Raw genomic sequence first — 72,089 nt, 5'->3', positions numbered from 1 at the left:
ATTTGTCAAATGTCGAACTCTGATCACGGAAAGACTCCTAGACAAACATTTACTGCCGAAAGAAAATTATCAGTTTTCACAAAGGTGTTCATTTGGAATAGTTCAATGCACTGGGTTGGCTACTACTCAGCATCAAATACCAATGCATTGCACTTAAAAACTAACAATGCAGCTATGTCATGTCAACAGCGCTTTGTACGACTTTGAAACTGGGGAACCAGTTTCGAGTCTAGGAGGATCAAACATGCTGTGATTGCGGGCAAATCACTTAACCTCCCCATGCCTACAAAAAACAAGCACTGACGAGCAGCGGCTACATCATAAAGTAAACATTTAAAAAAAATATTTGCAATGCTATAGGTCTCGTACTTAAATGCGAGACCTATGGCATTGGAAAAAAACAGCTGCCACTGTCCAGCTGCTGCGAAAGCGGGCATGGCCCACTAAATGTAAGGAAAGCATGTCCTTGTGCTTAATGTAGGAGAATTTCAATAGAGAAAAAAGAACATGTCCTGCGTAACAACCAAGTAAAAGGGCCAGTAGCCATGGGTGGATACAAATGTCGACATGGCTGTACTAAGGAGGGACTAACAAGCCTCATAATGAATCAGAAGACAGTATTTACAATGGAGAAACACACAAGCCAATGAAAAAAAGGCAGGGGAGTTGGCAGAGCTTCTCTCACGTACTGAACTACCACAGATCTTCACCAGAGCAGCGATTGCGCACTGACGCTCGGCTTGACTTAACAATGACATTCATTGAAAAAATGCAATTAAAAACAAAGTTAAAAATGCACATAAAACATGTCATAAATAATGTGCACACCTACTAGCGGTACATCTGTGTGTGCAGATTTCTTTCTTTTTTGCATGTAGAGCACATCATGTTTTCTTACCCGATAACATGCAATCAATTGTACACCTAATCTCCTTTAGATAATATTTTAAAACTTGGTTGTTCCCACAAGTGTTTTCATCTTCAAGCTCCTTCCTTTCTCAGGCAAAAGACAAATATGACTGTCCTTCTGATGTCAAGAGACCTATGGTCTATTAGCGTTTTCTAACTATATGTAACAGAACAAAAGTATGTACTTTATTGAGCCTTGCATTTTAGTAATCTATCCATTTTAATATAAACAAAATCCTTATGAGTTAATGATAAAAGTCTCTGTTTTAAGCATGAATGTTATACGAGAAACATACTTATGGGCAGACTTACAATAAATGGTGCATCCCTGCATATCAGCAGGGATGCACCAGTTATTGTGCACCACGCCTCCCCCCCCTGCGCAGGAACGGCTACTTCTGGCGCAGGGCTTTACAACGTGATGCATCTCCCCGATGCGTAATGATGTAAATACCCGACGCATCTTTTGCGCCGCCACTTAATCACAAAAGTGATGCAACGGCAGCGTAAAGGAGGCGCAAGGGGCTGGTAAATCTGCTCCTTAGTGTAAATGCACAGATCATACTACTCCTACCTCATTGTGCTACAGTCGTTTAAACAACCCTCTACATCATGCTTCTCTAAGCTTCCTAGAGTGATTTTAGTACGTTGCTGCTGACCTTTACACACTTTCCATTGTACCAAAAAATACAGTAATACCCATTGCTTCCAACTCTTGAAAAAAGAAAATTGCAGTAATTTGTTTATCATGGAGCTACTAAGGTGTCTACAGTGAGTTTTATGGGCTTGATGAATGTGCAACCATGCAGGATACAGGAAAGGCCACATTTGCATGAAATTCAGTTTTTAATTATTCCTATTTTTATTGACGCTAGGTGTATTCAAAGCTTGCTGAAGTGATTCAGTATGATGACAGTGAATAAGATTTAACACACAAGAGATGTGAAAAAAACATATTTTGTTTGCAATAACTATACAAAACATGTTTGAACGCAAAGCAATGGCTGGACTTTGACTAAGCAAAAATATATATGCAAAAGACTACAATAGAATGGACATTTATAAAAGTGTGCGGCTGTTCCAGAAGAAGGGTTACAGAGCTAGCAGCAGGACCACCCCAAAATCAGGCTTAAACCTAGGTTACCTGACTAGACATTAAACACGAGTCTTCAAACCTTTCCTGAAGATCATTTCCGATGGTTCAAAACAGAGAGCAACCAGAAGCAATTTCCAGAGTTTTCTTGATGGTAAAACGAAAGAACCCCTAGGGTGTGCAGGACCTCAGGGATCTGCCCCGACAGTATGCCTTAAGTCTACTTCTTGAATACTCTGGACAAACCTCTTCTTTAGACTGCACAGCAGTAGTAAACTCTGGGCGTATTTCTTCTTTGTATTTGTTAGTCACAAGTGTTGGAGCTGATGTAACATTTAAACTACAACTTTTGATTGAAAGTAATTTGCTTTTCTTTTGTCTTCCGGTTTGTAGTTTAGACAGTATTGGGACCTAGTCAGAGGTTTAACTATTGACCTAATTGCTGCTGAATAGTGAGGATCTATTTTAGATCTGCATTCTCTATTTGACACAGTCCATAAATTAATTCAGGGTTCAGGGGATCCAGTTCTTCCATGTAGTCATGGTTTGGGGCAGCAGGTCAAAATGGGATGATATTTGTAATAAGTTATGTATATTTACTGTGGAATTCCCTCAGGGTCAATACTATTAGCTATATAAAGGTGGTGGTGACTTTGCCACCATAGGCACATTCATACTGACTATAACACTCATGCTCTCACCAAACCTTAAGTGTTTTGGATGCCTGGTAATCTGGTTTGTTCTCACCCTCCACTCTTCACACTACATTCTATCTCATACACCAAATACCTTGCCATGGTAAAGAACTGCTGGTTTTCAACATAGTTATTACATCCTACCAATATATAGTTAAGGTGAACTGGGTTGTTTACACTCCTGAGGATTGAGCCGGGAGATTTATTATGGCTGGGGAATTGTTTTAATCATGTTAAACCTGCTGCTATATTCAATGTTCTGTTCTGTTTTTAATCTGCTTGCACTGACCACTTTGAATCTGCTGCACGTCACATGAGGGCCGGGAAAAGTCTTGGAACAAGCGGCTCCCGCTAGTTAGAGCGGGCCGTCATAACAAGGTTAGCGGGCTAGTCTTCTGCCATGCTATAAATGTGTGCTCTGACGCGGACACGCAGCGGTTCGCCGCTTGGTTGCTGAAGGCACACCTAAGGTAAGATAATCTGCGCCATCCGCGCTCGGACCGTGCTCAGCGCCAGCCACCCTGCCCATTTAAGCTCAAATGATGGCCAATTTTTAAGGTACTCTGGAGCCCAATTACTTGCCTTGAATCCGGGTAGAGGGCGTAGGAGAGTAGGTTCTGCTCACTATGGTTACCACCACTTTTTGCTGGTGTTTCACTGTTTCTCAACTTTAGTCTGACTGGGGCCCTGTTAACCAGGACCGCAGCCTAGCTGCTTCCTCTCTAAATTGATTGCATGTACATTAGGTACACTCCAGATTGGTTACTGGGTTATCCCTGTGAGTCCCTAGTATATGGTACCTTAGGTACCAAGGGCATAGGTACCCCAGAGGCCTACCAGTGGCTGAAGCATGTATTATGCCACCCCTGGGAAGCCTTCCAAAATGGCACCACAGGTCTGCTACTGCAGCCTGGGTAAGGTGGTGCATGCACCCATTACTAAGACATAGGTTACCTATATCTACCTTATATCACCAACACATATAAACCTATAAGTCACTCCAATAGCAGGCCTTAACAATCCTGAAGGCAGAGTGCTTGGTTTTGTGTGAGAGGGTGCCCATGAATGAGCAGGACCCCTCTGGAGCTTTCAGAATCTATTCTCTGTAGCTGTTCTGTGACACAACCAGACCATATACTCAAACTGCTAGATTCATCAAAGACCCGTTTTGCGAGTCTTTAATAGCGATTCATAAGGAATCGCTATTACAGACTAAATAGCGACCAAATATTGCGAATTCGCAATTTCAAATTCGTTAATGAATTGCATTTAAGGAATCTCTAATAGAAATTCCTTAAATCCAATTCCTCGCAAATATGCGATTTTGCAAATAGCGATTTTTGCATTTGGGATGATGAATCCCAAATGGAAAAATTGCACTCGCAAAGGGCCAGATTCTCAGAATCTCGCCCTTTGCAAGCGCAATTTACCTTGATGAATCTAGCTGTTAATTGCATTATAATCTCGCGGTAAATGCTGACTTTGGAATGGCTGCATGGAAACATGTTGTGTTTGGTGTCAAACATTTTGGAATTCTACTCCCCCACCAGTTCTGGCGGCGGGGGTAGAATTCCACCCTCCTAGAGGGAGAAGACATGTACACACCTGACCGGTAATAGTTTAAAAGAGCCCAAGCATCACAAAATCGATGCTGCAGTCACAGACACGAGACAGACCTCCTGCTGCTGGATGAAACTCCGCAGGTGAGGCCTGTGTGAGAAGTTGGCCTGGTATATAATGCTCACTAATTCTTAGTGATCACTTTGTACCATGCCAAGCAACCCTTATGATGATTGGTTGTAATTCAACCTTGTAGACCAGTTATCCTAGTGGTAACCTGGACAAAGCAGTCTTAGGCTAAACTCTGAAAGGCATGTGAAGCCAGCTGTAATACCATACACAACCCCCTTGAATACCAAATGAAAGGGACACCACACAGATATATATTGAAAATATATATTGATTTATTAACTATAAAATCCCCTGGACTCTTTATGAGCACAGAAGCACAAGCGTTAAATCACAAGACAGTTTAAAATACACAAAAGTTGCACAATATGGATGAGCCCTAGGGGCCACCTAAACCATATACTAAGAAAGTGGTATAAGAGATACCAATCGGAATGGGAACAGGCCTAAGGCCTTGGGAATCGCTGGAGCTATTCGAGACTAGCAGTGACTAAGTCGGGAAAGGCCCGCGGGACTCGGGTGCAGTGTTCAAAGTGCACGCACTTTCCAATGTGAAGTCTATGGTGCGTAAAAAGTACAAAGTTAAAGAGTTAGGAACCTTCCAAGTGACCTAGAACGCTGAAACTTAAGACACAGGCCCTTGAGATGTGTACCAGTGTAGGAACACTGGCGGAGCTGAGTTACCTCACCCACAGGAAGCGGGTGCACAGGGTCGAAGTAGTGTCGGGTTTCGTCACGCTGGTCGATGGTGCCTGGAGCTGAAGATGCTGCAGGCGGCTCGATGTGAAGAGTTCCGGTGGATCCAAGGGTGGATCTGAAGATGTGAAGATGTGAAAGCAGAGGGGACAATGTTCAAAGTCACTAGCCAGTGACTACCGTGGAACCAGATTGGAACCAGGCGATGTCGGGTGCAAACAGGCATTGTTGGGTAGCTTCTCTCTGCAGCCACGTGGACACCGGGGGTCGAGGACGTCCAGGAGTCGGTCACGAGCTGTCCCACGCAGGCTTCTTGCTGTTGGCGGTGTCGGCGACCTGATCAGAGCAAACAGGCCTTGGCTAATGCAAGCCACGCAGGAATTGAAAGATGCTTAACACTTGGACCAGCAAGGTCAGAGCGAGTGCTCCTTTTCACAGGAGCTTGGGTGAGTCTGGAGCAATCAGACCCGCTGTGTAGTTTGTCGGTTTCGTCGCCAAGATGGCCGCTGACCACGTGGCTAGTGGCCGGGATGGCGTGTCGAGTGGCACAATGCAAAAGGGCCCCACGCAGATCGTGGAGATGCTGGGGGGCTGATCTTCGGTGCAAGGGCTGCTCGATGGTGGGGGTTCTCAGTCCCCAAAGAACAACGTCGAGGATACCTCAGAAGCTGCACAGTCAGCTTTTCGAGTTTCTTCCAAGAGGTCCGGTCCCACGTCACTCGGTGCCTCCACGGGTCCCTTCTTTGCAGGGACTGTGGATCTGGCTCTGAGAGGTCTGGGAGTCTGGTTCTTGTTGGGCTCTGGGCTTGGGCTCCGGCGGGAGGCAGCGGCAAAGCAGACGTCGAGTTGCTGGTTGGTGCCTGTGTTCACGGGGTGGCCACTCCTAGGCCACAATGGAGATTCTCTTCAGTCTTCTGAGCAGCAGAATGTCCAAGTCCAGTCTTCTTCTTGTTTAAAGTTGATTTCAGGATGATATGCTGTGCAATGGCACTGCTCCCACTCCTATTCCCAATCTGAGGGGTGGATCACCTACTAGGTCCCTCCTCTGGGAGGAACCAGGAAGGGGGCGGTTACACCCCCTTTCCTTTGTCCAGCTCCTCACCAGCCCTGGGTCTGGAAAGTCCCAGGACCGGTTTGGACTGGCCTATGCACGGGGACACCTTGTGTGCCCCGGGCATGTCTGATTCTATTCAGCCCTGTCCTACCCAATACACAAAACCCTGTCTGGGGTGGTGCTCGCACCTCCCAAGGCAGGAAACCCTTTGTCCAGGCCACCATCTGCCGAGTTTTGGTCAGCAGCAGGAGGCCAGACTCGTGTCTGTGGTGGCCGCATCTATTTTGTGATGCTGAGGCTCTGGTTAACTTTAACCGGGGTTAAGGCTACACACATGTCGTGTCCCTCTAGAAGGGTGGAATGCTATCCCCGTCGACAGAACTGTCGAGGGGATAGTATTCCAAGTCGTATGACACCTTACTCGACATGTTTTGATAAAGCCAAACCAAAGATAGCATTTAACCGCGAGGATTATAATGCACTTAAGAGTATATGGTATGGCAATATCCCGGAACAGCTTAGGGAGTGGTTCCCGACAGCTGCAGACAGGCTCAGCTCATGCTAGAGCACCATCTCACATATTTCCAAGCACTCTGCCTCCAGGATTGATGAGGCCTTCCATAGGAGTGGCTGATAGGAACATATGTGTCCAGTTTAGGGTTAGATATAGGGATACTATATCTAAGTAAGAGGTGATTACACCAACTTACCCCATCTGGGTGATCAGCCAGTTGTGTCAAATATGGAGGCCAGGCCAGGGGTGGCACAATACATGCTGCAGCCCCTGGTAGGCCTTGGAAACACCTATGCCCTGGGTACCTATGGTATACTGTTACAGGGGCCAACAAGGTGAACCAATTCCAATTGGGTTATGCACCTAAGGTACATGGAGTCCATTTTAAGGAGAGAGCAATCAGCCTTGGGCCCTGAATAGCAGGATCCCAGGCCAACTAAGTCAAAAACCAGCTAAACACCAGGCAAAAAGTTTGGGGGTAACCATAGTCAGATATCCACCTTCCTACAGCCTGGACAATAGGTTTCCTGTCACAGGGAGGTGTAACCACCTCCCCAGACAGGATTAAGTGCTTTGGGGCTTGGTGGGTGCATTCAGTGAATGCTTTTCAGACAGTGCTGGGGGCACACTTGGTGTCCCTTAGCATACCCCAGTTCAAACTGGTTGCAGGGGCACTCAGTCCCTGCTCTGGCGTGAAACTGGACAAAGGGAAAGGGGTGTAATCACCCCCTCCCTGGATCCACCCACAGGTGGGTCCCTAGAGTAAGTCCAACCCCTAAACTTCGTATGGGAACCCAGTCCTTAGGACTTTAGATTACCCTGGACGAAACTCTGCAACATATATCCTGGAACGTTGACATTCTATTTTGACTATAAAAAGGAAGAATCTTCCCTGGGGTCAAGGAGTGACTCCCCTGTTCAGACAGGCACCAAAGAAGCATTTTACGGGTCTGCATTTCCAAGGCTTCCGCCGGATTCCGCCAGATTTGCGACACGGGACATGGACTTCCAGACATCTCCGAGGCTGACACAAGATCCCAGCAAAGCTGAGACCCACAGCCATCATGAGAGACGTGGGACTGGAACTCCTAGACACCATGCACATTTGCAAGTGCATCAACTTCCTGAGCTTTCCCGAAGTTGAGCACTGGGCTAATTGTAGTCCAATCCCCGAGCACCATTTGTACTACAGATTGTGGGCCTATACTCCACGAGTGTTCCGTGGGCCCGCTTCTAGCATTTCCGCTTAAGGTTCCTTTGCGATCCCTGGTCAGTTGAGTGGTTGGTCCCCACAAAGGTAAGTCTTTGTTTTTTTTGTTCTTTCCTGGTTGCTCCAGACGTACCCTGACTCCTCTCCAAAGGGTGAGTCCCTCAGACCTTGCTGGTCTACACCGAAGCCAATCTCTGCTTTCTGCGTGGGCTGCTGTTGCCAAGGCTTGTTGGATCCCATCCAGACTCCGAAACTGCAGGACTCAACATCCTTTATGGGACAGCTCAAATCCAGCTCCTGGTTGTCATCGACGCCTCCTGCTTCTCGTGGCTGAAGAGTCAAGCTTCAGCTTCTTCACCTGCAAACACCGGCATTGGTTATCATCTCCTCTTCGCCTTCCTGGTCACTGGTTAGTGTCCCAGACTCTGTCCCCTCTGCTTTCAGGTTCTTCACGACTCTGATCCAGGCTTGGATCCATCTGGATACTTTCGACTTGGTCGCCTTCAGCACTTTCTTGCAGCTCGCCTTGAAAACAACGATGAAACCCGACACGAAAAGATACCTATGCACCCGGCTTCCCTGGGTGAGGTAACACAAGTACTCCGGTGCTCCCGTGGGCATTGACTCTAGAACTGTGTAGTTCTAAAGGGGTTTGCTCCAAGTCCTCCTCTAAGTGTCCTTCCTTTGTAATTTTCGAACCGCGACTTTCCCCATAGAAGTTAATGGTGATTTGCAGCTGTGTTTAGACACCGTTGGTCCCCTGTGTCACTACCTTGGGTGGTTCCTGGTGGCCCCAGTGGTTCTAAAGGCTCTAGGCCTTGTATCTATGTCAGTCGTGGTTCTTATACCACTTTCTTAGTATATGGTTTGTGAGGCCCCTAGGGCTACACATATACTGTGCTAATTTACTGTGTGCTAAATACGTTTAACTGATGTTCTTGCCTCTAGCCTCAAAAAGAGACTAGAGGAGTGTGTTTAGAATAAATAAATATATTTTATAAATATACCTGGTGTGGTCCTCCCTTCATTTGGTCATTCACGCGATTATAGACTGGTATAACAAGCTGCTTTTCATTCCTTCAAAACTTAGCCGGAAGGCTGCTCTCCAAAGCTACCACTAGGATAGCTTTCTATAAGGTTGTCTTTAACTTACCATCAATTACGGGTTGTTTGGACTGGTGCCAGGTGCCCACTAGAATAGTGGACAGCATATGCCAGGCCAACTTCTCACAGAGGGGGCAACAGATGTAAGGGCATTACATTCCATTCCAAACCTGCCACCCTCCCAGACATCTGTCCTAATTGCCATAGCCCCCTTTCCCTGGTTAGACCCAATAAGCTATCAACTGGGACTGCTAATGCAAATGCCAAGGAACATGTGTTAAAGTGCTTACTGGTCAATGCCAGATCTTTGGTAAAGCACAGTTTTGAGTGTGCCACGCTTCTGGTGGAACAAGATATAAAACTGGCGTTTATTACCTATGCACGGATGGATGAGGCCTCACGGCCTGACCTTTTCAATGCCACTGCACCTGGTTTTCTTTGTCACACCCTAAACAGGCCAACGTGGAGAGGAGGGGGGTTAGAGATAATATACCACAATACCCTCAAAATAGCTTTTCAAACAGCCAATAATAAAGCCTGTGAAGCGCTCTCGTTTAATGTTGGCGTATCTCCCCATCACTCCTTTAAGGGCATCCTAATATATAGACCACCAGGGTCTAGAACCTCCTTCTTAAATTCAATCGGGACTCTGCTAGAAGAAGGGCTCTGTTCTGATTCATTTACCATTTTGGGGGACCTGTTAAATGTTATTGGTAGTGCCGATTTGGTCCAACAAGTGAAAGAGCCCACCAACATGGTAGTACGAACTCTGGATGACCTTTTTTCCAACCATCCACATCTAACCTGCACGGGAACAATGCCCCTTGTTTGGCTGACCATGCAGGAATTCAGTTCGAAGTAACCACCCCCGCTGGTCATCACAAACCTGGAGGCTCTAAAAATCAGATAGAGATAGGGCCTGGAATAGAGCCAAGGGAACCAAACTAAAATATTTGCTTAGTACCACCTTGAGTCCACTGCCTGCAGGTGTGGAGGATGCCACCAGAGGGTACACTCACTGGGTAGAGACAAACTGCAAAAAGTTAGCCACGGCAAAACTCCTGCACCCCAAACGATCTTTACCAACTGCACCCTAGTAGACAGAGAAACTTAGGATGCAAAAACTAGTTTGCAAACTGCCAGAACGTAACTAGAGGGAAAAGTACACTGAAGCTGAGAAAGAAATTTATTAACAAAGCCCTACTTTCCATAAACAGTTTGTGTTTAATGCAAAAAAGCTTTTCTTTATAAACCAAATTAACAGCAACAAATGCCTCGAAAGAACTCTTGGAAACTGTATCCGATCTTGCCTCCCCAAGTCCACCTAAGATTGAGTCGAGCCAAAAATTAAGCAAGGAAATTGCCTGTTTTTTTCAGAACAAGGTGGAAGCCATCTTCTCAGTCTTCAACCAACTCCCACAGGGAGAAACAGGAAACCTGATGATGGAAGTCAAGCAAGCTATCGTCACCCGTCCCGCTTTTGATAAATTTGGCCCACTTTCTACAAATGATACAAAAATGCTTCTTGGCTCAATCAGATCAGGGTCTGCCTATGATCCCTGTCTGGTACCAGTGGTCAAATTAGCTCTGGAACCCATTGTCATGGCACTCACATCCGTATTCAAAACCATGTTCAAATCAGGAGAATTCCCTTATACTTGGAAGATAGCCTCAATACTTCCATTATTGAAAAAACACAACCTGGATCCTAGGGACATTAATAGTTTTAGGCCTATCTCTCGCCTTCCACTGCCGGCGAAGGTGGTAAAGAAAGTGATGAACTCCCAGTTGAGTGCCTTTCTTTATGAGACTCAGCTGTTGGATCCCACTCAATATGGGTGTAGAGAAGGGCACAGTACTGAGTCTGCCATTCATAAAATCAGCGGAAGAAATCAGGGAAGCCCTGGATCAGAGAGTTGAGGCTGCACTTATCATGCTGGATATCTCCGCGGCCGTCAGCACGGTCCACCATGATCTCCTGATGGATCATTTGTCGGAGTGTAGAGTCCAGGGCAAGGCATGGAAGTTACTAAAATCCTTTCTAACTGACAGAACACAAATAGTGTCCCTGGGGAAATGTTACTCCAAACCTTTATCTCTGCCATGTGGAGTACCGCAGGGATCATCCCTCAGCCCTACCCTTTTTATTGTATACATGGTGCCCTTGAACCCCTTGATAAGATCCTTTGGCTTCAGTATTACTTCATAGGCAGATGACACAAATTATTGTGTCACTGCTACCAGGACAAGTATCAGGTTGAGCAAGAAATTTCATGACTACATGGAAGCATTTAAAACCTGGGTGCACAGGTGCTAAGACGATCACCCGACAGCCCCTTAATTATGAACATATTTTTAAATAATTAGTCTATAAGATGTTATGTGCTGCAAATAAGGTGAATAATTTTAGACAAAATGGATTTTCAGAAATGCTTTTTAATTTCTTACACAAAATGTATGGTAGGTAAAACATCGAAAGAAAGTAAAAATAAAATTACATTAATCAAAAGCCAGGGCAATCATGAGTGATATCACATGCCCTTTGTCACTATGACATTGCAAGGAGTGACATTACATGACCTGAGACCACTGGTACAACTTTGATATGCACAGGGTGCAGCCATCATGTCCAAGGTGCTCAACAAATATAATTTATGGCAAAGCTATTATATACCGAAGTACAGCCATCTTATAATCAAGAGCAGTCATAGATGACCCTAGAAGGCCGACATTCAGCTTAAAATTCCCAAACCTAGGGTTTCATTAGGTCCGCCTGCCATCCTCACGGTAAAAGGGACCGCCCGCCATAAAGGGGGGGTCCCGCAGGGGTAATTAGGATGCGCCCGCCCCAGTGGCGGACGCATTCCGTATTTTGAACATTGCGGCGCGGCAATGCTAAAAATACATGTTGTGCTTTTCAAAGCACAACGTGACAGGCACCGCACGGTGCCTGCTACGTTGTTCTTTGAAAGGCAGGGGGGTACCATAGGTACCCCCACCCCCCGGAGTCCATAGGGGCCCGCAACAGACCCCCCAAGCAGACTCCGCATGCCTTTCCACCACGGAGAGGCATTTACAAAGGCAAATTCTGATATGGCTGGCGGTGTCTGAAAGACACCGCCACCATATTGAACCCTTTTCAGCCCTGTCAGACATTTCGACCGGGCGGAAGAGCGGCAGACGATCTTTCCGTCCGCCGCGGACCCCCCAGCCATTATAATATGGCGGGGGGTCTTTTCTACAGGGATGGCGGGAGGATTGCCCCTGCCGGCTCAGCAGTGACTACCGCCGGCCCGGCGGGGGCAATCTGCCCATCATCCTAATGGGGCCCCTAGTCTCAAATGCCCACTCAAATACGACAGCTCCTTCCTATTATTAGGGGCAAACATATGCCTCCATGTATCCTCATTTACTCTGGCACAGCTACTATAGGCCCATCGAAAGCCTTCATTTACTCTGTGACATTTAAATGCATAGTTTAAAATACATAGACAGAATGATTGAGTACCCTGGTAAAGACACACATAACAGTTGGTTTCTCACAAACACAGACATATCCGCCTTATGACTGTGTGCGGCTTTACATTTCAAGGGATATTCATTATGCAAAGTCATCACCATAAACTAACCCATCCAACTATCATATGTTCAAGTAAAGTCTCAAATAACCCATCAGATGTTCACAAACCGAGGGTGGATTGGCAGTAAAACTACACCGGAGGCCAAAACGTGATCAGTGTGTCCTGAACAAACTGTGGTTTGTATTTTGTTATTTGACATTTTCAGCCACATTACCTGCAATATTTATGTGTCATTCTCAAGTTGTGCATAAGTCCTTATTTGCGTTTATCACAGACCTGCATGTTCAGTTTTTCAATCAGTAGGGGCACATACTATTAAGAATATATTTTGCCCTATGCTCCTAAGAAAAAGGCAAAATGCTAATCACATGTATGTATGTATGTACGCAAACTGAGTTTTTTGAGTAGAAATGAAAGATACATGTTTGTACTTGTTCCTAAGGAGGTGAGCAAATAGGAGCTCATTAAATAGCTCCGAATGTTCCCAGTATTTGAAGGTACAAGCCGGAAAAACAAATTACATATTCTTGAAAGTGGTATATATTTATCTTTAATGTTAAGTTATAACATAATTTCCGGTTCATAGCTGTAGACCCCAAAGACAATCATAGATACAACAACACCTTGCACCTTTTACTATTAAGAACCTACTACAAGAGGGGGGCATGGCCAAACCACCCTCAAGATGCCACCCCAATGTAGTTCTCCTAGAGCCTCAAAGACACTTTTCAGAGCCTCGCTGGAGGGTACCCTTTATTTAATCAGGAGGTGTGCTGTGGTGAGGGCGGAATATGCGGGGAGTGGGTAGGTTCTTGTTCAAACCGCTGCATGGTCTTTTTTCATAGTATTTTCATCTTGCTATGGCTCCCTCATGTCAGGTTGCCATTTTGTCTCTCTCTCTCTACCTGAGTCGGTATTTTGAAATTCGCCCTTGCCCCCTTACCATATAATTTTCCTCAGCACTCTGTTTTCTTTTTCTGGAAACTGCAAACCATTTCATTGATGGAGGAGTTGCTTGGAGGTCCCTGTATAGGTGGAATATGGTTGCCCTCAGCAATATTTCTTTATGTGATTCTATAACTGAGAGGTATTCACAGGCATCAACAACATTGCTGGTTTTATAAGAAGTGCCTGCTATTTAGTACTTATTGTAATACTTTTATAGTCTAGGCTATTGGATCGTCAAGGGTCCCCTTACATGTTCGATTCTCATACCAGAGACCGAAATATTCTTCTAGGTCATAATTACTCTCTCCTCATGTCTTTGATACAGACTCTGCTGCTTACTTTTCATTAAAACCTGTTGCATTATTTATAACTAATAACAAAAACAAAAACAGAGAAGTTCCTGAAGGAATTATTTCCTATCATTTAGCAACTTATATGAATGTCATAAAAATGAACATCATTGAATAAACAAGCAGAGATTATATTTATATAATCATTGAATTTATGTCATCACTTAAGAACTTATTAAATCAGAATAGATAAATATCCATATGACAATTCATGAAATGGCAACTCAAAAAAAAAACTGCTACTTAAATTCTTCATATGAGCAGTGATAACAGACACCTTTGCACATTATATTGACAATATATACAATTTATGCCATATATACATTAGTTACCAACTATATACATTTATACAATACATAGTCAGATGGTAATAGCAAAACAGTATCAATTTGTCGACGTTTCGGTCTCAGACTTCATAACTAAACGAGACCATCCTCAGGCCCAATGTTGCACCATGAATCTACAGTAAAATAACATACAATCAGTAATCTCCATATTGTGTGATGTGTACCATCTGCCCCCACCAGATATGGTGTCTAAAGAGTGGGAAACTATATACAGTGTCTATATACATATATACAACCATGCACTAGAACCACAAATAAATAAATAAAGGTCAAGGGTAGTGCAAGTCACCTATCTCTTTACTAAGTGCACACATCTTATAGAAACAACTTCACCTCTTCCATCAGTACTTACAAGTGAAATGTCACAATGATTCAGTCCTATACAAGAATACATCGAAATATCAGTAAAGTTATGGCCAAACGGCTCTAAAAAACTCAAGCTGATAAGATACAAGGAGCCCAGCACTTACCTCCTGAATCTGTATACTTAGGGAAGACAGGTCCACACTCTCAATCGTGATTTTCGGGCATATTTAAAATGCCTGCATGACATCTATGTGACATAAACAATGAGTATCCCTTAGTGCTTTTACAACATACAAGTCAACCAAAAATACTAAATTCCGAGCTAAATAGCTTCCGCACAATGTGCTAAGCATCAGCTTCACTTACTTGAAAAGGGATTTCAACACAGCAAATGTCCAAGGCTCGCTACAACAGACGAGTGCCGATCAGCGTCTTCCTGGTACTCTATGACCAGTGGTGCGGTAATCACATGGGATTACGTGCAGCGTGGCGGCCATGATTGTCCCAATGAAAGTGCCTGACTCTCTATTACACTCGCAGTGTAGGTCCGGCATAAGAGTACTCTGTATAATCCTGCTCATTATCATGCCATGCGATATTAGTATATAAGCAACATCCATAACCATTATCTTAATCATAGTACCAATATCTGTGGGTAAAGGCAAAACCCTTGCATATAGATAGAAATACAGGGTATTTATTACCAAAACTATTGCAACAGACAGACATAGCGTGAACCTAGATCAGGCTGAAAGGAGCAGAATGACAGACTATCTCTGAGTTGCTAATGTCTGCCATTCCACAAAGGAATTAAGTCCCTTTTCCACAGTCTTAGCTGACCATATCCATCTGTTCTCTTTTTGGGTTAGCAGACGGTCCACATCACATCTTCTCTTGGTTTTTTACTGCCTCTAAGACAAACCATTTCATATTATGGGGCAAATGTTGTTTGGCTTAATAATGTTCAACCAATGGTGCTGTTTCAATCTTACAACGTATCCTTGACTGGTGTTGCATGATGCGCTTCTTGACTTCTTGGGTGGTTTTACCTATATAGAAAAGAGAGCATAGGCATTCTATGCAATAGATCACATTCGTAGTTAAACAATTGGTATATTGTCTCAGTATCCAATCTTTTCCAATAATACAGCAACTTTTGATGGTAAGTGTAGTCTGGCAAGCGCTACAAGAGCCACCAGGGTAGTGGCCCATTACAGGAGACATTCCCCACATGATCTGGATCGAATTTGGAACTGGTTCTTTGTAGGCCTTTACCAAGTAATCCCTCAGGTTGCGCGATCTTTTAAAGGCAAACCGAGGGACTTGAAGTTGCGGTTCAATCTTATATATTAAATGCCAATTCTTTGTTACTATCCTTTTGATTAGGTTAGATTCAGACCCGAATGTGGTAACACATGTAATCAGGTTGTCAGCCACACTTTGATTCTTTCTTGGTTCCAATAGGACTTGACTATCATAGTACCAGGCCCTTTTCATTGAGCGCTTGACCAGACGATATGGATAATTCCTCATTGACAGTTTTGTTTGTAAGATTTTTGCCTCCTTGAAATAATCCTCCCTTCTGGTACAGTTCCGCCGTAAACGAAGAAACTGTCCAAAAGGAGGTTATCCCGTAGATTCCGTGGATGATGACTTGTATATTTAAGTAATGTGTTACGTGCTGTGGTTTTAGTGTATAGACTAGTGGCTAATCGCCCCTCATTGTTCCACATTTTTAGATCTAAAAAATTAACACAAGCCTTGTCATATTCCATGGTGAACTGAAGGTTACATTCTTGTTGGTTAAGCCACTCATGGAATTCTTGTAATTTAGGAATTGTCCCTTCCCAAATTAGACAAACATTGTCTATATATCGTAGGTAATCTTTTATACAGTGAACAAAGGGATTGTTATTGTAAATCACTTTCTCTTCAAAGGCTGAGACAAATAAATTCGCTATATCAGAGGCAAAAATAGCGCCCATGGCGACACCTTTTAGTTGCCCATAAAAATCACCATTGAAAATAAAGTAATTATCTTCCAGTGCGATCTTTGCACAGTTAACAATGAAGTCAGTTGGGACTTGGTGGGGGCCTGGTCTTTTGTCTAACACCTCTCTAAATACTTCAAGAGCTGCTGCTTGGGGAATGTTAGTATAAAGGTTTACTATGTCCATGGTGACCAGGACATTGACAACATGGTCATATTCCTTTCCTTCTAGACGGTTGATCACACTAGTACTATCTCTTGTGTAAGACCTAGTCAATAGCACATCAGATTTTATAAAGAAGTCCACATACTCAGCTAGTGGCTGTAAGATAGATTAACAGCCAGCCACAATCGGTCTACCCGGTGGTTTTTTATCATCTTTGCTCACCTCCTTAGGAACAAGTACAAACATGTATCTTTAATTTCTACTCAAAAAACTCAGTTTGCGTACATACATACATACATGTGATTAGCATTTTGCCTTTTTCTTCGGAGCATAGGGCAAATATATTCTTAAAATTATGTGCCCCTACTGATTAAAAAACTGAACATGCAGGTCTGTGATAAACGCAAATAAGGACTTATGCACAACTTGAGAGTGACACATAAATATTGCAGGTAATGTGGCTGAAAATGTCAAGTAACAAAATACAAACCACAGTTTGTACAGGACACACTGATCACGTTTTGGCCCCGGTGTAGTTTTGCTGCCAATCCACCCTCGGTTTGTGAACATCTGATGGGTATTTTGAGACTTTACTTGAACATATGATAGTTGGATGGGTTAGTTTATGGTGATGACTTTGCATAAGAGAATTCCCTTGAAATGTAAAGCCGCACACAGTCATAAGGCGGATATGTCTGTGTTTGTGAGAAACCGACTGTTATGACTATGTATTGTATAAATGTATATAGTTGGTAACTAATGTATATATGGCATAAATTGTATATATTGTCAATATAATGTGCAAAGGTGTCTGTTATCACTGCTCATATGAAGAATTTAGGTAGCAGTTTTTTTGTTTGAGTTGCCATTTCATGAATTGTCATATGGATATTTACCTATGCTGATTTAATATTTTCTTAAGTGATGACATGTAAATGTAAATGTATTGCGATTTATATAGCGCACGTATCACCCGAAGGCATCAAGGCGCTTGCCTTGGGAACCCGTCCTGGTATTCCCCTGTGAGATAACTCCAGCAGGGTATCCACAAGGTGAAAGCCAGGCATCCCACCACGAGGGGCCGTAGTGGAGATTAAGCAAGCTATTGCCCAGAGTCGCAGAGTGTGAACCCGTGAGTCGAGTATGCACTGGAACGAGAATTATCGAGTCCGTGGAATTTTTTAGCCCAAGACCAACCGAGGCAGGGAATTGAACCCTGGTCCAGGACCGATCTCAGCTTCCGGGTCTGCTGCCTCTAACGCCTGAGCCACACTTCTCCACATAAATTCAATGATTATATAAATATAATCTCCGCTTGTTTATTGAATGATGTTCTTTTTTATGACATTCATATAAGTTGCTAAATGATAGGAAATAATTCCTTCAGGAACTTCTCTGTTTTTGTTATTGATTATACCCAGTTCCGGGGGAATATTTGGTTGCCCTCTTCTGTGAATATATTATTTATAACTATGCCACTTCACTGCAAAGACTCTAACAGTAACATTAATGAGAGGCAAAAAAGGATCCTACCTCTCCAACTGAGTCACCCTAACCTCTAACACTGAAAGATTTAATGGAAGAATTAAAACATTTGTGAAGATAACAATCTCTACACTTCAGAGGATTGAAGAGAAATGGTCAAGCCAGAAGTCTAAGGTGTCTGATGTAGAACAAAAAATCAGTAGCAGGCACGAGATGATGTCTAAGGAAACCTCTCTTTTTACAAAAGACTTGGAAAACAATACTAAATGCAAAAATTGATGCATCTATGGAATGCCTGAGGGTTCTGATACTATTTCCCTTCTCAATTGTTGGCCAAGGGACACAGCCTAACTCAATCTTCAAGGAGTACACCTTGTTTGCCCTAAACTGTCAACATCATCTTCATCAGACCATCCAAGTGGCATTATTGTTCTTTTTCCTCAGTATTTGGATCTGATGAGGGTACTCTTGATGGCTAACCAGAGAAAGCAAATGCTGGGATCTGGACAGAATGTTTCTTTCCACAGGATGTGGTCAGAGTGACAGCTACTCAATGGAAGGAATTTTTTTCATAATGTTCTACGTTTCAGGAACGCTAGATGAACGCTATATGTGGCTTGGTGCATCCTTGCCTAGTAAGGGTTACTTATAAGGAGAAAACCTTTTCCTTTGAATCTCAGGAGAACTTAAAAAAAATCATGCATCTTTAAAAAAGATCTGAAATGAACCTTGAGAAAACATGGTTCTGTGGTACTGTTGTTCTGCTTTAACTGTTTCTTATTATAGGTATTTTCTGCTATATACATTTCTTCTTCTCATTTTCTTTTTTTCAGAGGATTCCTGCATCTTACATTTGATTAACCCATCATAGATGCTTTGCATATGCTGTGTCCCCTCCCCCGACCCAGTTTCTACATTGTGTTTCCTTCATGTTTCTAGATGTTTACCTTCTCTTTATTCCTACACCAAGTCCCGTCCTTTCTCTTCCACTTACATTTCAATGTTTCCTTATCTTTCCCTGTAACATCTTTCCTTGCTTCCTTCTTGTTCTCCTATTATTTTTGCTATAACAATCAGGCCCCTGGCTCTGATAGTTTTCTCCTATGTAACTCGAATACTTTTCTATTATATTTTGCCTAATACACATAAGTAATATTCTGCGTATTATGTCCTTTAAAGTTAAAGGTTTGTGCAACCCTACTAAGAAGCATAGGGTGCTTACTCATTAATCTTGTTTCAAGTGTAAAATTGCTCTACTACAAGAAACTCATCTTTCCTATTCTGACACTAATTCTCTCTTAAATAATTGGGTAGGTCATGTATGTTTTCACCCCTGCTAAACAAAATAAGAATGGAGTTGTGATATTGTTTCATAAATTGCTTCCTTTGATCATTCAGAAGAAAGAAAAAGATGACGAGGGTCTTTGGATTATTCTTCATCTTACCATTTGAACATTTTCAAAATATCCTCTGATATATATGGTCCCACAGGTATGGATGTTAAATTTGAGGAACAAATGTCCCATGATGTCATGCTCTAACACAAACGTGGGAGTTGGAGGGGAATGTAGCAAAATCATGGACCCCTCTATTGACATCAGTCAAATATGTTCCCAACAAGATACAAAAATTATTTGGAAATACTATCCAATTGAGGGGGCTTGTTGATGCTTCGAGGGCTTAAAATACAGAAAATCTGGAATACACTTTCTTTTCTCCCGTACATAAATCCAAATCTAGGATTGACTATTTTTTCCTAAAACTTAATTTACATACCACATTAACTAATACTGGAATTGGGTCTATTCTAAAGTCAGAACATGCACCAGTCATGATAGATCTAGAGCTGTTACCAGTTACCTCTCGGTCCAATCGAGGATGTTTCAATAAAGGTTTATTGAAAGATTATGAACTTGTATAACAATTTGAACTCTTCCTGCAGAATTTCTTTGCTGACAACATTAACCCTTATAATTCTTCTCATTTTGTTTGGGATACATTCAAACCAACTGCCAGAGGATACATCATCAACCCTTTTTGTGGCTAAAAAGAAAAAACAGGAAAAAACAGGTAATGTCCCACAGTACAAGCACTGACGTCAGACTCACACTACTTCTATCGAAGAAGTGTCATGAATGTTTCGGAATATTCACCTAGTAACTAATAATTAGTTGTGAGAGAGGCACAGCTAATTATTAGTTACTAGATGAATATTCCGAAACATTCATGACACTTCTTCCCTAGAAGTAGTGTGAGTCTGACGTCAGTGCTTGTACTGTGGGACATTACCTGTTTTTTCTCCTTATTCCCCCTGGTCCCAGACAAACCCAGATAGGGGGCCTCCTTATTTTTCCAGTAAAAAGAAAAAAGCTCTTAAAGATTCTGCACTCCTGCTCACCTCTATTAAAATGCTAGAGCGCAGATATTACACATCTAATTCAAACACTACATTGAACCGACTTATTCATTCCAAGTTAGAATTGAACTAAATGTGGTCCAAGGAGGCCTCTAGAATACTACTAAAAGTAAATGTTAAATACTAAGGAGGCCAAAATAGAGCAGGACAAATGCTTGCAAACTTTTTAACAGGCAATTAGCAAAAATTCTAAATTGACAACAATATAGATAATATGGCATTAATCACTTTAAGGATGCTGACATTTGGGGGCATGGCCAGGCAAGATGGTCGACAAGACATGAGCCTCCTCAGATCTCCGTCCGTCTGCCCCAAAATCATGTGATTATCTTTTATAACCACCCGAACCCTACCCCCCTGACCAGGGAAGGATCGCTGGAGACCCCCCGAGGCTGGGGGTCAGACTTTGAGAAAGCTGTGACCGTGCATTCCGGGGGCCTCAAAAGTGTGTGTTGCTCGCCGGATTCGCAGGCATCGCCCTATTTGCATCAGAGCATTGTCGTTGATTCCGGGCCATCGCACAGATAGTGAGCTGGGCTGTGGTGTCCCCTCTGCGCCCTTGCTGGTTGGGCTGTCCTGGGTAGCCGGCAGTGCCTGGCTGCACTTGATTACTGGGATGAGGTTGCTGATCCCTTCTGTGGGGATCGTGTGTGGTGTAAGGCCGTTGAGTGGCGGCCTATTGTGGACCCCCAGATGGCGATGAGTTGTGCTCCCAGAACGCGCAGCAGAATTTGTGCCCAGGAGTGAAGAGTGGTGGGGTGTGTCTTGGAGGCAGACTCACCTGAAGACCTTCGGTGGGTGGGCCTGAATTGTGTGCGGCTGCCCTGGCTTACATATGAAAGCAGAGTGGTCCACTGCAGCCTGACCAGAGCCTTTCTGGGCCTTGTCTGTGTTTGTGGATTCCCCTGGCAGCTGCACGTCAGTGGATTCATAGCTTTGGGGGCTGGATGTGAGAGGGAGGTCATTGTTTGCAGGCTAACTCCTCTCCTTTCCTGCTTTTGAGAGTATGACAGGGGCCTGAATGTACTGAAGGGGGCAGAGGCCTACACACATGTGCCCTATTAAGCTGTGGTGCCCCTGTTGAGGGTGTGGGAGCACTTGTGGATTTGCTTGAGGGCCCCTGAGGGCCCGTCAACATAATCACAGATGAGAAGATTCCCTGGGGCTGTACTGCTGCTTGAATGTACAACCTTGATGTCAAGGTTGTCCTGATTGTGGGCTGGTTGACCTGTGATTGCTGCACTTGAGACCCCACCCCCGGGTAGGTTGGCCCTAGTACCTGTTTCTTATATTGGGTCAAAGGAACAGTAGTTGTTGCCCTGCCATACTTAGGATACTTGACTATTGAGTGAGCCCCTATGTATGGTCACAACTGCGGGCAGGCTTTAATAGTGATCGCTTTTTGAGGAGGTCTTCTTGCAACACAGATTACACAGGTCTATGCACGGTGAACATTTAACAGAGGGCGCAATGGGCAAAGAGAAAGCCCATAAGCCGTCTGGTTCCAACACCATTACACAGTATACTACCCCTAAGCACCCCCCCAGCGGCTCACTAGGCAGACTTGAGGGGCGGAGAGGTGATTCTTCGGGGGGTAAGCCCAGAGCCCACCAGGGCTGAACTTATGGCAGCCATGCAGGGGTCTAGGAAGGCTCTTGAGGACAGAATGGACACTGTTTCTGCAGATGTGATCCTACTACCTGCAGGCCTCCAAAAGTTGGCAGATAAGGTCACGAGCTGAGGGGGATATAGCAGACCTGAAAGGAGAAGTGGCCACCCTAAACCAGCAGGTGGCACAGATGACCATGGCCACGAAGGCATTGCAGAGTTGTGCTGAGGAGGGGGAGGGAAGGGTGAGGTGAAGCAATATCTGAGTACTGGGTATACCGGAGAGTGCGGAGCAGGGTGCAACTGAGCAGTTTATGGAACTCTGGATTTGCACCCAATTGTGCCCTGAGGGAATGTCAGAAGTATTTGTGATAGAGAGAGGGCACAGGGCACACTTCCCCCCACGGAGGCACCACCTCAAGCTAACAATGCTCAAATTCTCAACTATTGAGACAAAGACTGCATCTTGAGGGCAGCAAGGGAACATAAGAACCTCCAGTATGACAGTAATAAAGTGGCTGTATACTTGAACTATACTAACCAAGTTCAAGACATCCGTAAGTCCTTCCTCTGAGTGAAGTGGAAGCTGTGGGAATTGAATATGCAATACATGCTACTGTATCCTGACAAGTTGAAGGTGATCTCAGGTGGCAAGGCAAAACTCTTTGATTCCCGGGGGATGTCTGGGAATGGCTGGAGAGCCACAGAGATGGTCTGCCACCTGGAAAAATGAGGGGTCAGAAGCAACGATGGGGGACGTGCCTGGACCGGGCCAGCCGGCAGCAGAAAAAACAAGCGGAGTTGCAAGGTGCTCCGGAGATATCGTGACGGAGGAGAAAGGTGGGAACATTGCAATGGGAACATTGCAGCCTGATACCCTTGTGGAGGGTACTGTGGACATTGACTTGCTGGGAGTGCCTTTGCTGACCCTAGGTGCAGGATCAAGCGCTGCAACTGCCAATTGATACTGTGCCTGAGACCTTGTTGGAAGATCTTCCTGGGAGTGACAGTGATTAAATGCTCAATGCAGGGCCCTGTATTAAGAAGGGGATTACTACCAAGTAGCGTGCAAAGATGAGTGATGAAAATCAGTGCTCATGTGAAAAAAGGGGGACCAAGAGGTCTGAAAGAGTGATCGGGGAAGGGAGTACCAAAGGGCTTGCACCTTTGGTACTCTCTTTCCCCAATCAAAGTCACAGATGAACTTCCCACTGTGACACAGCAGAAAAGGAAATTATCTCTGACAGACAGATTTGGGGCATGCCCCTTGCATATGCTAAGGATTTGTAAACCTTAGAAATTTGACTTTATTAAAGAAACAGCTGTTTGCATGCTACTTGGTAGTAACCCCCTTATTACATGTATGAATTGTATCCATAAAACAATGAGAATCTTTGCTGAAACAGATATTAAATTGTTTAATCAAACAGATCTGTGGCTTATTTTGGTGTGTTGAATTATCTACAAATATATTGGGTTATTGTTCTCTCTTTCCTTTTTCTTGTTTTCCATTGCTGGATTTAATTGCATGAAGAGAAATATTTGTGTTAATAATGATAATAACCATTATTTAGAATCAACGTCTAGGACTACCTTTTGTCTGTAACGCTCGATACCCAGGTTCTTTGACTATTTCTGGGTCACCCTGTTAATATTAATGATTGCCAAGTCAGCACAACAGTCTCTGGGAACAGTATACTCTATGCAGGACCTTCAAATGAATAAGGCGGAAGCAAGAGCTGATTGCCACTTTCTGGAACTCTGAAAGGCTTCCACCCTGTCTGAATCCTCCTGTGCCTATGTTTTTCTCCCAACCTGATTGCAGCGGTCCCATTGGATCCGGCGCATTATTTACTAGCTTTTTATATTTTGAGATAGCCTGGTTTGTTGGGGGATCGTCAACACTCTGTCCTCCAGGGGGTTGCTTCTGCCAGTTCCTCCCCCTCCCTGATGTGTCTCCGTAGGGCATGGCCCAGCCACTCTCCCGGGCCCATCATACTCTTGTTCGAGAAACTGAAATGTCACATAGGCTCGGCCCCTCCAGACATCTCCCAATTGTTCGAGCCCCAGTAGTTCCCACTTAACTTGCTCACCTCCACCAACTGCACATTGGTCCAAAGGGGGGTCATCTCTCTCAGACTGTCTCTCCGGCCCAGGTATTCTGTCCCTTCCCACCATTTTGATCACTGTTTGTGTGTGTGCCGGTAGGTCCTTGGTTCCCTTTTTTCCATATAGCAGGGAGCTGTAGCCTCTATTTCACATAAATAATCTGTTTATGCCATATGCTGGCTCCATCTGGTGCCCAAACACCCAGCCATTCATCACGACCAGCTGATAAGCCCAATAGGATCATTTTACATCTGGGATCGCCAGTCCCCCATCGTAGAGGCCCCTTTACAGTTTAAGTAGTGCTATTCGAGGTGGCCCTCCATTCCACAGAAGTGAGCATAATTCTGTCTCATTTAAGCAGAAGAATTGCGACAGAATTCAAATAGGGCATTCTGCAGGACATATAGCAGCCTTGGTAGTGTCATCATTTTGATTAGTGCTGCTTGACCCATGAAGGTCAGCGGTAGTCCCTTCAATCTCCTGGCATCCAGTTGAAATCTGGTCAGCTGGGGCAACAGGTTCTGGTCATTGAAAGTTTGCAGATTTCTCATTATATGTATCCCCAGGTACTTGAACCCTCCTAACTCTACAGAGACTTCCCATCTTGAGGTTAATTTTGGAACGTCCTCTGCAAACAGGAACAGTAATGACTCATCCCAATTAATACGATAGCTAGAGAATTCTGTCTATCGATTGCCGCAGTCGCTGTATATACAGCAGGATATTATCCACATACCTGGATATACGGTCTTCCCGTTCATCACGTACTGGGATACCTAATATCAGGGGGTCTTGACTGACCCACACAGCCAAACGCTCAAGCGCCAGAGCAAACAAAATTGGAGAAAGAGGACATCCCTGCCTTGTCCCTTTCTGTAAGGAGAATTCTCTGGAGACTGTTACCTTAACCCTCACCCTGGTCAATGGCTGTTGGTGTAGCCAACTTATCCAACCGAGAATCTTAGGTCCGAATCCCATGTGCTCCAGCACTGCCCACAGGAAGTTCCACTCCACACTATTGAATGCCATTTTGGCGTCCAGAGACAGGAGTGCTGCAGGCACCGAAGGACTCAGGTCTGTTATATAAAGTATTCCAAATAGTCTACGGAGATTAAGTCTGGTACCCTGTGTGGCATAAAACCTGACTGGTCCATGTGCACCAGAGATGTCAGAACCACATTCAGCTTCATCTCCAAAACCTTTGCCAAAACCTTTACTTCAAAGTTAAGCAGCGATATCAGTCAGTATGAGCCACAGCATTTTGGGGGCTTCCCCTCTTTGGTATGAAAACAATAATTGCTGTTTGTTTCTTATGTGACAACCTCCCTGTCTATTTGGCTTCTTGAAACATCGCTAAAAGGTGAGGCATCGTCTTTTCTAGTATACATTTGTATAATTCAACTGGCAGACCATTTGGCCTTCCCCGAGCATAGTGTCTGGGTGGCCAGTGTTAGGTCTTCTACTGTCAAGTTGTCTTCTAGGCTATCCCTTTCCTCCATTGATAAGCCCGAAAGCTGGATATTCCTAAGGAAATCAAAGCAGACCGTCTTGGTGTGTCTCACTGTGGAGGTATATATACCTATGTGGTATGAGGCAAAAGCCTCTTTGATTTCATGTCCAATCACAAATTTATCCCCCCTGTCTCCCAGGATTTCTGGAACCCCCTCGCTTTAGTCTCATGCCATTTAGGCCAGTCCAACAACTTGCTGGCTTTATCTCATATTTTGTAGATCCTGAATCTCAAGGCTCTCGCCTGGGCCCTCGCTTCACCTTCCAACAAGTTGCTCAGCTCTTTTTGTCTAAGGGAAAGGCAATGCTTTAAATCACTCAACGTTCCCTCCTGCTCTATCAACTGTGTCTCTGTCCAGGATCTCCTTTTAAAGTTGGGTGCTTTTCAATTTCTGTTCCTTATTGGACTCCCTAATTTTTGCCTGGGCATGCCTTCTGAAGAGAGCTTTGAATGCTTCCCACATGGTCTCCTTGGAGTCAACTGAACCCTGGTTCTTTAGAAAAAATCATTCAGCACATGCCCTAACACTATCCTTAAAGGGAGGGTCCCAGATGTGCCAATGGTCAATCCGTGGGGACACAGCAAACCCTTGGCTGGAGCCCTTCAATACAGCCTCAGCCAGAGAATGATCGGATATCCCCCGGGCCCCATAGCTGGCATCTTTGATCCAGCCCATGGCATACTTGCGTGTTATGAGATAGTCTAGTCGTGCAAAACTGCCATGTGCAGCAGACTGATGAGTGTATTGTCACAGCTCTGGGTGGTGATACCGCCAGGTGTCGCCCAGCAGCATGGTCTAAAGAAAATCTTTCAGAGCCCCGACTCTCCTGCAACAAATTACTACAAAGGAATTATTCTGGTTACCGCTAACTACTTATTGGAACTGTGGGCCAGCTCAGTCATGGGACACATCTACATCAATTAAAATCTTTTGGACTTATTTATTGCTTTATTTAGAACTCTGGGCCCGATTCACAGAACTAACTTAAGACAATATCCTAAACTTACTACCATTTTGGTATTCTCAGAAAGCACTTACTCATTTTGGTAATCACAGAAGGCACTTACAGCCTGATTCATCATGCTCCCGTTTTGCGAGGCCCTAATAGCGATTCATAGCGAATCGCTATTAAGGACTCGCAAAACGGGATTCATGTAGAAAATGCATGAAGAAATGCGATTCCTACATATTCCTTATTTGCGATTAGCAAATTGCTAATCGCAAATAAGGAATAACTCGCCATTCATTCCTATGGGCCAAAAGGCCCATAGGAATGAATGGGGAGTATTCCTTATTTGCGATTAGCAATTTGCTAATCCCAAATAAGATAGCGATTTGAAGGGTGCCAGGGGTGTCCAAAGGACACCCTGTAGCACCCCTCAAATGAAACTGTACACAGGTGTTGCACACACACATGTCCAAAGGACATGTGTGTGTGTAACATGCAACTCAGAAAAATGCATTTAAATGCATTTTTCTGAGTTTTTGCAATTTACCACGAGGTCTGACCTCGCGGTAAATTGCGGCAAGAAATTGCGAATTCGCAAAATGAAATTGGATGTTGAATTGCATTTAAGGAATCTCAAATAGAGATTCCTTAAATGTAATTCCTCGCAAAATTGCGAGATCGCAATTAGCGATTTTTACATTTTGGATGCTGAATCCCAAATGCAAAAATCGCTCTCGCAAAGGGCCAGATTCTCAGATTCTGGCCCTTTGCGAGCGCTATTTTCTTTGATGAATCGGGCGGTTACTCCTTTCGGTATTCACAGAAGTTAGGAGTCGGACTTTTAGGACTCCTAAATGCCTTCTGTGAATACCGAAAGTCTTAAAGTTAGGATTTTTTTCAGGACTTTCGGTATTCACAAAAGGCATTTAGGAGTCCTAAACTTAGGACTCCTAACTTCTGTGAATACCGAAATGAGTATGTGCCTTCTGTATAAACCAAAATGAGTAAGTGGCTTCGGTGAATACCAAAATGGTAGTAAGTTTAGGATTTTGTCTTAAGTTAGTTCTGTGAATCGGGCCCATCGTTCATGTTTGCTTGCATGGTCTTTAAAACACCCATGTTCAACAATCAATTGCATGTACAGTTACACAATTTTGTTGCTCTCTTCTTGTTGTCTTTTTCTTAGTTCTTCCTTTCTTTTTCTTCTCTTCTTCGATTTTCTCTATACTCACAAAAATAAAAAAAACTTTAAAATGTTAATGGTGAAAGGTACTACAGTTTTTGTTTATATTCTTGTTCTATAAATGTATGGCTTTATTTCCTTCTTTGCCTCCTAGTATATACCGGATATTACACTGGTTTTGTTAACTGGTGATTAAATATATAGATATATTTACTATATGCCACTATCGCTATAGAATTTAGTAAAGCTTTTTCAAACTTAAAAAAGAACTCACTACGAAACACACTTTTAAATTAAGAACGTAGTAGGTAACAAACAAACAGAATAACAATTTCTCGAATGCAATGCGCTGATGCATCAAAACCAGGTTTTTCTGAAAGTGTCACATACGATATTGCCACTTGTCTTCTATAATCTTGTAATATTCTGTAAATGTGGTCACTTGATCCCAAATTATTCAGAAAATGCATCAATTCTACACAAAATAGCACCATGACATAGTCTGTCATGTATTAACCAGAATAGTGGCTCAACAATAGCTCCCCGCCCCTGGGGTGTTGGTCTAGGCCCAGAGGGTGGGGGTTCCTTCCATGTGTTTTGCAGGTGGGCCCCCTCAAGTTTCATCACCCACTAAACCAGTCTGTGAAATTTCAGTTTTTGAAATCCAGAAAAAAGTTCAGTTGCTCCAAAATACCAGCATGTTTCCATTAGCAAAGGCAGGATGTGACTGATGCAGAGGCCTGTGTGCTAACAGAGACTAAGGTAATTCTTTGCAGCATTACATTAGCAGTCTAGTTTTTGCCACTAATTAAACCTACAACTTCTTTTCTTAAACCAGTCGCTATGAAAATCCTGGGGAAGATCTACAAGGAAGTGCCGCAGCGTGGAACCGCAAGCTCTTTGGCTGCGCCACGCTGTGGCACTTCCGAAGCACAGGGATGCAACATATTGACAAGAATATGTTGCATCTCTGTGCTTTCCCCTGCGCTGACGCCCAAATTGCAGCCATTCGCTGGAGCACGCGCCCTTCACCATGATGCAAGGATGCCTGCGATGTGGGAAGATTGTTTTAGCAGGCACTTTCCTCTATCAATGCGTTCTGTAGAATGCAGCACGCATTGAAAGAGGAAAAAACGAGGAGAAATTAAAACATTACTCCTAGCATTCATACGCATCTCCAGATTTACGATTTCTCGTAAATCTGGAGATGTGTCTCGTTCTATGGGTGTTGCGTGGGAACACCCACAGCAACACCCATGGAGCGCCCCTTCAATGCAAAGTGCTGTGTGTGAAGGGGTCGTATTTACAAGGAGAGGAAAAGTCACTCAGGGTGGCTTTTCCTCTCCTTGTAAATATGGAGGAGCCCCCTACTCCACCAGTCTGTCACAAAAAGTGACGTATTGGGGGCGCAGGGGGCTTGTAAATCTGCCCCCCTGTGTATATAGTTAACCACTGGACTGGAGTTTCAGTAGAAAATACAACGGGCATATTATCAAGAACGCCGTTAAAATGATCGCTGTTTTAACGGCAGGAAACTGCCTCTACAGCGCCGATAATAGGTTTGATAATATGCCCTTAGAATTCCAATAGAAGCCCATGTTCATGCCAGAACATGGGCTTCTATGGGAATTCACAAAGGCATATTATGAAGCCCATTATCGCCGCTTTAGCGACAGTATCTTGCCGCTAAAGGGGAGATAATTTTAACGCTGTTTCTTGATAATATGCCCCAACGTTTTCATGAATCTTTTCTTTACTTGAACTTCTGTTAGGAAGAAAATGGGACCATGCATTCAAAATAAAAAATGACTGTGCACGTGAAAACAATACAAGCAGCTCAATTAATATGTAAGCAGTACATGATGTCTGATGGCTTTTCAACCAAAATGAACAATACATTGCTTGATCTGGCAAATAAATAGTGTTTGAGAAACTGTGTGCAAATTTCACCTCGTCGTCTCACTGGCTGAATGTAATGTTTTTTATAAGACAAACAGACGCACAGGTCTGGAAAATGAAAATGTTTATCTCTGAATTCCTAAATAGTTGCTGTGCGGGAGTTTCATTTAGCGATTCCGGCTAGGTTATTAGACATCATAAATCTTGCGAATTGTGCGCTGCCTAAAATGCAACACCTACAGGCCGGCTGCTGAACTTTTCAGGTGTGAAATTTCACATACAACAAACATCTTTTGATAAAAAAAGTTACCCTACTGTCTTTTTTTTTTAACATCAAGGCGTGGCTTTTTGTAGCCGTTTCTGGTCTCTGTCCTATTCACTCTGGAAGTTGTTTCAGACACGCTAACTGTGGGCATTTCATTGGGCTTTTCTTGTACTTTCTGTTGGAAGTAGTTCGACCTGTAGAAGATTTTTTTGCGTTTATGATAGCTCATCTACTGTGAGAAATTCACTTTAATTTGTATTTTAACCAAATAACTTCTGTGCGATTATAGCAGTTAGATCTCAAATACAGCCAAATTGTGACGAATGCGCTTTTGAATCTCTCAAATGAAACATGTTTATTGGAAAATGGGTATGGTAAGTGTGGAAAATAGGTTAGGGTAGGGTAGATACGTCTCAAAGAATAGCAAAACTCGATTTCTATCTAAATAGTCCAGCAGATTAACTTTCAGAGTGTTCACAACCTGAAGCACAATTGAACAAATTTCATTTGCATCTCTGAAAAAAATGAAAGTGAGGGATGCTCAGAAATGCAACCTCAATTCTCTTGCGGTAAAGAAGGTGATCCACGTTTGTTATTTACAAGCCCCTTGCGCCACTTTTGCGTAATGTTTAACATGTGAAAAGTGACGTACAGGTGGCTCCAGGGGCTTGTAAATAAGCCCCCCCTTTCCAAACTTAGGGCCTTATTTATGAGGACTTGCAACAGTTTTGTGCTGCTAACTTTTTGTGTCTCATCGACGGCTTAAAGCATGCACCCAATTTACGAAGTGAAGCATCGAAGCAGATGCGTCACTTTGTAAACCCCTACGCTATATTATACCTGCGTCAGGTATAATGTGTGCAGGAGGGGCATTCCCACTCAAGTAAGCCTCATAGAAGTGATGCTGTGAAATCGATGAGCTTTCACGGCATCACTTCTAGGACACAATTTCCATAGACCACCCCCCCTGCAGGGCCGGAGTTGTGTCAAGCTTCTGACACAACTCCAGCAATGAGTCATTTTTACGCAGACAGATACGTCAGTAAAACTGACATATCTGTCATTCCTTGTGCCATGATGCATCATACAGTAAATATGACTCATCCATCATGTCGCAAGTAGGGCGCAATGAAAAGTGAAGCATTGCTGTTTTCACTCAGCAATGCGTCACTTTTTATAAATGAGGTCCTTGGTCTCCAGAAATGTTAAAGTTTATGTCTGATGTGGCTAATATGTTTCCTTGCTTGAAAACCATTTGGTCTTATAAGCTATGCCTGATTAGTGGTTCTTTGACTTCCAAGGCAGATGCTGACCTGTGTTTGGTCTCCATTCAACTGTCAGTGTTGGAATTGTGCGTGGACTCACATCACCTTTGTGGTGTAAACCGGTACTTACGGGCTGTGTAACTGTGTTAATACAACCATGCAACTTTTATCTCAATGTGGATAGGAGAGCTGTAGATCTGTTATGATTATTTCATAAAAATTATTAAACTTCACGTGTAAAACCCAGTATTGCTCATCTTCCAGGCCACGAAAACTGCTTCAAGAAATGAATGCTGGAGGCCTTGCACTAAACAGCTTCACAATCCTGGATTTAAATCAGTTAGGCTTCAGGAGTGTCCTGCTGGTGAAGTTTTACTTCATTCAATTTTCTATATGTGATGATAAAATTCTTCAGTTGACAAATTAGCTAGTGTGTCACTGTCCTGGTCGACTCTCTAGAGTCACTGGCGTATTATATTTCAACAATTCTATTTTTCTAATCATTTTAATTTAACTTTTAAAAATCTTTTTTGTATTGGTAACAGATTTTCCTTCTTTTGTTTTATCATTTATTTTCATTCAACACATTTTCCCATTGATTTATATTTTTATATCTTTCCTTTTCCCACAAGCCAGAAAAATATACATTTTCCTTTACTTTTGCTATGCAGTTAGTCAGTAGACATTAAGGGCCTGATTTAGATCTCGGTGGAGGGGAATACTTAGCCACAAACATGACAGATACCCCGTCCACTGTATCACGATCCCATTATATCCAATGGAGATCGCAGTACGGTGTACGGGCTATCAGTCATGTTTTTGAGCAGTATTCCATCCGACGATATCTACATAAGGCGCTTCCTTCTAAATTTTCTATTATATCTTTTTTGTTTGTTGACTTGTTAAACTCAGGGTCTGCATATACTTTCTCTAAGGTTGGCATTGTTACTCAAATATACTAGAGAGATTCGTAAGAACACAAGTCTAGTTGGGAAGGATGTGAGTCTTTCTCAAATAATAAGTCCAAAATCTGGTAAAAACCAAGGCAAGTTTCAATAAATAACATGCGCTCAATCCCTTGTAGCTATCGGCACAGAAAAGACAGGCTTAAATTAAAGAAACATGTGAAAAGTATTTAGCAATACAAAAACAATTGAAGGTAAAAACACAACACAGTAACTATCCCAAAACAATAACCTAAAAAGCAAGGCTTGTTTTATTAGAAAAATGACATAACAATCAATAAAGTGTAACTGACGATATGAAGATTAAAGGTTTTAGGGTAAAATGCACCAAGATAAATTAAAATGCCAATCATTACTCTTCACATGTTTTTAGGGCAATAGTGGTGGAGAGGACATAGGATGCCAACGTGGGTCATCCTCGCCAAAGCAAAACTTGCTGACCCTTAGATGGAAGTAGAGGCTGTACAGTTAAGCAAAATGTCACAGAACCTTTTGTTTTGGTGGGATCTGAGCTAGAAAATTCAAATTTGTTCTGCCTGCAGACTTCCAGTCAGTCAGATACATTTTAAGCATTCGACTGGTCAAGATCTCTACAGTTGGATTCAATCTCCTTTTTAGAGCCCAGATTCTTTCAGAGGGGAAGCCTGAAGCTACATTTGAGGAATTCCTTTCAAAACCAGGCACCTTTACTGAAACTTTTCCCCAGGGAATCCAAAAATATTATGTGGCTGACTTTTCAGAGTTTTTGGATCAGTTCCTCTTCGTCTCTTCTAAGACTCTGAGGACCTCAGGGGCAGCAGTATGGGTAAGGACTTAATCCTGCGGAGGCCACCAGCATGATCTAGTTCAGATCCAGTTCCTACTGCTCAACTGATCACTGTTAAAAAAGGACCTCTTGCAGCTTGGTGTATCACTGAAGCAACATAGGAGCTTAGAAAATGGACTCTTGGAGTCCATGTTTTAGTCCTGGGTACATGTGAGAGCAGGTCCAGATGTTCAAGTCTCATCATGGGTCTCAAACAACAAGTGCTGTCCTTCTTTTGTGCTTGTACAGGTCCAGAGAGTATTCTGAGAAAGATGTCTTAGAATGCTACATTCAAGGTTGGCACAAACCAGTGGATGAGGATAACACCTGTCTCCTCCCTAGCCAATGGGGTATACGTTACCTGCTGCAACATAAAACCACTGTTGCAGCAGTTCTTGTTTGCCTTACTAAAAAACAATTCCTCGTTGCATCTTACTTCCAAAATCCAGACTGGGGGAAACCTTTCCTCCTTTTACAGAGCTTGAGTATCCACCCAGAAGTGTGTTGTCAAGGAAATGAAAAGTCTTCTTCTCTATACTTACTCAAAACTGGTTTTGTCAATTCCAGCCCCTCAGGTCTCCACAGAGGTCATACCAGCTGGGTCAGCCCTCCACTTTCGCCCTCAGGTCCAGATGTGTTCTAATGAGCTGAGGTGAAAATCCACTTTTGTTGATTTCAATAGCCAGTGCGTTGTGGAAACAACTGTACACTCCCTATGAAAAATGTTTCCTGGAGCCCCCTTCTCACATGTGCAGTACATTATGTTTGCATACTTGCAAAATATCCCACATGCACAATTCTGAGGAAAATCCAGTATTGGAGCATTCTTCTGCCCTTGGGGGTTTCGGGTGCACCAGCTAGGGGTGAGTTTAGGAAAATGAGCAGCCTCTCCTTCTCAACAATAGGAAACTGTCTCTGAGATCAGCCCCCATTCACCTGAGTTCATAGCAAGCTGGTTACTGTTGACCCAGGGAAAAAGTTTTCACTTCCCCAGGCCTCCTTTTGCACTTAACCGTGAATGGGAAACCCTCACCCTGGTCCCATTCAAGTTACTGGCATTGCTGAACCCTCCCTCGCTACCTTTCCTGAGCTGATAGATGTCACAAACCTCACACCCCAGTCTTCCCGCTAAGAGGCCTAAGCCATTGTTTCCGCTCAGAGAACCTCATTTAGAAGCAGTGATGGCACAGCTGCTGGCAATCTTATGCTAATTAGTCAACTAGGGGTTAAGTCACACAAAGTGTAACTTTTTAAAAGTAACTTTTTCTAAATGTTGATTAAAATCCGAATTCACCAGTGGATTATTTATTTGAATGAACAATAAAATAGTAGTTGAACCCCAAACCAAAGATAGTATCATTTTTATTTTATCTGGACTTTAGTTTTCCTTATAGGTTCAGCTACAGCCCTATACAGCAAAAATAGCTTTTTGCATATAGTCACTGATGGTACATACTAATATTTCAAATTATCATATTTTGGGATATAGAATGAATGAATTCCCTGGAGCTGTGCTTTAAATTAGCTGGAACTACAAGAATACCTAACAATTAAAGTTTTAATAACAAATCCGATGTGCATGTATATTGTTTTACAATTATGCCTTACCCTTCTAAGACATCCACCAGATTTCCATTACTGTGCCGTTTCTTCGGAAATCCTTTGTACAGCTATCTGCCCTGGTATTGAAAAAATTATATTTAATTAAATATTGTTTGGACTCATGAGGGCTTAAATGAGCTAAAATGAGTAATAAATGCAAAGTTGTTGCAAAAAGATATGTTTTTACCAGGATCCCAATATCCCTTATGATGGCATTGCTTTCTATATATAGCCATTGCAAGTTTCAGGGGTGATTTAAGGCCTGGCATGAAGGGAACCCTACCATAAATTGTCAGTGATTCTGTTCAGTCAACACACATTTTTCCCCTGAACTGCTATAGCTCAATTGCAGAACCTCATTTTTCTCTGCCAATAAAAACATATGATGTGGCAGCCTAACTGAGAAAGGTTGCTTGGCCAATGTGCCCTGTTTTTTTCTGAAGCATAATTTTTCTTGTCCAAGACTTCCCTATGAGGCTGTTTATTTCTGCAAAAAAATTAAATAAACAAAAAAGCATTCAAATGGGACACAATAATTATAAGCCCGCACAGAACTACTAAGTTAACAAAAGTGTTCCTTCTATGGCACAGAAGCACTAAAAAGATCCCTCCGAAGGGGCAGTTATAGTTAGGACTGTTTTTTATAAATAGATCTTTTCACCCACACACCTCCCAAAACTTAACCCCCAAAAATCTCATTACGTCAGCTCCTTCCTGGAAAGTTCTGGGATGATCCATCAGGCAGGGCAGGAGAACAGGTGGGTCCCAAAGCGTGCTTTCCCCACTCATTTTCCATAAAAAAAAGTGGACTTAGCAAAAACGCAGAATTTCACTGAGCTAGATCTTGGTCCAGAAAGTGTGTTAATCTTTCATGCAGCGGAACTCAGTAAGCCACTTTGCTGCACTACGCTGCACTGTGTGAATGGAAAATGGCAGGAATGCACTTTATTTAACAATATATGGTGCATTCCTGTCCTTTCCTAGCCCTGGCACACTTTCGGCTACATAGAACTAACACAGGCACCCATGTGTCATGTTGCAAAGGATATCCCGAGCCCAATTTTGTTGGTGCACAGAAATAGTCATTTGAGGCTTTTTCCTCTTTTTATGTGTGATGAAAATGAAGAAAGTGGAAAGAAAGAGTAGAAATAAATATATATCTTCTCCTTACGCCTCACCTGGGCAACACCCACATTCCACCCATGGAATGCCTCCCTGCCAAAGAATAGCGCAAGGCAGTGATTTGCGCTGCCTTGGTTTACTCCATATTTATCAATCCATGCCGAGTCACACAAGGGCCAAGGGTGCGGCACAGCTTTGATAAATATGCCCCTTGAGCAGATCGGCTGCCACACATCAACAAAGATGTTCCAACAACCATTTCAGGACTCTAGGGACAGAAGGGCATATTATTAAGACAGGCGATAAAATGATCGCAGTTTTAGCAGCAGAAAATGGGCTTGATAATATGCTCTATGGAACACCACACAAAGCTAAATTCATAGTGACTTTTCTTAAAGCAGTCATCACATTACGTCAAAAAATTTAAAATTAATCAGAAACAGTTAAATTGTAAATTTATCTTTAGTGTGTTCTTTTCAATTTTCTTTTATTTTAAACTTATGTTTGTGATGAAAAGATTTTTTATATGTACTTTTTATGATTATACAATTTATAATCGAATAAACGGAATTGAACTGAACTGGAATTCCAATTGAAGCCAATGTTAAATGTGAAGGACATCTAACATGGGCTTCAATTGGAATTCCATAAAGCATATTATCAAGCCCATTATTGCCATTTTAGCAGCAGTTTTCTGCTGCTAAAACTGCAATAATTTTATCGCCTGTCTTGATAATATGCCCCTCAGTTCCCTGCCACAATAGATCAAAAAACATGTAGTGGATGGTGTGTGGTTTTCTGTTCTGCTAGGCTTGGCAGAGGGGTCCCAAAGAGATCCCCTTTGGGCCAAAATCATATTTTCTTCTCAGCATGGAGGATCTGCAGCTGTTAGAAATAAAAATGGTGGACTAAGTCTTTGGGGGTGGCGCATTGATATTTTTAGCAGCGGGTGCAGTTTTACTAGCACAGGCATTCAGCTTCCCTCCTTTATCCTATTTGAGGCCCCAGGTGCCCCATTCCCTTGGACCCACTTTATTATACATTGAGATGTGGGATAGCGGCCCACCCTCCCTGAGCCTTCGGAGGCCCCAGGGTTTTAAGTTCCTGGGGCTGATTTTTTTAAAGTGGGAGAGGGCACACAACCCATCTCCCTGAGGCTCATTAGACCCGGGGACCCATCCCCTGAGGCTGATTCTTTTTTTAGGGGAGGGGACATGCGGGCCCCTTCCCTGAGACTCTTTGAGGCCCTCAGACTCAATCCCATGAGGTCAGTGAGGATTTGTTTTTAAGCAGGGACATCAAGCCTCACTCACTTGCCTTGCAGAGACCATGGGAACCCCACCCCCTGGGACCTGATATTGTTGCAGTTTACCAAGGACTCTAAATCCTGTATGTACTCTCCTAAGCAAGGAACACATCCTTGCTCCCACCAGGACAAGAGCAAAGAAATGGAAAGAGATCTCACCAGCATCACAATGGGATTTGACTGAGAAGCTGGCAGGGGACTGCAAGATCATTGGAGCACCACCAAAGGTGCCCAACAAATATGGTAACGTGGGTGCACTGGGGCAACCACTTTTGAAAAATATCTGTCTAATGTTGGGGGAAGTAGCTGTAGGGAGTGAAGCAGCCCCCCAGCATTATTAAAAAAACACATACAGTAAGTCTCCTCGCTTAGTGAATTCATGCCCCAGGAGAGTTCTACATATTTCTTTAAAGCAGTCCAAGCAAGTGATGCAGGCTCTTCAGCTGAAGTGCACAACCACCTTGTGGTTGGTTGTATGACAGCCCTTTGTGGCTTGAATCTCTTTTTCTCTCAAAGACTCAAACACTTGTTTATTAAAACATGTTATTAAAAATAATTTGAGACAATCACTATTACTAAACATTATAATGTGTGACTGTATAAAAAATACAATTTATGTTCCGTTGATAAAGCCAATAGGTCCACAGCTTTTCCAATTTTGCCCCTTTGGCAAAGCCAATAGATCTGCCTTACTTAAACTTATAGCCTTCATATTGTTGCATGATATATTTAGTCATGAGTGGTAACACGGGGTGTGGGCACCTGCAGCGGTTTGGGCACAGAGCCTGACCAGAGGTCTGCATGGCTAGGTGTTGAGCACTCAACCCTATGCTGAGCATGGTGATTAACATCTTACTTTTGTTAGAAAAAAGAGAGTTGATAAAAAAAACAAAGTTTAAAGTGACATTATAGTTTAGAATTGTAATAATATGTTCACATCAAACATGTTCCTAGAGATTTACTGAAAAAAACAAGATTAAAGGGACGTTGTAGGGAGATGAAAATGTCAGTTAAACATATCATTATAAATGAACAAACCACTTAAATTCACCGCTTATAGTTATGTCAAATAATTATAAATCCTACCCTAGCCCTAAGATGACTACAGTTCAAACCCTCACCATATTCTGCTAAGTACCTCACATATTACATTACTCATGACATGTTCTATGACATCATTGATAACATCACTGCAACATCTGAAATGACATCAGTGATGACAACTCTATGAATGGCGGATGGGCGAGCTAGACAATCAAATAATATCTTCTGATCTGTTGGAGACTCTGGATCACTCTATATATATACATTTTTAAACCTCAATTGTTCAAAATCTACAGAATGGATGTACATCAAATTTTCTGGATCAAGATTTAGCTTGCTGGCAAATTTGGTGTAATTTTATTCAGCTGTATTTGCGGTACCAATACTCAATTTTCCATTGGAAAATTGAAAGGGGAATATGTGTTTTGGGACGCCTCTTTTTGATGGCCCCTCCCCCATTTAACAGATCACCCTAAAATGTTCCAGGAAGAGGCAGAGGTACATAGGCTTTTCTTGTTAAGTTTTGTAAAGGTTCGTCAAATAGCACCAATTTTTTTAGCAAACATACAACTCCATTTCCTTTGGAAATGTTTTCCTAGCCATAACTGCCCATGAGCATCTGCTGCTGAGTAATATATACTAAATATATATATTTAAACACAGGTGCCTTCCCGTGCAGGATGCACCGGCTCAGACACCGAGCGGCTAAGACAAAGGAACTTCTCCATTCTGTCAGCACAGCGCGTTGTATATCAAATGACTCGCTTTCACGAATCGGATCCTACATTAGGAAAAAAACATTATCTCCAAGATCTGCTTTAATTGAACAAACAATGCAGCGCAAAGAACTACAGAGACCAGCATGCTGTGTGGATTAAATTCAAAATCATGTCAGTCCCACATATGGAAATCAACAAATGAGCATGCGTCAAAGAAGCGCAGTTCAATTAAATGCAGGAGAACGCCTCTGATGAAGTGGTAATTGGACCACAGAAACGCGTCAGGCGAACGTAACTACCCGGATGATGGCGAAAGATGTCAAATGACCCTTGAGGTAACGCACTGTTGAGTGCACCCTGAAAAGCTAAGGCTATTGAAATGCAAAATTTAAACACGGGTGCCTTCCCGTGCAGGATGCACCGGCTCAGACACCGAGCGGCTAAGACAAAGGAACTTCTCCATTCTGTCAGCACAGCGCGTTGTATATCAAATGACTCGCTTTCACGAATCGGATCCTACATTAGGAAAAAAACATTATCTCCAAGATCTGCTTTAATTGAACAAACAATGCAGCGCAAAGAACTACAGAGACCAGCATGCTGTGTGGATTAAATTCAAAATCATGTCAGTCCCACATATGGAAATCAACAAATGAGCATGCGTCAAAGAAGCGCAGTTCAATTAAATGCAGGAGAACGCCTCTGATGAAGTGGTAATTGGACCACAGAAACGCGTCAGGCGAACGTAACTACCCGGATGATGGCGAGAGATGTCAAATGACCCTTGAGGTAACGCACTGTTCAGTGCACCCTGAAAAGCTAAGGCTATTGAAATGCAAAATTTAAACACGGGTGCCTTCCCGTGCAGGATGCACCGGCTCAGACACCGAGCGGCTAAGACAAAGGAACTTCTCCATTCTGTCAGCACAGCGCGTTGTATATCAAATGACTCGCTTTCACGAATCGGATCCTACATTAGGAAAAAAACATTATCTCCAAGATCTGCTTTAATTGAACAAACAATGCAGCGCAAAGAACTACAGAGACCAGCATGCTGTGTGGATTAAATTCAAAATCATGTCAGTCCCACATATGGAAATCAACAAATGAGCATGCGTCAAAGAAGCGCAGTTCAATTAAATGCAGGAGAACGCCTCTGATGAAGTGGTAATTGGACCACAGAAACGCGTCAGGCGAACGTAACTACCCGGATGATGGCGAGAGATGTCAAATGACCCTTGAGGTAACGCACTGTTGAGTGCACCCTGAAAAGCTAAGGCTATTGAAATGCAAAATTTAAACACGGGTGCCTTCCCGTGCAGGATGCACCGGCTCAGACACCGAGCGGCTAAGACAAAGGAACTTCTCCATTCTGTCAGCACAGCGCGTTGTATATCAAATGACTCGCTTTCACGAATCGGATCCTACATTAGGAAAAAAACATTATCTCCAAGATCTGCTTTAATTGAACAAACAATGCAGCGCAAAGAACTACAGAGACCAGCATGCTGTGTGGATTAAATTCAAAATCATGTCAGTCCCACATATGGAAATCAACAAATGAGCATGCGTCAAAGAAGCGCAGTTCAATTAAATGCAGGAGAACGCCTCTGATGAAGTGGTAATTGGACCACAGAAACGCGTCAGGCGAACGTAACTACCCGGATGATGGCGAGAGATGTCAAATGACCCTTGAGGTAACGCACTGTTGAGTGCACCCTGAAAAGCTAAGGCTATTGAAATGCAAAATTTAAACACGGGTGCCTTCCCGTGCAGGATGCACCGGCTCAGACACCGAGCGGCTAAGACAAAGGAACTTCTCCATTCTGTCAGCACAGCGCGTTGTATATCAAATGACTCGCTTTCACGAATCGGATCCTACATTAGGAAAAAAACATTATCTCCAAGATCTGCTTTAATTGAACAAACAATGCAGCGCAAAGAACTACAGAGACCAGCATGCTGTGTGGATTAAATTCAAAATCATGTCAGTCCCACATATGGAAATCAACAAATGAGCATGCGTCAAAGAAGCGCAGTTCAATTAAATGCAGGAGAACGCCTCTGATGAAGTGGTAATTGGACCACAGAAACGCGTCAGGCGAACGTAACTACCCGGATGATGGCGAGAGATGTCAAATGACCCTTGAGGTAACGCACTGTTGAGTGCACCCTGAAAAGCTAAGGCTATTGAAATGCAAAATTTAAACACGGGTGCCTTCCCGTGCAGGATGCACCGGCTCAGACACCGAGCGGCTAAGACAAAGGAACTTCTCCATTCTGTCAGCACAGCGCGTTGTATATCAAATGACTCGCTTTCACGAATCGGATCCTACATTAAGAAAAAAACATTATCTCCAAGATCTGCTTTAATTGAACAAACAATGCAGCGCAAAGAACTACAGAGACCAGCATGCTGTGTGGATTAAATTCAAAATCATGTCAGTCCCACATATGGAAATCAACAAATGAGCATGCGTCAAAGAAGCGCAGTTCAATTAAATGCAGGAGAACGCCTCTGATGAAGTGGTAATTGGACCACAGAAACGCGTCAGGCGAACGTAACTACCCGGATGATGGCGAGAGATGTCAAATGACCCTTGAGGTAACGCACTGTTGAGTGCACCCTGAAAAGCTAAGGCTATTGAAATGCAAAATTTAAACACGGGTGCCTTCCCGTGCAGGATGCACCGGCTCAGACACCGAGCGGCTAAGACAAAGGAACTTCTCCATTCTGTCAGCACAGCGCGTTGTATATCAAATGACTCGCTTTCACGAATCGGATCCTACATTAGGAAAAAAACATTATCTCCAAGATCTGCTTTAATTGAACAAACAATGCAGCGCAAAGAACTACAGAGACCAGCATGCTGTGTGGATTAAATTCAAAATCATGTCAGTCCCACATATGGAAATCAACAAATGAGCATGCGTCAAAGAAGCGCAGTTCAATTAAATGCAGGAGAACGCCTCTGATGAAGTGGTAATTGGACCACAGAAACGCGTCAGGCGAACGTAACTACCCGGATGATGGCGAGAGATGTCAAATGACCCTTGAGGTAACGCACTGTTGAGTGCACCCTGAAAAGCTAAGGCTATTGAAATGCAAAATTTAAACACGGGTGCCTTCCCGTGCAGGATGCACCGGCTCAGACACCGAGCGGCTAAGACAAAGGAACTTCTCCATTCTGTCAGCAAAGCGCGTTGTATATCAAATGACTCGCTTTCACGAATCGGATCCTACATTAGGAAAAAAACATTATCTCCAAGATCTGCTTTAATTGAACAAACAATGCAGCGCAAAGAACTACAGAGACCAGCATGCTGTGTGGATTAAATTCAAAATCATGTCAGTCCCACATATGGAAATCAACAAATGAGCATGCGTCAAAGAAGCGCAGTTCAATTAAATGCAGGAGAACGCCTCTGATGAAGTGGTAATTGGACCACAGAAACGCGTCAGGCGAACGTAACTACCCGGATGATGGCGAGAGATGTCAAATGACCCTTGAGGTAACGCACTGTTGAGTGCACCCTGAAAAGCTAAGGCTATTGAAATGCAAAATTTAAACACGGGTGCCTTCCCGTGCAGGATGCACCGGCTCAGACACCGAGCGGCTAAGACAAAGGAACTTCTCCATTCTGTCAGCACAGCGCGTTGTATATCAAATGACTCGCTTTCACGAATCGGATCCTACATTAGGAAAAAAACATTATCTCCAAGATCTGCTTTAATTGAACAAACAATGCAGCGCAAAGAACTACAGAGACCAGCATGCTGTGTGGATTAAATTCAAAATCATGTCAGTCCCACATATGGAAATCAACAAATGAGCATGCGTCAAAGAAGCGCAGTTCAATTAAATGCAGGAGAACGCCTCTGATGAAGTGGTAATTGGACCACAGAAACGCTTCAGGCGAACGTAACTACCCGGATGATGGCGAGAGATGTCAAATGACCCTTGAGGTAACGCACTGTTGAGTGCACCCTGAAAAGCTAAGGCTATTGAAATGCAAAATTTAAACACGGGTGCCTTCCCGTGCAGGATGCACCGGCTCAGACACCGAGCGGCTAAGACAAAGGAACTTCTCCATTCTGTCAGCACAGCGCGTTGTATATCAAATGACTCGCTTTCACGAATTGGATCCTACATTAGGAAAAAAACATTATCTCCAAGATCTGCTTTAATTGAACAAACAATGCAGCGCAAAGAACTACAGAGACCAGCATGCTGTGTGGATTAAATTCAAAATCATGTCAGTCCCACATATGGAAATCAACAAATGAGCATGCGTCAAAGAAGCGCAGTTCAATTAAATGCAGCAGAACGCCTCTGATGAAGTGGTAATTGGACCACAGAAACGCGTCAGGCGAACGTAACTACCCGGATGATGGCGAGAGATGTCAAATGACCCTTGAGGTAACGCACTGTTGAGTGCACCCTGAAAAGCTAAGGCTATTGAAATGCAAAATTTAAACACGGGTGCCTTCCCGTGCAGGATGCACCGGCTCAGACACCGAGCGGCTAAGACAAAGGAACTTCTCCATTCTGTCAGCACAGCGCGTTGTATATCAAATGACTCGCTTTCACGAATCGGATCCTACATTAGGAAAAAAACATTATCTCCAAGATCTGCTTTAATTGAACAAACAATGCAGCGCAAAGAACTACAGAGACCAGCATGCTGTGTGGATTAAATTCAAAATCATGTCAGTCCCACATATGGAAATCAACAAATGAGCATGCGTCAAAGAAGCGCAGTTCAATTAAATGCAGGAGAACGCCTCTGATGAAGTGGTAATTGGACCACAGAAACGCTTCAGGCGAACGTAACTACCCGGATGATGGCGAGAGATGTCAAATGACCCTTGAGGTAACGCACTGTTGAGTGCACCCTGAAAAGCTAAGGCTATCGAAATGCAAAATTTAAACACGGGTGCCTTCCCGTGCAGGATGCACCGGCTCAGACACCGAGCGGCTAAGACAAAGGAACTTCTCCATTCTGTCAGCACAGCGCGTTGTATATCAAATGACTCGCTTTCACGAATCGGATCCTACATTAGGAAAAAAACATTATCTCCAAGATCTGCTTTAATTGAACAAACAATGCAGCGCAAAGAACTACAGAGACCAGCATGCTGTGTGGATTAAATTCAAAATCATGTCAGTCCCACATATGGAAATCAACAAATGAGCATGCGTCAAAGAAGCGCAGTTCAATTAAATGCAGGAGAACGCCTCTGATGAAGTGGTAATTGGACCACAGAAACGCTTCAGGCGAACGTAACTACCCGGATGATGGCGAGAGATGTCAAATGACCCTTGAGGTAACGCACTGTTGAGTGCACCCTGAAAAGCTAAGGCTATTGAAATGCAAAATTTAAACACGGGTGCCTTCCCGTGCAGGATGCACCGGCTCAGACACCGAGCGGCTAAGACAAAGGAACTTCTCCATTCTGTCAGCACAGCGCGTTGTATATCAAATGACTCGCTTTCACGAATTGGATCCTACATTAGGAAAAAAACATTATCTCCAAGATCTGCTTTAATTGAACAAACAATGCAGCGCAAAGAACTACAGAGACCAGCATGCTGTGTGGATTAAATTCAAAATCATGTCAGTCCCACATATGGAAATCAACAAATGAGCATGCGTCAAAGAAGCGCAGTTCAATTAAATGCAGGAGAACGCCTCTGATGAAGTGGTAATTGGACCACAGAAACGCGTCAGGCGAACGTAACTACCCGGATGATGGCGAGAGATGTCAAATGACCCTTGAGGTAACGCACTGTTGAGTGCACCCTGAAAAGCTAAGGCTATTGAAATGCAAAATTTAAACACGGGTGCCTTCCCGTGCAGGATGCACCGGCTCAGACACCGAGCGGCTAAGACAAAGGAACTTCTCCATTCTGTCAGCACAGCGCGTTGTATATCAAATGACTCGCTTTCACGAATCGGATCCTACATTAGGAAAAAAACATTATCTCCAAGATCTGCTTTAATTGAACAAACAATGCAGCGCAAAGAACTACAGAGACCAGCATGCTGTGTGGATTAAATTCAAAATCATGTCAGTCCCACATATGGAAATCAACAAATGAGCATGCGTCAAAGAAGCGCAGTTCAATTAAATGCAGGAGAACGCCTCTGATGAAGTGGTAATTGGACCACAGAAACGCTTCAGGCGAACGTAACTACCCGGATGATGGCGAGAGATGTCAAATGACCCTTGAGGTAACGCACTGTTGAGTGCACCCTGAAAAGCTAAGGCTATCGAAATGCAAAATTTAAACACGGGTGCCTTCCCGTGCAGGATGCACCGGCTCAGACACCGAGCGGCTAAGACAAAGGAACTTCTCCATTCTGTCAGCACAGCGCGTTGTATATCAAATGACTCGCTTTCACGAATCGGATCCTACATTAGGAAAAAAATATTATCTCCAAGATCTGCTTTAATTGAACAAACAATGCAGCGCAAAGAACTACAGAGACCAGCATGCTGTGTGGATTAAATTCAAAATCATGTCAGTCCCACATATGGAAATCAACAAATGAGCATGCGTCAAAGAAGCGCAGTTCAATTAAATGCAGGAGAACGCCTCTGATGAAGTGGTAATTGGACCACAGAAACGCGTCAGGCTTACGTAACTACCCGGAGGATGGCGAGAGATGTCAAATGACCCTTGAGGTAACGCACTGTTGAGTGCACCCTGAAAAGCTAAGGCTATTGAAATGCAAAATTTAAACACGGGTGCCTTCCCGTGCAGGATGCACCGGCTCAGACACCGAGCGGCTAAGACAAAGGAACTTCTCCATTCTGTCAGCACAGCGCGTTGTATCTCAAATGACTCGCTTTCACAAATCGGATCCTACATTAGGAAAAGAACATTATCTCCAAGATCTGCTTTAATTGAACAAACAATGCAGCGCAAAGAACTACAGAGACCAGCATGCTGTGTGGATTAAATTCAAAATCATGTCAGTCCCACATATGGAAATCAACAAATGAGCATGCGTCAAAGAAGCGCAGTTCAATTAAATGCAGGAGAACGCCTCTGATGAAGTGGTAATTGGATCACAGAAACGCGTCAGGCGAACGTAACTACCCGGATGATGGCGAGAGATGTCAAATGACCCTTGAGGTAACGCACTGTTGAGTGCACCCTGAAAAGCTAAGGCTATTGAAAGGCAAAATATATATATATATATATATATATATATATATATAACTCAATTCAATTCAAAGAGGCTTTCTTCGAGCATTTCTCATAAAAGCACAATACATACAAAATATCAAAACAGTATTAAATGATTGCCTCAGACAAGTGAAAACAAGGATTTTTGGGAAAGAATAATATACATATAAGCAGTATTAGATAATTGCCACAGACAGATAAAAACAAGAATTTTTGGAAAAGAATCGTGTACATATATACATACAAATTAAAATAAAAGCGACATCAAGTATCTTGTAGTAGTAAAACTCACCCTCTATAAACAGTTACTCGACTATCAGTTTATTTCTAATAGACCATGCCCACCCCTGGAATTTTGCTACTGCTATAGTCAATGGCAAGTGTGAGCTAGTGCAAATAATTCTCATAGCTACAATACTACTTTTGGTGCCTAGATTTCTACATGCAGGTTTTAACCAAATTTGTCTAGGAATAGCATAGGCTTGACAGGCGAATAAAAAATGGCCAACAGTCTCCTTTTCAGATCCACACGCGGGGCAAGAAATGTTTAGTGAACCCCGCCACCTGCCAGTGAGTGACCTTAATGGAAGAGTACCTATCCTCAATTGGCATAGGAGCTTCCTATCCCATGGCTTTGTTATTGTATCCCAGTAAGGTTCGTAATCGGGAGAGATTTTGGATTCCAGATAGCATCCTGCCATAGATCTAGAATCAGTATTTCTCCAGTCCCGCTCAGTCACATAATTCCAGTACAACTCCTTTACGATAATTTCACTAGGAAATAGTGCACCTGACGGGTTATCCCAAAGAGTTTGGAGAGCCAACAAACACAACAAAGATCTAAGGTCTTTTAGCCATTTAAATTTATGGAAAAGATCCCCTTTAATTATCGCCAAAAAACCTTCAGCATAGTGCTTAAGTTCTGGAGTGGTCCAGAGTCGTCTCCAGTACAGTATCGGACGTAGCTTTGCCAAATCGACCTCAGCCTTTCTGCCCAGCTCATATCTAAGGGGGAGATGGGGGTGCTTTTGGGAAGACCTGTAATTGTCCTAATAAACCTATTTTCGGATCTTTGTAGTGAATCAAGTTTTCCAAATCCCCACAACTCCGCCCCATATAGTGCTGAGCCAAGGGCTTTTGCCTCGTAAACCTGTAGGGCTGGCATAATTGTTTTAGTTTCAGACTTTCTATGCTCAACCCCTAAAGTTCCAGCTAATTGTCTATGCCTTAATGCCGCAAGATCAATGTGCTGGGACCATTTAAGATCATTGGTTATGTAGATACCAAGGTAGGTAAAAGCTTTGACTACCTCTAGTGGGCGCTGATTCATAGTTAGCCTAGATCGGAAGTTACGGTGAGGATTAAATACCATTAATTTGGTTTTGGTCACGTTGACACCGAGGCCATGCTCCCCACAGAATTCCTCAAAAATATTAAGGGCACTCTGCAAGCCACTCGGGGTCTTTGATATAATGAGAGTATCGTCAGCGAACATTAATATAGGAACCTTAATGTCCGCCAGCGAAGGGGCATCTAAATTAGCAGACAACATTCTATCTACTACTCCATTAATAAATAAGGAGAATAGCAGGGGGGCCATGGCACACCCCTGCCTAACTCCCCGCTCAACCCGGAAGTCCGAAGTGACTTCCCCTTGACTGCCCCACTGTATCCTGGCAAAGTTCGGCTCATGCAACCTCATAACCAGGGTCAATAGATCCTCCGGAAGACCCATTTTCCACAATACTGACCACAGCTTTGACCTGGGAACCAGGTCGAAGGCAGCCCGCAAGTCCACAAAAGCGGTGTACAGGCTGCCCCTGCCCAGCACCACTGTTCGTCACCGTAGCAGAGGAAAGCGGAAGACCTGGTCCACCGTACTAGTGGCCTTCCGGAACCCAGCCTGGTAAGGGGATAATGCATTTTTTTCATCCACTCAGACCATGAGCCTGTTCACCACCATCCTCCCCACCACCTTTTGAATGGTAGCTATCAAGCTTATAGGTCTGTAGTTCCCCGGCAAACCCCTGTGGCCTTTCTTATGTACAGGGATAATGATTGCACCCTTCCAAGATGACGGGACAATTGCACCCTTAGCAACAGCATTAATCAAAAGCAGGATATATTTGCCCCAGCGTTTCTGATCATTAATAAATAGGTACGCCGGGATCCTATCCAAGCCAGGAGTTCTTCCTCTAGATACTGCACTTAGGGCCATCACTACTTCACCATAAATATATATTACTAGAAAGCTTAAGTTAAAAAAATGGTTTGAAATGAAACCGAACAAGTGGGCCCAGTGTGGTGTTCAGACTCCACAACCTTCAACCCTGTCTATAAGTGATATTGATCAACTAAATATGATATACAACTTAGATGAGCTCTCTGATCATCATGATGATGCTATTCTCAACCTGGAAAATCTCAATATTCCAATCGATTTTAACTATTCGAGTGGATTTCTCCAGAAATCTGTGTTTATTCAAACTCTGACATATTTGAAAAGAGAGTCATTAAAGATCAGAAAAGATTACAAGTCTGTTCCAATAACTGACATAGTAATTTGACAATGGTACAAACAAACAGGGGCTTTGTGAGCTGCAGACAAGTGATGATATTGCCAGCCGCAATTCTGATAAAGGTGGTAATGTGATAGTATTATCTAAAGAGAAATACCTGACAGAGGAGTATAGGCAGTTTGAAGATACTGCATGGATTTTTCTATGTAGCAAAACCAATATTGACAAAGCTAACAAAACGTAAGGATTGGCGGGACCAGGGACTAATGGAATGGGAGGAATATCAGTTTCTTTATAATACATTTCGGAAAAATTCCAGTGCTGTATTTCACAAAAATCCAGCCAATCTACCAAGCGGTCCCATTGTTTCCTCAATGAATTGTTTACTTGAAAACACTTCAAGATATGTGAATTATTCCTTGCAGCCTTCAGTTAAGTTCAATTACTCAGATCATTTGTCAAAGATAGTTGTGATTTTCTTAGAATCATTGAAGGAATTATGTGGGATTATCTACTTATGGGTTGCAATGTGTGCAATTTATACACTTGCATTCCACATGATCCTGGCATACATGCCTGTTGTTACTTTCTCACAGGTAGATCACTGTCATTCTCCCTGCAAGATTAAATGATCCTTGACATGATCAATTTTTGTTTGAGAAATAACTTTTTTATATTTGATGGACAATTTTACCATGAAACCCAGAGTACCGCGATGGGGACCTTTTTCACCCCTGTTATGCATCTTTGTACATGGGATAGTGAGAGGAACAGGCTGTGTCCTCACTCCAACCATAGGAGGACCACGTGGTGCTGTGGGCTCGATATATCAATGACATATTTGTCATCTGGCATGGATCAGAGTATCTGGCCCACTCCTTTCTGGAGAATCTCAACAAAAATTAACTCAATCTAAAATTCACCAGCGAAATCAGCAGCAGGTCCCTAGAATTCCTTAATCTCCAATTGGAAGTTTACATCTCATGTATCAATACAAAGCTCTACAATTGAACAGAGTAAATGGGGACTGCATGTAGGGAGGTAAAAATCCTATCCTGGAATGTGAATGGTCTAAGAACAAAAAGCAGAAGAAATAAAATCTTAGAGTATATAAGAACTGGGAAAAGCGAGATAATAATACTACAAGAAACTCACTTGTTAAAAGAAGAATGGGATCAAATAATCAAGAAACTATGGTGGGTAGACACCTTAATATGTACAACACAATCGTGTAATATTAAGGGAATAGCCATAATCTTTAAAAAGTCCCTAAAAGCTACCATAATCAGTTCAGAAGTAGATAGTAAAGGAAGATGGGCTGCAGTTAATGTCAGAATTGTCAGGACCTGCTCCACGGGAACCGATTGATGAACAAAGGGGTCCACCTCCTGACGTTACCAACCCCCTGAATGTTATACACAGGGGGTTCGAACCATCAGGCGAGGGATAAATAATGAAAAGAGACCGGGGACGGGTAGGGGTCAGCAGGGACAAGGGATCTGAAATGACAGAACAAAATCTTTATAACACCTGTCATACAATCCGGCTACTCACAACATAACTCTATAGACCACTGAATACCTTATGTGACTGTACACTGTTCGCCAACGAGTTTAAAGGGTTAATAGTTCTGTTTCCTGTAAGGAGAGACACCTGTTAACACATATGTCATTTATATGTACATGCTCTTGGAAATACACACCCTGCAAGAATACACACCATGTTATGTGGAAAAGAACTTCCAAAATATAGACCCCTCCCTGGTTAATGAACAAGTTCCTCTAAATACTTCTTTGAGATGAGCACAGGTTCATAGTCTTAATTTCTCTAAAACGAGTTTGCAGTAATCACCACATTTCATCACTCCTTAATAGAATATATGTCCCCTTCTGGATTTTACACAGTTCCTTCAGTATCACTATGATATGTCCGTTGGTGCACTCAACAGAAGACAATGTCTTTATCCAATATAACGGCAACGTGTGGTTGTGACCGCCACTACGTTCCGCTATATACACAAACCAAAGTACAACTGAAAATATCCTTGTTAACGGCAACGTGTGGTTGAGACCGCCACTACGCTCCGCTAACAAAACAAACCAAGATCTCTTTCACTCGCCGGTAACATGTAGTGAGCCCACCACTAAGCTCCGGACCAATGCGGAACAAAAGTAAGCTTGATTTCACCAAAGAACCACGGTAGCTTGCAGCGGCCGCCGCGAAGCTCCGGGAATCACTCACAAACCCCGAAGAGCCGGATTTGAAAGATGACACGCATCCAAACGGTGCGCGTCTTTAAAAGCGAAGGTGACAGTATTTGATTACCGGTATGTGCCCGAGGCCAGGGCTCCCTCCCGGATAGGGGAAACAAATACCTTACAGTTGGAGCGGAGCAGGAATCAGCGCTCCCGCTTCATCTTTAGGCAGCAACATCTCGAACAACGCCGGACCTCCAAGCACGACAAGAAACATAGACATAGGACTAGGAATAACTTGCAACGAGTTTCCTGCCTTACCAGACTATATACTTCCTCCCAGCTAGAATCATGGGATGTGTAGTTCTTAAAGATTAGGTAGGCGCTGAATGCAGAAACCTGACAGTATGCCCTCCCTCCTAGCGCCTCCTAGGCCCAGGCTTGGTAGGAAACCTCAGATGAAATGCTCGAACAGCCACGGGAGCATGTACGTTCACTGATGGCTCCCAGGAGTCGTCCTCCACTGAGTAGCCCTTCCAAGCTATCAGGTACCACAATGCGCCTCTGCAACGTTTAGAGTCTTTTATGCATCGCACCACATACTCCAGCCCATCGTCGCCCAACACCGGAGGTGGAGCTTTCCTGTGAGCAGCAGAAGCTGGTTTCAACAAACTGCAGTGAAATACCGGATGAATACGGAGAGAGGCAGGAAGCTTCAGTCGATAAGCCACAGGATTAACCTGTTTCAACACCACATACGGGCCAATGAATTTAGGATGAAACACCGAACGGAGCTTGAATCTAATGTTTTTGGTGGATAACCACACCTTGTCTCCCACATGGTATACAGGTCCCACACCTCGGTGTTTATCTGCCCATTTCTTGTACTCCTGTTTGGCTCGGACCAAATGACTGGTCACTTTCTTTTGGATTGCATGCAGTTGTCGAACCGTGCTCAAAACCGATGGTTGATTACCCACCTCACCAGGAATTGAAATCGGTAAGGCTCGGGCATCGAATCCATAGTTGGCATAGAAGGGAGACACTCCCAATGAGCTGTGCCAGGAATTATTATAGGCAAATTCAGCTAGCCACAGCAGGGACACCCATGATTCCTGTGCCTCTGACGCATAACAACGTAAGTACTTTTTCAACGTTTGATTGAGCCTTTCGGTCTGGCCATCAGTCTGTGGGTGGAAACTGGTTGACAAAGATGCTTTGATCTTCAACGCCAAACACCATGATTTCCAAAAGCTTGCAATGAACTGTGGACCCCTGTCCGATATTATGGTTTCAGGGATTCCATGAAGACGAAAAACATTAGACAACAGTAACTGCGCTGTTTGGCCTGCCGTGGGTAGATTTCGGCACGGTATAAAATGTCCCATTTTAGTAAGACTGTCCACTACCACCAGTACAGCTGTATGGCCATGATCAGAAGGTAACCCAGTGATGAAATCCATACTGATACTCTGCCATGGTTTCTTTGGAGTGGGCAGAGGCATAAGTTTCCCATTACTCAGGCACGGCCTCGTCTTTGCACGAGCACACTCCTCACACCGGCTCACCCACTCGGTAATGTCTCGGGACAAGGTATCCCACCAGAACTGTCTTTGGACAAGAAGCACTGTTTTCTTTATGCCTTGATGACCAGACATCGGAGAAGCGTGACACCACTCAAAGGCCTTTTTTCTACTCTCCAAGGAAGGCAAGAATAGTTTCTTTTCAACAAAAGGCAAACCCCTGATAAGGGATCGTCTGGTGTCTTTGCTACACCATGACCTCCAGGCTGTCTCAGTCTTTTGTCCCTTGATTGTCTCCAAGAAGACATCCGCATTAAGCACACAAATCACTTTGCTAGGCTCAATAATGGCATCCAATGGAGGATCGACTTTTTCCTCTAAGGAGTCGCCCAAGCGTGACAGCGTATCTGCTTTCTTGTTTTCAATGCCTGGACGGAAGGTTATCAGAAAATTGTATTCCGCAAAAAACAGCATCCATCGCATCTGTCTCTGGGACAGATGTCTAGCAGTTCGCATATATTGCAGATTGCGATGGTCCGAGAACACGGTCACTGGATATAAGGCCCCCCAAAGGTACTGTCTCCACTCCTGAAAGGCCTTTTTGATAGCAAGGAGTTCTTTTTCAGCTATGGTGTAGTTTTTCTCCGCTTGACTCAGTTTTTTGGATAGATATGCCACCGGATGGAGTTGACCTGTTTGTGCATGTCTTTGAGACAGGATAGCCCCTACTGCTTCATCCGAGGCATCTGCCTCCACAACATATGGCAATTCAGGTTGAGGATGTGCCAATATGGGAGCCGTAACAAACGCCCTTTTGAGCAGATGGAAAGCAGAATCCGCTTCCTGCGACCAATCGAACACCACCCCTTTTCTAAGTAGCCTAGACAGAGGTGCAGCAAGGCGCGAAAAGCCATCGATAAACCTCCTGTAGTAGTTTGCGAACCCCAGGAAACATTGCACCTCTTTCACTGTTTTAGGATTGGGCCAAGACTGGACTGCTTGCACCTTTCTTTCCGCCATTTGCAGACCATCTGGACATAGCATGACCCCCAAGAATTCCACAGTGGTTACACCAAATTCGCATTTACTTAGTTTACAGAATAGGTGGTTCTCTCTCAGTCTCTGTAACACCTGCATCACATGATTGTGGTGTAAATCATCATTACAAGAATAAATCAGAATATCATCAATGTACACCACTACACTGATGTCTACTAGATCTCTCAAGACATCATTCAGGAAGTATTGGAAGGCGGCCGGGGCGTTACATAAACCAAACGGCATAACCATATATTCAAACAACCCATAACATGTTTTGAAGGCCGTCTTCCATTCATCACCCTCCCTCATCCTCACAAGATGATATGCCCCCCGAAGGTCTAACTTAGTATATATGCAGGCCTTTCGTACTTGGTCTAATAGCACAGGAATGAGGGGGAGAGGGTACCTGTTTCGGACAGTGTTTCTATTCAGCATCCTATAATCCACACAAGCCCTCAACTCACCATTAGCTTTAGCTATGAAAAAGAGAGGAGAGGCCGCAGGGGACTTGGAAGGGCGAATAAAACCTATATCTTGATAGTGTGTCAGATACTCCTTGAGATGTTTGGTTTCAGGCACAGATAACGCATACACCCGACATGTGGGCATCAGGGCACCCTCAACCATGTCAATGCAACAGTCATACGTACGATGAGGGGGTAGTTCATTAGCCAGCTGTTCGCTAAATACATCAGAAAATGACTGGTAGGCCCCTGGTAAAGTCACTTCCTTTTCGGCCGCGGTCGCCACCTGAAAGGGAGTAGACAACTCTCTAGCCTGAGTTACCGGACGATCTGACATATGTTCCTGACACCCTGATGAAAGGAACCTCAATTTTTTCTCTTTCCAGTCTATGTCAGGGTTATGATAGGAAAGCCATGGCATACCCAAAATTACCTCATATTGAGGAGCCTCGATTATGTTGAGGGTTAACTCATCTCGATGTTCCCCTTCTGGTAGTTCTACCACCAATAACACCTCCTCTGTCTGTTCAGTAATCTTTCCAGATGTTAAAGGTTTTCCATCTACCGCCCATACCTCCTCTGGGTGTGCTCTGGGAATTCGTTTTAGATTCAGGGATGTGACCAGTCCACTATCTATAAAATTGCCCGTGGCCCCAGAATCAATCATAACCAGTACTTGGTGTCCCACTGAATGGCTTTCCAAACACATGGACAATACGATATGTGACACTGATTCCTGAAGCATATCACAAACCAATGAAGGCAGTTTTAAGGGTGTCGGATCATCCCTGTCATCCCTGTTTTTGTCATATACCTCGGTACTGGAAACCGCTAACCTTTTCTTGACCCAGCTCCCTGTACTTTTTGGCTTGGAAGGACATTCTCTCACGTAATGACCTTTTCGTCCGCAATACATGCACAATCCCTGGGTTCTACGGGTTTCCTTTTCCTCTCTGGTTAAGGGTGCTCTCACAGCCCCTATCTCCATAGGTTCATGGCTCTCCCCTATGGATGAAGGCCCTTTCTTACTGAAGTACTCTGGCCTAGATGATCCTCTGTCCCATTTTCTCCTGTCACCAGACCTCTCGGACATTCTGCCATCAAGTCTCAAGGACAAGTTAATCATACCTGCACAGGTAGTGGGTTGGGGGTCTATTTGAGCTATAACATCTTTCATCCCATCCCGCAACCCTTGATAATATATGGACATCTGTTTCTCTTCAGGCCAGGATGACTCGGCCACCAATCTATTAAAGGATGTTAAATAGGTAATCAGTTCGTTACGTCCTTGTCTCAACTCCATTAGTTCCTTATCTGCCCTGAACGTAGTGGCTCTTCGATCAAATACTCTCTCAAACTCCGTTCTAAAAGCCCCCCAATCAGAAAGAATGGCATCATCCCTCCTTACTAGTGGGACTGCCCAACTGGCTGCGTCTCCTATCATATAAGAGATGGCAAATGCCACTCTTGAGTGGTGGTTGGGAAAAGAAGCAGGTTTGCATGAAAAATGCATCATAATCTGTGTGAGAAATATCTGCGTTTTAGAAGAATCCCCAGAATATCTCTCAGGGCTTGCCAATGGGATGGGAGGGGGTACAGTTACTTGTATGCGAGGATTGAGTGTAGCAGCATCAAAAGGATTACCAGCAAGCCTATCCACTCTTTCCCTTAAAGCGGTGGCTTCTGCTCTTGAGGCAGTAGCCTCCGCTCTTGAAGCCACCAATTCTTGTTGGACTAAAACCAATGCTTGTAGTACTTCCTCTAGGGTAGCCATGTTTGTTCAACAACCGTGTCAGGTGGAGCATATATCTTGGGCAAGTTATTCTGTCTGGACCTGCTCCACGGGAACCGATTGATGAACAAAGGGGTCCACCTCCTGACGTTACCAACCCCCTGAATGTTATACACAGGGGGTTCGAACCATCAGGCGAGGGATAAATAATGAAAAGAGACCGGGGACGGGTAGGGGTCAGCAGGGACAAGGGATCTGAAATGACAGAACAAAATCTTTATAACACCTGTCATACAATCCGGCTACTCACAACATAACTCTATAGACCACTGAATACCTTATGTGACTGTACACTGTTCGCCAACGAGTTTAAAGGGTTAATAGTTCTGTTTCCTGTAAGGAGAGACACCTGTTAACACATATGTCATTTATATGTACATGCTCTTGGAAATACACACCCTGCAAGAATACACACCATGTTATGTGGAAAAGAACTTCCGTAATATAGACCCCTCCCTGGTTAATGAACAAGTTCCTCTAAATACTTCTTTGAGATGAGCACAGGTTCATAGTCTTAATTTCTCTAAAACGAGTTTGCAGTAATCACCACATTTCATCACTCCTTAATAGAATATATGTCCCCTTCTGGATTTTACACAGTTCCTTCAGTATCACTATGATATGTCCGTTGGTGCACTCAACAGAAGACAATGTCTTTATCCAATATAACGGCAACGTGTGGTTGTGACCGCCACTACGTTCCGCTATATACACAAACCAAAGTACAACTGAAAATATCCTTGTTAACGGCAACGTGTGGTTGAGACCGCCACTACGCTCCGCTAACAAAACAAACCAAGATCTCTTTCACTCGCCGGTAACATGTAGTGAGCCCACCACTAAGCTCCGGACCAATGCGGAACAAAAGTAAGCTTGATTTCACCAAAGAACCACGGTAGCTTGCAGCGGCCGCCGCGAAGCTCCGGGAATCACTCACAAACCCCGAAGAGCCGGATTTGAAAGATGACACGCATCCAAACGGTGCGCGTCTTTAAAAGCGAAAGTGACAGTATTTGATTACCGGTATGTGCCCGAGGCCAGGGCTCCCTCCCGGATAGGGGAAACAAATACCTTACAGTTGGAGCGGAGCAGGAATCAGCGCTCCCGCTTCATCTTTAGGCAGCAACATCTCGAACAACGCCGGACCTCCAAGCACGACAAGAAACATAGACATAGGACTAGGAATAACTTGCAACGAGTTTCCTGCCTTACCAGACTATATACTTCCTCCCAGCTAGAATCATGGGATGTGTAGTTCTTAAAGATTAGGTAGGCGCTGAATGCAGAAACCTGACAAGAATAGGAAATTCCCCCATTACCATCGCAGGGTACTATGGTCCTAATTTGGACGACCCAGACCCGTGGCGAAAATTGTATTCACAACTACTACTAGCTTCCTCTCCCATAATATTGGGAGGTGATTTTAACTTAGTAATGGACCTAAAATTAGACAGATCACCACCGAGTAGATACTCCAACTTAAAGAAAATGAGACAATGGATTATGACGTATAAAAGGGATCTTAATCTGGTAGATATTTGGAAAGACAAAGGAGAAAAATCATACCCATTTACCCTACACAACAAAAAACTGGGACACAAATCAAGGATCGATTTCTTTCTGGTTAGTAATGAAATATCAAAAAAAGTAAAAAGAGTATTTCACATACCAGCTCATCTCTCAGACCACTCAGCAGTACAGCTAGAAATACAAATCTTAGAAAACATAACCGAAAGGAGATTTACAGTTGAAAGAGCTCTGCTGGAAGACGAAGAAATTATAAAGGAGCTGGAAACCGAGACAAATATCTTTTTTGAGCTAAACGCGCTAGGTACCACGGAACAAATAACCTGGGATACTTACAAAGCTGTCATAAGGGATAAACTCTTGAGTTTAGGGGCTCATAAAAACAAACAAGTGAAACAAGAGATCTTAGACTTGGAATCAGAGATCAGCTCTTTAGATATTGCTATACTTACAGAACAAGAGGAGGAAAAAAAACAAGATCTTCTAAATAAAAGACAGACACAAAAGGACAAAATTGATCAAATTTTGGAAGAGAGGTTACAGAAAAAATGGGATTCAAGCAAACTGGCGAAACATGAGTTTGGTGAAGGTTGCGGAAAATGGCTGGCATGGAAGCTTAAAACAGATCTAGCTAAAAACAAAGTGGAAAGTATCATTCAGAATGATCAAACAAGTCCTACCTCTGATAAAAGTATTATCAAACATGAATTCTGGACATTTTTCAAAGATTTATATACGGAAGATATAAATCCCCCGGATCAAATGATTAATTCTTACCTGCAAGATGCAGCACTTCTAAAACTTGAAGAGAATGAAAGAGAAGCTCTCGATAAAGAAGTTCAAGAAGAAGAAGTGGCAGAAGCAATTAAAAGTTTGAAAAAGGGAAAAGCCGCAGGGCCGGATGCCTTACCAAATGAAGTATACATAAAACTGAAAAACTCTATACTTCCTCATATAACCAAACTAATTAACCGAATTTTAACACAACAGAAATCCATACCAGACTCTTGGAACGATGCCATAATCACAATCATTTTGAAACCCGGCAAGAACCCCCTTAAATGCGAGTCTTATCGTCCAATATCTTTATTAAACACGGACTTTAAGATATTTACTAAAATAATGGCAGCTCGACTAGGGAAAGTTTTATCAAAATTACTACACCAAGATCAAAAAGGTTTCATTAAAGGAAGATATCTACATGAAGTAACACAAGAGCTCCTAACCGCAATAGATATCGCAACAAGTGAGAAAATTCCACTCACCATACTTGCTGTTGACGCCGCAAAGGCATTTGACAGGGTCAACTGGGCCTTTCTCGAGAAGGTTATGGTCAAGAATAATTTCGGACCTCACTTTATCAGTATGGTAAACCAGATCTATAAAGACCCAAGATCTAAGGTCCTAATTAATGGTAGCTTAACAGAAAACATAAAGATAACTAGAGGAACGAGACAGGGTTGCCCACTCTCCCCTTTACTATTCAATCTATATATCGAACCATTGGCAAATAAGCTAAGAAACAACAATAAAATCACTCCATTCAAATATGGCATATGGGAGAAAAAAATCGCTCTTTATGCAGACGACTTAATGATCTTCACTGAGGACTATCCAAAAGCCATGGCAAGTATCGAGAAAACTTTAAAGACATTCGGAAAAATTTCAGGATACCTAGTGAATCAAACGAAGACGGAGGTCATGACGTGGAATACGAACTTTCAAAGCAACTTTATAAAGAACGAAATAAGATACTTAGGAATTCTAATAAATCATGATATAACAAAGATCGCAAACAGAAACCTAAATAAAATCGCTGGAGAGGTAAGAAAACTGCTTGAAACATGGACCTCTCTACCGTTGAGCTTGATAGGGAGATCGAATATAATCAAGATGACCGTCTTGCCAAAGTTTACCTTCTTATTTAACGCAATACCATTGGAATTTGGAAAATCGGAATTAGCTCGAGCACAGAGAAACATAACAAGCTTCATATGGGCAGCAAAAGGATCAAGGATTGCATGGAAAAAGATCAGGAGGTGCAAGAAAGATGGTGGGTTGGCCAGCCCAGACTTGGTGGAGTATTGCAGATCTTTTCAATTTAAAAATATTAGAGTATTACTAAAAAACCACGAACATTACCCTGCCTACTTTAAAGTAATCACAAAATCAGAAGATCATGCGTTGTTTAAGTTCGGACACCCCAAATACTTCAAAAAAGTAAAGCTCAAGATATTAAGGGATGCAGCAAAATTGTGGACACAAATCAGAGGCATTCTAAAAATATCGTATTATAGCAAATGGGCTCCCATCTGGGAATCTCCGGGAACCCCAGAATGCTTAAAAGACACTCTCGCACTAGCATTAAAAAGAGCAGACATCACATATTGGGGACAAATACTAAACGGTTCAAACTTAAAAACATGGTTAGAATTACAGGAAATCACAAACAATACTCTATCTAAATTTAAATATTACCAATTGTTAAGCTGGTCTAGAACTCTGCCCAGTATAAAAGGTAGTGAAAAACTGGAAGATGATATGATCAAAACAACGCGACTACCAAAAGAAATAGCAAAGTGGTACTGGGCTCTGATAATGGCAAATGACATCAACGTCAATATGGAAACCCAAATATGGGGGAAAGACATTGCAATCACGGACTTGGACCTAATCTGGGAAAAATCAGTAGATAAATGTTGGTCCAACCTGAAATCCGCGGCTCTGAAGAGAAACCATTTGTATACAATCCATAGGGCATACTGGACACCCAAAAAACTCTCCAAATTTAAAAATGCTGGAATAAAGAAATGTCCCAAATGTGGAGAGGAAAAATCAGATGATATCCACATGTTTAAAAACTGTCCTTTATTGAAAGAGTTTTGGGGCCAAGTCGGTAAGACCCTGAGCACTATCCTGTCCAAACAACTAACTGTGAGTATTACTCTTATTTTTTTTGGGATATTAAACTCAGGTAATGAAGGGGGGCTTACCAAAGAACAGGAGAATCTCCTCTTTGTGCTAATAGTTCTTGCAAGGAGAGAGATCTGTATCAAATGGATAGGATCCTCTTGCCCAACTCATGCAGAATGGCTGAACTCAGCAATAAGAATCAACAAACTTGATAAGCTAAGAAATGTAAGCAAGAGATTTAAGTTTTGGGATAGTTTTGAAACCTTTTCAAACTCCAAATAAGTATTAAACTTAAGTCCTATGATTAATGCGATACATCTTTTGGCGAGCGAGTATGATACTTGCTGAGTAGCCAAGTTGGCTAGCTCCCTTCGATCCAAGCCAGAAGTATTGTTATGTAACGAGTAAAGGAAACTCCTCAAATTAACAAGAGGTCAAAACTCCCCAGCCTAGAGAGATCAAGGGGCAGTGTCGGAAAAGAACGAAGAGGCAGACACCTGATACTCCGTAAACATACAGTACTCGCAAGATAAGGATAAAAAAAAACAAAAAAAAAAAACAAAGCTCTATTGCAAAAGCACTACCAGCTACAGTATACTTCATGCAGCAAGAGGTTATCCTAGGATCTTGATACACAATATCTCCTTTATTGAACTTATCAGGGCTCGGAGAAACTGCAGTAATGACAATGCATTTTCAAAAGAAAAAACGGTGATGTTGGAAAGAATTCTCTCTTGGGGTAGGATGAGCAGGTGCTGCCTACAGCAGTGAGCAAAGATAAGAGAAATAAGAGAGGCTGAGACACTGGTGGTTAAGCGCAAGATTCCTGAAAATAAGAATAAACAGATTAGGGTGATCACCACCTTCATCAAGCAAGCTGGTGCAATCAGCTAAATATAGACCAAATACTTGCCTGCCCTGCATACTGAAGAGATTATTGAAAAATATGTAGCTACCCAGCCTAGTGTCAGTTACAGACTCAATTTGAGTTTCAACGACATGCTTTGCAAAAGCATGATTAATAAATCTTAAAGCCAGCACGGTCGCAGCTGGACTCCAGGATTTGTACCTTGTTTCGATTGCAAAGCATGTACAGCCAGTAAGAAAGTACAATTCTTCATAATTACTGAATTTGGTGAGATTTCCACAATTCGAGTATGGCTCTCATGTAACTCAGATTCTTGCATTTATCCTCTGAAATGCCCATGTAATTTATTTTACATTGGCAGTACCATACATATGGTCAAAAAGCTTATATTGGAACATATGAAAGCTATCACTACCCATGACAAACAATATCCTGTTGCCAGACATTTTAAAGAGTGTCATGCTACCAACAGTAATCTCCTCAAATTATTTGCTTTTGATCAGATCCGTCACATTATACATGGAGGAGACAGAATTTGGCCTCTTCGCAGGTTAGAATCATGGTATCAGATTTAATACCATACATCCTATTGGTTTAAATATGGATGAAGAGTTATCTGTTCATTAAGTTTAAACTCTATTTTGCAATATTCGCTTGCTCTTGTATAGCCCAATTAATTTTATCTGAATTTAATGGTGTTTTTATTACTATTATTCTACCCAGGTCACTTGTGGCAATAAGGAGTGACTGCAGATTGGCAGCAGATCAATTTTGAGCTAAGGATGAAAAAATATTTTTACAATGCATGAGTCTGTGTGGTGCATGCCTATTTGACAAGCAACTGATATTCAAATACATAGAAGTCCATTATTGCCAGGATATATTATTTGTTTAAATGCATCAAGATGGAAACTTTATTTTAGTCATTACTTTGATGATATTTTCAATTTCAATTTTTATTGATTCATCAGAGGTTATTTTTTTACAAATCTTCTTATTGAGTATAAAATGTATGCAGTATACATTACTGCCATCATGGAAAATGGATGATAAGGACATCACAGCATACAGGTTTCGTTACGCAAACAGTTGGTACATTAACCTACAGATCTTACATCTCTAACCACACTAATGTGAAAGCCCTTGCTCCACCTGACATCCTCTAAAATATCACTGTCCCATAGCGGCGTGTTTTCCCTCAATTTATTGTCCAACCCGAGGAACTTATTAGCCCCTTTCCATGCATCTAACACCGCCTTTGTATGTGGGGTATAGCCCTCCTAACTTGTTTGCAATACAGTGCGTCAGGGTAGCCTCTAGTACCCATCACGAAATGGTCAACCCAGTATGCTGGGCTGTTGTCTAACCACAAAGAGTCAGTCATTTATAGTCATCAGCTGCGATGCCCAATAGTACTACCTAAAGTCTGGAGTTTAACCAGTGCTAATGTCGAACCACCCCCATCCCATAATAACTTCCTCAATTCGCAATCGACCTCTTTAAAGAATCCGCCAGGTATCTTGTAAGGAGTGTTCTGGAGGAAATATATAATCCGTGGAAGAGACATAATTTTAAACAGAGCGGCTCTCCCCATCAGGGAGATAGGCAACATCCTCCAATGAGCCACATCTCTTCTCATACATTCCAGTTGGGGCAGCAAATTACGGGCCATGAATTCAGCTTCTGTTTTGGTGACGACAATGCCCAAGTATTTTAAGTTATTGAAGTTGCATCCCCTCGGGGAGAGTGGGTGGCGGGCCATTTGAAAGTAGAAACAGAAGGGACTTATCCCCGTTAATTTGATAACCTGAGTACCCCCGAATAAATGAAAGATTTGTAGGCGCCTACTGATTGTAAAACAGGGTCTAGTCGCATATAAAAGGACGTCATTCGCATACTGGGAAATGTTCTCTTCCCACTGCTCACCACCTATGATACCGGGGGCCACTGGGTCCCCCAGTACCCATGCCACGTGTGCCTCCAGAGCCAGTGTGAACAATACGGGGGACAGTGGCCACCCTTGTCTCATCCCCAGGTGCAAGATGAAGGAGCAGGAGATGGAGCCATTCTTCAGTACCCTAGCCATAGGGATATTATAGAGTAGCCTAATCCAAGATTGGAATCAGGGGCAAACCCGAATCTGTCTAAGAAAGTGAACAGATAATGCCATTCAATTCAATTCAATGCCGTTGAATCGCATACGCACGTCCAATGACAGCAAAGCAGCTACTTCATCCGGTCAGGACTCGGTCAGATACATCACGCCATGTAGGCGGTGTAAACTTAGTTTGGTACTCCGGTGTAGAATAAAGCTAGACCAATCAGGATGTATCAGTGAAGTGATCAGTCCTGAAAGGCAGTTAACTAGGACTTTGGCGAGAATCTTGACTTCCATATTCAATAAGGATATCGGCCTATATGAGATAGAGTGGTCCGGCGGCTTGCTCAACTTGGGTATAACCACAATTGGTTGGGTATAACCACAATTGGGGCTGTCTATTGGTACACTGGTAAACAACCCATGCCTCTCGCCTCTTGAAACATAGACAGGATGTACGGCACCAGAACACTCGGCATGTTCTTGAATACCTCCGCTGGTTGGCCATTCGGCCAAGATGCCTTCCCGGGCTGTAGGTTCTGGATTGCCCCTTCAATCTTGATCGTATAATATTTTTCCAAAACCTCCCTGTCCTCATTGGACAGCGAAGGTAGCCAGACATCAACAAGCAGCTCCCAACATCTGCTTCTGTTCAGGTGGGGTTGGAGACATAAACCTCCTTGTAATACTCTGCAAATGTTTCCGCTATCCCCTGCCCAGTTATGTGCATTGTCCACCATGGGCCATGTACTTCAGCCACCCATTTGCGTTCTCTTTCCCTCCTCTCCAGCCAAGCAATCAATGTGTTGGCCTTATCTCTGAGGTCATATACCCGACGTTGCATTGCCAAGGCAAATGCCCTCGCGGAGTTGTCAGCAAGGCTCTTCACCTCCTTTTTTTTTAAGATCAAGCTGGTGTGTAAGCAGTGGGTCCGTCATCTCCCAGCCAGGATTCTGGCCTCTAACGGGCCATTTTGGTCTCCAATGTGTACCATTAAACCTTTTTTTCTGTTTTACCACCCCCCCCTAGGTGGGCCTGGATATGCCCTCGTATTACTGGCTTGAACGCTTCCCAAAGGGTGCACGCCGAGTCTACCGATCCCACATTTTCTTGGAGTACAGTTTCCCCCTCTCTCTAGTTTGGTCAACCAAATCCTTATTCGTAAAAATCCAATTGTTCATCCTGGGCGACAAGACATTAGTTATCATCGGGCCCTGGGGGGTTTAAATGGTCTGAAACTCCTCACGACTTGATGTGGGCATTACGGAACGACCCTTTGTTACCCCGGAGGGTCACAACATGATCGAGGCGAGAGTAACTGCCATGCAGGGCCGAATAAAACATGTACTGCTACTCTTGGGGATTGTGAAGGCACCATACATCCGCTAGGCCCATGGTGTCTACATAGGTGTGAGTGGCTCCACTTCTCCCCATTGGAGCCTTGGTTACCCTATCTGTCTCCTGGTCCGTAGTGGAATTCATGTCCCCCCTAGTATTAAAATACCTGATGGGAGGTCCACTAGCAAGGCTCCCTGTGCTGACAATGCCTCTGCATGTATAGCTGGTGGTATGTAGCCAAAAACTATATTCAGCGTCTGTCTCTCCCACATTACAGTAAGTGCCACGTATCTTCCTAAGGGGTTGTACCAAATCTTCCTCACTACCAGTGGGAGTCCAGTCCTGACCAGTATCTCCACCCCCTCAAACCTGTTGTGTAGCGCTGCAAACCTATAGCTGTACCTATCTAATGCCTTGCACCTATTGCCTTTATAGTGCATTTCTTGGATCAGTGCCAGATCTGTGGCGTGTCTATGGAGATATTGCAAGACTACAGTGTGCTTAATATGATTTCCCAAACCATTAACTTTCCAGTACAGAACCCTAAGATTATTAGCATGTCTTTGATCCCCCTGGCACGACGTATTCACATGTTGGTCTTCCATTCAGAATGAACTAGCACCTCCAGTATACATTTAGATATCACCCACATCTTCTCAGCTGCTGAGTACTGAATGAATCCTGTATAGCAACATTCCTCTAATAATAAATAGACATTGCAAAGAAAACTAGAACAACCCGTCATGCCCTGATCCCCCCGTATCCATTCCCTGCTACCCTGCTGGGGGGTGAAACAGCCACCCACCTCCCCAACTCGCAGAGTGCCTGTAGCCCTGAACTGATTAACTACTCAAGGGGTTGGCTGGTGCCGAGCAGAGTACAGCACCATCCCTGACTTCCCGCACATTCCAAAGTCCCATCTAGTCTGGTCCAGTCTTGTCGCCCATACATTGTGCCATCAGCCAATTATTTGTACCAGTGGGTATAGTCTTGTGCACATAGCCTCACCTTCTACCTAGTGTAGGGCATCCCCCGCATGTCTCTAGACACCAATGCTGCAATGCCGCTTTACCTGCTAGAGCCGGATCCACCTTCCTGTGCGTTCCTTAGTCCTAAACCTGTGTCCCATTCTCTGCTGGGCCCCCTTGCTTGCCTTTCACTGGGCCCCATCGATTCTCATGTTGAGAGGTGCGAGCCACTGTATGCCAACATTCCAGCCAGTCCCAGGTTTATTCAGCTGTGATGAAGTACCACATTTTCCCTTCAGCGACCACTCTCAGTTTCACAGGGAACAACATGAAATATTGAATGCCTTTACTGTGTAGTTCCCTTTTCAGTCCCTCAAACGTTAGTCCCTGCCGATGGACTTGCAGAGTGAAGTCAGCAAAGAAACGTATCACTGCTTTTCATGGTGCAGTTCACTGTGCACCCGTGTTGTCTGCAGAATCTTGTCCCTGTCCCAATAGTTGATGAGTTGTGCAATAATTGTTCTGGGTGGGGCTCTAGGCTTCGGCTTAGGGATGGGCACCCTGTGCGCACGCTCAATAGTAAAATACGTAGAGAGTCTTAGGCACTTCAGGTGATCGAGGATTAAATCTTCCAAGAACAGACCAACACTCGGTCCCTCCATCCCTTTGGGACCTCCACGACCCTGATATTATTTCTCCGTGCCCACCCTTCCTGGTCTTCCAGCTTAGCAGCACACATAGAAAGAGGGAAACACCTTTTGTGAGTGTTTTTGAACATGAAGGTGTGCCTTGCTGCACAAAAACAATCATCCCCGCAACCTTGCACCATGGTGCAAGTTTCCTCCATTGGAGCATGAAAGCCTGTTGTGTGCCAGCACAGGGATCCATCATATTGTTGCAAATATCATGCATCCTTGTGCTTTGAAAGTAGTGGGCACGGCGCAGACTAATGTCTTGCAGCTCTGCACCACAATACCCAAGTGTAGAAGTACATACAGTGACTCAACAAACCACAAGAGCTATTAGCATGCCTCTCTACAATTGTGCCACTGGTGTATTTAGTATCTCAGTACTTTTCTACTTAAATGTATCAGATTAAAATTTTGAGAAATGCTGTGTATAAATACCTGTACAGTAATCTATATCCAACAGTATAGCTTAACCCCTTGCACGCTGCGATAATTATCCCGCTGTGCGGGAGAATTAATAAGCGGGCGGGGTTTGGACAGCCCCGGCCTTCCTTAGCACACGCCCTCCATGACATATGATATCAGGGGGCCGTCCTAAGCACCGAAGGGGTTAATCATTCTTTCAAATACTTGCAACAAGTGTGTGACAGGTTGCATATATAATTCTCCACATGGTTCTAGAAGACTACATATTGCTAAGTAAAACTTGTAAATACATGTGTTTGCAGTTGAATACATCAATACTCCCTGGATGATTAAGGAGTATATGAAGAGTGCCTAGGTGCTTCCCTGAGGATACAAGTAGTGCCTATATGAAACCCTGACTATGTGATAAATCCATGGATCATTCCATGTCTGCATTCTTACTGCCTGTGTGTTTGCATGAGTAGACCCTGAATGATTAGACAAGTGTGTGACTAATGCTTCAATAGGTCAATACATGCATAGATACTGGTGGGATAATGAAATGAGTGAAACTCTAGTGCCTGGATCATTGCAACAGTGCATACATAGTATGTAGGTAATTTATAGAGGGCATGGATAGTTCATGCATGATTGTTTAAGTCCTTTGCTCCCGCCACCGCCCCCCATCACGCACCCGGAGGTGCTTTAAAAACTCATCAGGGGTCCCGCAGAGCTGAAAGCCCTGTAACTTCACCTTTGACACCATCATTGCTGTGCCTGGAGGGGGAAACAGGAGCGGGACAGGACTCCAGGTCCCAGGCTCCCTTGCGGCTGACACCGCCGCCGACACCCGCATGACGCACCCGGAGGCACTTTAAAAACTCAGCACGGCTCCCGCAGCGCAGGTAGCTCTCTAACTTCACCTTTGCCACCATCATTGCTTTGGCTGGAGGGGGAACCAGGAGCGGGACCGGACTCCAGGTCCCAGGCTCCCTTTTGACCGCCACTGATGCCCGCATCATGCGCATGGAGGCGCTTTAAAGACTCATCATGGCTCCCACAACATGTGGAGCCCTGTAACTTCACCTTTGCCACCATCATTGCTGTGCCTGTAGGGGGAAACAGGAGTGAAACAGGACTCCAGGCCCCTGGTTCACTGGCAGCCACCACCGCCGCAAATGCCCGCATCACGCACCCGGAGGCGCTCCAAAAACTCAGCAGGGCTCCCGCAGCACGAGACTCGCGTGTCTGGGCCAAGGGCGGGCCCGTCTGCGCCCGTCCATGGCCGGAAGAGGCGGGGTTGGGCCACATCTCTTGGATCCAACAGCGTAGACATAGAAAGTAAGGAGTGGGGTTGAAAGGCCTGTAGAAAATATCCTCACATTAAAAGTTGAATCTATGTGGGGAAATGGGGAGAAAGAAACTTACACCCACCACTAAATGCGCAGACACAATACTAGATGGCTTCCTGTAAAAAGCTGTGGGGCATTAAACAAAGAAATCAAATTGGGGGAACGCATGCTATCATTGGCCCCACTACCCCCTATCAAAAACATGAGCATACATTCTGCCCAGGCTGCCCCCTTAGTAACCACAGAGGTCCACAAGCGATCAACACCTGTGTGCCCCCTTCCACAAGAGGACCCCCCCAATTGCACTCTCTCCAACTGTCATCATCATGAGTCAGGGTCCCCTGGGCCGAGAGTCAAAAAGCATGGACACTGCAACATCAACAAATACCGGGGACCAAAACACAGCCGGGGGAAAAAGGAAGCGCACTGACCCTATTGGGTTTGAACAGTGATCCCTGAGCCAACTGCCCAGGGCCAAGAGGAAAAAGCAAAACCCCCCTGTCTCTGCGCGTAAACCTCGAGGGGAAGGTAGGCCTGCAAAGACAAAATCCCCACCCGATATGGATATGATGGCAGCTCAACTTGGAAAATAGCAACAGATTCAGTAGAGCCTATTCTAATGCGATTGGTCCTCATAGAGGAGCAGCTTGGCCAGCTATTATCTCCACTGGGGTGTTTTGTGAAGCAAACTGGGACTAATGTAAGGTGTTCCTTGGGCAAATTCCCGAAAGATATGGGAGAAAACATCACCTTCAATGCTACTGAGTATGAGAGGTCAGCTACAGATAGACGAATAGCCACACGAGTAGAGGCTAATAGATTACGTCCCAAGAGGGTAGTGCCAATAACTCAGACTCCCAAACAGGGCTGCAAACACACACAGTTGGGAAAGTCAGGAGGGCCAACAGTGCTCAAATGGAGTTAAATTTCTCGAGCACCGAAAGGGAACCTAGCGGAAGAAATGGGAAAAAGAAAGGGTCCATGAAATTCCACGAACAAATTCGGCGAGATGATAATATGGTCTTAGATCTCCCACCAGAATGTGCTCCTTACACATTGATCTTGGCAGGGGTCCAACACCTTCACCCAGGTCACCATGAAAACTGCCAGAGCCTTATTATTAAATCTGCCTTTTGGTGTGCTAGTAATATACAGCCCAAGGTACACTGGTGTAAGCCATCATAATAGCTAGACGAGTGAGCTGGGTGGGGAAAACACAAAAAGATATAGAAGGTGATTGTGTGGTCCTAAATTTTAATGATAAGAGATGGGTGAAGTTTGCTTTATGCCATTTCAGAGATTCCCCTGCTGAACACATACAGGCCCACCCACTGGGCTCCTTTTATCTGACTTGTCAAAGGGGCATTCTGCCCTGCCTGCGCCACCTGAACAGAATCCCCCCTAACCGATCCCCTCACATGGCTTCACTCTAACCGCTTTGAAGCATTTTCGGGATTAACAAATATTGACTGACTACCCTGGGACCCACATAGTCCAAGTAAGATGGCGAGGACAGGAGGGTTAGCTAGGGAAACCCTCTGCCCAGCAAACAGAATAGAAGGAAATAGGCTGGGTTCATATTACCTGGTTCATAACACACATAAACCAGCCAATACTCCTATCAACACTGAGCAGAGGTTGACTGGGGATGACCATTCCGGCCCCTCTACTTTATTTGATCCAGGCAGGGGGTGAATGACTTTATTCCTCGCAATTGACAGTAATAGGGAGGACGGGGTTAGAAGGCAGCTCAAATCCCATCCTCTTAAATTGGTCTCCTAGAACATCGCAGGCATCCGCTCGAAATTAGAGGATGAAATGTGGCTAAAGTATGTAAAGGCCTTCGATATTATCTGTACCCAGGAAACATGGGGGACGGAGAATATCGAATTGGATGGTTACTGCGCCCTCAATATAACATGCAATTGCCTCACCTGCAGGAAGAGCAAAAGGAGGACTGGCGACCCTGATTTCTCTTAAAGATGGGTCTAATAATGTCAAGTCTGTAATTAATTCACCTTGGTACCAATTGATTTAGATTTTTTACTTGTTTCTTTGTTTAATTTATTTCCCTAGATGGTCTCCGAGTGGGGCCAAAAACTCAGGTGATGAGCACGGGCCAAAAACTCAGTTGACCCCACTTGCAAACCCAGGTTGTTTTGTGGCAGGTCATTTTGATATCTCCTCAATATGTTTTGGGCCCTTGCCTGTCGCGGGTACTTGACCCACCCACACAAGTGAGGTACCATTTCTATAAAAAGACCTGGGGGAATGCTGTGTAGAAGGAAATGTGTGGATCCACACAGATTTCAGAACTTTCCCCACACAGAAATGTGAGAAAATGTTGATTTCTTCAGCTAATTTTGAGGTTTGCAGGGCATTCTGGGTAGGAAAACGTTGGGGGACCCACGTAAGCAATACCTTCCTGGACTTTCCAGGGTGTCTAGTTTTCAGAAATGTGTGGGTTTGGTAGATTTCCCAAGTTGGCCGCCAAGGCCGGGGCCAAAAACCCAGGTGACTCCCCTTGCAAAACCAGGTTGTTTTGTGGTAGGTCATTTTGATGTCTTCTCAGTATGTATTGGGACCCTGCCTTTCGCGGGTACTTGACCCAACCACACAAAGGGAGGTACCATTTTTATCAGAAGACCTGAGGAAATGCTGTGTAGAAGGAAATTTGTGGATCCACGCAGATTCCAGAATTTTCCCACATAGAAATTTGAGAACAAAGTGATTTTTAGCTAAATTTGAGGTTTGCAGGGCATTCTTGGTAGGAAAACAGTGGGGGACCCATGTAAGCAATACCTTCCTGGACTTCTAAGGGTGTCTAGTTTTCAGAAAGGTGTGGGTTTGATAGGTTTCCCATGATGGCCGCCGAGCCCGGGGCCAATAACCCAGGTGACTCCGCTTGCAAAACCAGGTTGTTTTGTGATAGGTTATTTTGATGTCTCCTCAATAAGTTTTCGGCCCTTGCCTGTCGCGGGTACTTGACACACCATCGTGAGTGAGGTACCATTTTTATGGGGAGACCTGGGGAATGCTGGGTGGTAGGAAATTTGTGGATCCACATAGATTCCAGAACTTTCCCACACAGATATTTGAGTAAAAGGTGATTTCTTTCAGCTAAATTTGAGGTTTGCAGGGCATTCCTGGTATGAAACCGTTGGGGGACCCACGCCAGCCATACCTTTGTGTACTCCCCCAGCTGTTTAGTTTTCATAAATGTGTGGGTTTGGTAGGTTTTCCAAGATGGCCGCCGAGCCTAGGGCCAAAAACCCAGATGACTCCCCTTGCAAAACCAGGTTGTTTTGTGATAGATCATTTTGATGTCTCCTCAATGCATTTTGGGCCCTTGCCTGTTGCGGTTACTTGACTCACCCATGCAAGTGAGGTACCATTTTATTAGGAGACCTGGGGGATTGATTGGTGGTAGGGAATTTGTGGATCCCAGTAGATTCTAGAACTTTCCACCACAGAAATGTGAGGACAATGTGTTTTTTTTAACAAATTTTGAGGTTTGCAAGGGATTCTGGGTAACAGAACCTGGTGAGAGCCAGACAAGTCACCCCATCCCAGATTTCCCTGGGGGCTAGGGTTCAAAACAGACTGCTAGGCACTTTGCAAAAAAAGTGTCAGTTTCCACTGTGAAAATGTGGTGTGCCCACGTTGCGTTTTGGGCCGGTTGCGGGCACTAGGCCTACCAACACAAGTGAGGGACCATATTTCTTGGAAGACGTTGGGTAATGCGGGGTGGGTGGAATTTTGAGAATTCACGCAGATTCAGAACTTTCCAACACAGAAATGTGAGGAATATGTGTCATTTTGACAAATGTTGAGGTTTGCAAGGGATTCTGGGTAACAGAACCTGGTGAGAGCGAGACTTGTTAGCCCCATCCTGGTTTCCCCTGGGTATTTAGTTTTCAAAAATGTATAGGTTTGCTAGGTTTCCGTAGGTGCCGGCAGAGCTAGGGTTCAAACTCTACAGCTAGGCACTTTCCAAAAAAAGGGTCAATTTTCACTATGAAAATGTGGTGCTTCCACATTGCGTTTTGTGCTGTTTCCTGTCGCAGGCACTAGGCCTACCCACACAAGTGAGGTACCATTTTTCTCAGAAGACTTTGGGGAATGCTCTTTCCAGCGGTTGTTGGGGGGGTTAAGGGAATCCAGAGGAATTTTCTGTGCCATGGCTTTGAACGCGCAGGAGCCGTCCGACGCACATGAGCACTTATGTCTCGGATGGCAACCGATGCATGCAAGGGGTTAAAAGAAGACATGGGATAGTAAACAAAAAAACTA

The sequence above is a fragment of the Lissotriton vulgaris genome, chromosome 3_1 (assembly GCF_964263255.1).
Source record: "Lissotriton vulgaris chromosome 3_1, aLisVul1.2, whole genome shotgun sequence".
Classification (NCBI taxonomy): Eukaryota; Metazoa; Chordata; class Amphibia; order Caudata; family Salamandridae; genus Lissotriton; species Lissotriton vulgaris.
Note: the sequence above shows the minus strand (reverse complement) of the source record.